The 70566-nt window shown below is 43.4% G+C and overlaps 2 protein-coding genes and 1 non-coding gene across 3 annotated transcripts; 2 read left to right on the forward strand and 1 right to left on the reverse strand.

Moving 5' to 3' along the window:
* The first annotated feature begins 699 nt into the window (after positions 1-699).
* On the forward strand, positions 700-46757 carry TEP1 (telomerase associated protein 1). Its single transcript, XM_049768727.1, has 55 exons — positions 700-929; positions 4542-5036; positions 7014-7193; positions 7632-7745; positions 8669-8830; positions 9731-9892; positions 10179-10253; positions 11441-11565; positions 12182-12339; positions 15672-15781; positions 17109-17199; positions 17711-17882; positions 19671-19839; positions 20330-20488; positions 20671-20766; positions 21616-21746; positions 22070-22129; positions 25342-25500; positions 26055-26231; positions 26406-26526; positions 27472-27596; positions 27801-27914; positions 27994-28111; positions 28260-28454; positions 28541-28716; positions 28803-28959; positions 29061-29240; positions 29591-29683; positions 29946-30078; positions 30228-30378; positions 30614-30747; positions 30939-31027; positions 31279-31393; positions 32837-33077; positions 33297-33420; positions 34759-34883; positions 34985-35084; positions 35203-35358; positions 35478-35690; positions 36206-36359; positions 36625-36837; positions 38499-38659; positions 38904-39017; positions 40414-40521; positions 41212-41344; positions 41414-41490; positions 41602-41737; positions 41880-42016; positions 42147-42271; positions 43749-43892; positions 44165-44261; positions 45573-45675; positions 45782-45993; positions 46103-46207; positions 46596-46757. Exons 2-55 carry the CDS (start codon positions 4569-4571, stop codon positions 46716-46718), a joined length of 7770 nt encoding a protein of 2589 aa, XP_049624684.1. The 5' UTR covers positions 700-929; positions 4542-4568; the 3' UTR covers positions 46719-46757.
* On the forward strand, positions 3983-4118 carry LOC126002995 (U4 spliceosomal RNA). Its single transcript, XR_007493552.1, has one exon. It is a non-coding gene; the product is annotated as a U4 spliceosomal RNA (small nuclear RNA).
* A 3894-nt stretch (positions 46758-50651) lies between the features above and the next one.
* On the reverse strand, positions 50652-67371 carry PARP2 (poly(ADP-ribose) polymerase 2). The gene is made up of 16 exons (XM_049768613.1): positions 67290-67371; positions 65306-65467; positions 64488-64558; positions 62489-62539; positions 60885-60981; positions 59099-59174; positions 58094-58196; positions 56428-56590; positions 55381-55519; positions 53648-53711; positions 53432-53566; positions 53030-53157; positions 52787-52886; positions 52173-52271; positions 50955-51079; positions 50652-50859 (listed from the first exon to the last, which is right to left on the reverse strand). Exons 1-16 carry the CDS (start codon positions 67330-67332, stop codon positions 50700-50702), a joined length of 1716 nt encoding a protein of 571 aa, XP_049624570.1. The 5' UTR covers positions 67333-67371; the 3' UTR covers positions 50652-50699.
* Between the last annotated feature and the right edge of the window lie 3195 nt (positions 67372-70566).

Raw genomic sequence — 70566 nt, forward strand, 5'->3', positions numbered from 1 at the left:
GAGAAAGAAATGGGAAGGGAAGGGAAGGGAAGGGAAGGGAAGGGAAGGGAAGGGAAGGGAAGGAGCAAAGAAAATGAAAAGGGAAAGGGAAGGGAAGGGAAAGGAAAGAGAAAGAAAGGAAAAAGGAAAGTGAAAGGAAAGAGAAAGGAAAAAGGAAAGGAAAAAGAGAAGAAAAGGAAAGAAGGGAAGGAAAGGAAAAAGGAAAGTGAAAGTAGAAAGGAAAGGAAAAGAGAAAGAAAAAGAAAGGGAAGGGAAAAAGGAAGGGAAGTGAAGGAAAAGAAAAGGGAAGGAAAAAGGGAAGGAAACGAAAGATAAAAGAAAGGGAAGGGCAAAGGAAAGGAAAAGAAAAGAAGTGCACGACGGGCCTTTTGCGGGCCGGTGTGTCGCAGCTCAGGTAGCGCCCAAGGGCTCTCTGCCCAGCGGCCGCTCCCAGCCCCGCGCGTCTCCGCCCCGCGCGCAGCTCCGCCCGCCCGCCAGCAGGCCTCGGGTTCCTCCGGCTCTCCCCCGACGGGGCGGGGCCGCGTGGCTCCGGTTTCCCGAGGCCTCGCAGGGCGCAGCCTCCTTCTCCGCCGAGGGAGCGGCTGAGGGGCGCGCGCGACCAGGTAGGAGCCAGCCGGGCCGGGCCGGGCCCAGGGTGCGCGCGGGCCTGCTGGGAGGCGCCGGGAGCCGGCCGGACGCAGCGGGGGACCCGAGACTTCCGAGAGGGGGACGAGGAAAGCGAGGGGGCAGGCGAGGCGGCGGGGATCCGAGGGGCGCCTGGAGGGTCGGGTACCCCGCTCGAGGGCCGCCAAGTCACTCCCCTCCGCGCTCCTGGCAGCGCACTCTGCGTTTGGGGGAAACTCCGGGATCTCCCGTGGCCAACTTGGACTGGGCCGAATGAACATCTCAGGATCCATTCATTGAAAGTGAGGAGAGACCCCTGGACAGAAGTGCGCAACACTGTCTAAAGTCATGGTCCTGGGTGGGAGCGATTGCACAGCAGCACCCCATATGATCGGTCCCCCGAGCCTGCCAGGCGTGATTTCTGAGCGCAGAGCGCAGGGGTGACCCCAGAGTGCCGCAGGGTGTGGCCAGAAAAAAGTTATGTGCCTGCCAATCAAACTCTACGACTGCCATTACTATATTCCTTCTGCATAGTGGCCTGGCATAGACATATATTTGTCTTTACCTATAAAACTGCCTCTAGCGGGGATGATCTCTGAAGGCTAGAACTGGAGATGATAGATAGAAAGGACTTTGGCTTTTCACTTGTCAAGGGCAGCTGAATTTCTCTTTATGAACTCCAGGTGTAAAATAAAATTATTGCTGATTTCATTGGGGATGGGAGGGTTTGGGACACACCCTTGGTGCTCAGGAAGTTATTCCTGGCTCTGCAACCAGAAATTACCTCTGGCAGGCTCAGGGTACCTTAGGGGATTCTAGAGATCCAAATGCTCTACCTATTGTGCTACCTGCTCCACTGACGACTTCTTCTTCTTCTTCTTCTTCTTCTTCTTCTTCTTCTTCTTCTTCTTCTTCTTCTTCTTCTTCTTCTTCTTCTTCTTCTTCTTCTTCTTCTTCTTCTTCTTCTTCTTCTTCTTCTTCTTCTTCTTCTTCTTCTTCTTCTTCTTCTTCTTCTTCTTCTTTCTTCTTCTTTTCTTCTTCTTCTTTTCTTCTTCTTCTTCTTCTTCTTCTCTTCTTCTTCTTCTTCTTCTTCTTCTTCTTCTTCTCTTCTTCTTCTTCTTCTTCTTCCTTTGTCTTCTTTCTTCGTCTTCCTCCTCCTCCTCCTCCTCCTCCTCCTCCTCCTCCTTCTTCTTCTTCTTCTTCTTCTTCTTCTTCTTCTCCTCCTTCTCCTTCTCCTCCTCCTCCTTCTTTCTTCCGTCTTCCTTCTTCTTCTTCATTATTATTATTATTATTATTATTATTATTATTATTATTATTTTACTTTTTGGGTTTTTTGGTTTGTTTTGGGATCAGTCATTGCACCCAAAGATGATTAGTGGCTACTCCCTGATGAATGTTGGGGTGGACGTGTTATGCAGTACTGATGATCAATCCTCAGCTTCTTGCTTGCAAAGCACGTGCTCAGACCATTGAACTATCTTTCTGGCCCTTGCAATTTAAAAAGAAAACTTAAATTAATTCTGAGATTCCCCATCTTTTCCTCTGGGGGCTCATATAATACATAACAGGAAGGACATGTATGGATCAGAGAGGCCATAATTTCTGATCTAATTTGTTTATCTGATATCTAGGGAGATATCTAAATTCCTTTCTGTTGTGACATGCAAATTTTTTTCTTTTCCCTTCAGGACTTAATTTTTCTTTTTGGGCCACACCCTGTGACACTCAGGGGTTACTCCTGGCTATGCGCTCAGAAATTGCTCCTAGCTCAGGGGACCATCTGGGACACTGGGATTGAACCAAGGGATCGAACCAAGGTCCATCCTAGATCGGCAGCGTGCAAGGCAAACAAACATCCTACCACTGTGCTATTGCTTTGGCCCACTTCAGGATTTTTTAAGGGGGTGTTCTATAGTATTAGAGCTTGGGGGCGGCAGGGTTGCACCCAGTGATGACTGGGCACTATGCACTACTGGGGATGGAACTGGGTTTAACTACTTACATTAAATGCTGTACTGTTCCTCCAGCCCCACCTTTCAGGTTATTAAACTGGTTTAATAATTAAATGCACACAGATTAACAAGAAAGAAAACATTACTTTTTTTTTATAGGGGAACTCATAAAGTAAGGGAAAAAAAAGTTTATATGCTGTCGTGAAAGGGATTTGGGCTTCAAAAAGGGAGAAGAATTCACAGGATGAGAAGAAAATCAGATGTTTGATAATTCAGTGTTTACTCTGCCATAAAGATGGGTCATAAACATTTATTTTTGATAATAACTCTCATTATGGACAATGTCCCCTATTTAACTTCTTTCAAGTAGTTAAGAGACGTGTAAAATTTTTCTTCTTGAGTTTTATTCCCTTCACTCAAAATTATCTACATGCCAAAATGGCACACCTTGGTGAAGTCTGTTCTGAACCCATTCAAACCCTGAAACTCTTCAACATTTCTGTCTCTTGCATATGGAGATTTAATTATTATTTAAGTATTTTTAAGTATTTATTTAAGTATTGTTAAGTATTTAAAGATTAAAGTATTGTATCTCTCTGTGCTTTTTTTTTTTTTTTTGGGCCACATCCATTTGATGCTCAGGGGTTACTCCTGGCTAAGTGCTCAGAAATTGCCACCTCGCCAGCCCCGTATCTATTTGTTCTTATAGTAATAAGACTTCTGTTGGTTACCTAAGAGAGCAGAGAAGGGAACTAGTGGGAAAATAAACCCAGTTAGTTGGCTGAAGAGTGAAGCAAAGAGGTCAAAAAGGCAGCTTGGTCAAAACGTCTATTTCTCCAGGTTGGAGCGATAGATAGTATAGCAGGTAGGGTGCTTGCCTTGCATGCAGCTAACCTGGGTTTGATCCTAGACATTCCATGTGGTTCCCAAGCCCTGCCTACAGAGCCTGAACATTGTAGTCCCAAAAGCAAACCAAAACAAACAAAACAAAAAGCAAAAGCAATCCCCAAAACCTGTGTTTCTCTGGAGTTAGGAATCTGAGTGCAGATTTTAAGTGTTATGTTCTACTAGGTTGGAGCTCCTTTATCTTCTTTGTTTGGGGGGGGCACACCCAGTGATGCTCAGGGGTTACTCCTAGCTATGCGCTCAGAAATCGCTCCTGGCTTGGGGGACCATATGGGATGCGGGGGATCGAACCGTGGTCCGTCCTAGGCTAGCGCTTGCAAGGCAGACACCTTACCTTTAGCGCCACTGCTCCGGACCTTCCTTTATCTTCTTCTGACAAAACATGTCACTTTTCTCAAGTCTTTGCTTTTATTTATTTATTTATTTATTTATTTATTTATTTATTTATATTTATTGCTTTTGGGCCACACCTGGTGATGCTCAGGGGTTACTTCAGTCTATGCATTCAAAAATCGCTCCTGAGCTTTGCGCAGTGGCAGTATCGTAGCCAATGAGGTTTATCCGAGGTGTGATTATTGCTAATTGAAAACTTTTCCCAGTACCCCGCCGTGACGACTTGAAATATATTCTGCATTGGTAATTCCAGTCTACGGAGACTGGGAAAAAAAAAAGAAATCACTCCTGGCTTGGGAGACCATATGGGACTCTGGGGGATCAAGCCGCAGTTTGTCCTAGGTTAACCTGTCTGTGCAAGGCAAACACCCTACTGCTTGCGCCACCACTCTGGCCTGGACCTCTTGAGTCTTTGCATTTATTTATTTATTTATTTATTTATTTTTTCTGCTTTTAAAAATTTCTTGTACCACAACAAACAAAACCCAGAAACAACCCTTTCCCGCTCTTGCCCTTCTTGCCTTACCTTTTCCCACCTCCTCTCCTGCTCTCTCCTGGATAAACCCAGTCCTAGAAAAAGACTGTTTTGACTATTCTTTGCCTAAAGTTTACCAACACTCCAGGAGGACTATGGAAAAATATGATCTGTATAGAAAGAGCTTATCACCTATCTTTTTTTCCTTCTAGATATTTTGAGGTTGGCTGGTACCAGTCATGGAGAAAGGGCATGGGCATGTGTTTGCCCCCTCGGACATTCTCTCTTTGGAGAATCGCTGCCTTCCCACACTTGGTAAACTGGGTATCATGGAGAAATCTAACGGGCATATGTCTGGTCACCCGAACATCCTCTCCTTGGAGAACCACTGCCTATCCACACTTCCTGAGCTGAGGACCATGAAGCTTCATGGGCATACATTTGTCCATTCAGACATCCTCTCATGTGAGAACCGCTCCCTGGCCACACTTCCTGATCTAAAGAGCACCATGTCTGTCGGCCCTCTGCTCCAGTGTCTCCAGAAATCTCCCTTGCTACAAAGTGATCTGTGCAGGCGATACATCAGCAAGTGTCAGCTCCCTGATCTTCCAAGAGCTCAGTGCTTCTCTGAGAGACTAGACCGGCTGATCTGCCCTAGCACCTTTGCGTCCGTCTCTGTCACAGAGAGTGCGCTGGAAACTGCTTTGGTAATATGTTCTGGCCCCTGCTGTTTTGTTGGATGTTCATGTCTCTAGATTTCAGTGTCTTTGCTTCCCTCCATTCTCTTATTTTATATCTTCTCTGCTTAGAGCCTTCCTGAGCTGCCCTTCCCCCAGGAATATCTTCATCATTTTTCAGTGTTCTTATTACAGATTAAGCTCAGAGGATGTGGATTATAAGGCAAAACAAGCCCTGTCTTTAGAAAGCCTCAGCTCAGGAATAGAGCCAATATGCAACTGGAGTAGTCACATCACTTCAGTGTTTTTGAGGTCTTACGTGAGGCACGAGATGCATTGCTTTTCTAGGATTCACCTCTCTGTATATGCAGGTATAAATGCACATACAATTATACACACCAAAATAAACACATTTAGTATAGAGGCAAGTATTAGTTGAAAACAAACACACATTCCTTCCCTAAGCACTTGACTTTAGACCAAGGGAAAAATATCCAAACCCTACATGTATCTGCCACTTATAAGCCATTCAATTTCAGGCCAAATTTGTGTGTGTGTGTGTGTGTGTGTGTGTGTGTGTGTGTGTGTGTGTGTGTGTGTTTGGGAGGGGAGGCCACACCCCACACCCAGTGATGCATGGTTACTCTGACTCTGAGCTCAGGTATCACTTCTGAAAGGGCATGAGGACCATATGGAATGCTGAGAATTGACCTAGGTTGGCCTTGTGCAAGGCAAACGCCCTACCTGCTGTACTATTGCTCTGGCCCCTCAGGCAAAACTCTTAACCTCTATAAAAGTTTTAGGACTTGTAGTCTTTTGGAAACATTTGTTTCTTTGCTTTTGAGATGTAATCAGGGAGGACTTGAGGAGAGCTCAAAGGTTTATAGTGCCTGCCTTGTATTCAGGAACCCTTTCATCATTCCTCAGTTCTGCCTAGTACCCAATACTATTTTAGGGTATGACCCTGAAACTCAAATCAAATAATAAAATATGGGACTACTATAGGATTACTCATAAAGTTACTATAATTAGGCTCAATTTAAGCAGCTAAAGTTGCAGGGAACATTTATCATGCTAGTACTCTGCACTTTTTCTTGACTTTTAAGTATCTTTTTTTTTTTAAAAATAATTTTTGGCCCATACCTAGTAGTGCTCAGAAATTCCTGGTTCTCCACTTAGTATTTATTTCTGGTGGTGCTTGAGGGATGATATGGAGTGTCAGGGATCTAAGCTAGGTTGGCTATGTGGAAGGCAAATATCCTACCTGCTTTGGTCCCAAAAGTATTTTAAAAGCCTCATCCAAGAGGTATTGTGAGGGGCTCCAGGCTCCTGGCTCTGACATCAATAAAGTCTTGCAGCCAGTGAAATGGTCCTAACACAGCTGAATAAATGTCCGGAAGTCTTAAGAGAGAGAGAGGTTTTGTGTGACAATGAAAAAAATCTCGCTATTTTGGGGCCGGAGCGGTGGCACAGCGGTAGGGCATTTGCCTTGCACATGACTGACCTAGGATGGACTGTGGTTCCATCCCCTGGTATCCCGTTTGGTCCCTCAAGCCAGTAGCGTTTTCTGAGCGTATAGCCAGAAGTAACCCTTGAGTCACCGGGTGTGGTTCCCCCCCCAAAAAATCTCGCCATCAAATAGGGCAGGCAGTGAGGATATAAGGGAGGTGACTTTAGTGCTAAAAAGTATAGATATATAGATTTATCTTTTTATAGATAAAAATTTTGGAGGGATTATACTTAGTGATGCTCAGGGGCTACTCTTGGGCTGCTTGGAGATTGTTCCTGGTGGTGCTTGAGAGATCATGCGGTGCTGAGGATGAAACTTGGGTCTCCTACATGCAAAGCCTTCACCATCTTTGGAGAAGTGCCTATTGAGTCCTCTCCTGCTTCAAGGTGCTCAAAGATAGTTATGAACTTGTCTTTTCTCTGAAGCCACCTTCATATCTGGGTGTGTATTCATGGGTCTGTGGGTTTACATTGTGACTCATAATTGTTCTGTCTTAGGATCCTAATTCCTCTTCAGAAGAAGAGAAAAAAACAAAGAAGGAAGAACGGGTAGAGGTTCAAATGCCTTGTTACAGCCTGAGCTTGGGTGAGGAGAAAGAGGTAGAGGTACTGGCCCTGCAGCTCAGCTCCGGAGAGCATTGTCCTGAGTCCACTGACCATATTCTTCAAGAGAAAAAGGTGACATGTCAGAGTTGGGGAGAGGATGGTGGGGTGGAAAGGAAGATAGATAAGGGTAAAAGGAATGTGGTCCAAGGTTCACCCAGCTCCATCACTGGGCTGGAAGGGGAGGGAAGATAGATCACTTAGCTCTTAGTTCTCTTCCTGGCCCCAGTTCTCACCTCTCAGGAAAAAAATTTTTTTGAGGGCCCAAAGAGATAGTATAGTAGGTAGGGCACTTGTTTTGCACATAGCAGGTCTAGGTTTAATTTCTAGCACCCCATATGATTCCTGCAGAAGTGATCCCTGACCACTGAGTCAGGAGTAAGCTTGGGTGTGGCCCCAAAACAAAACATACAAAAATCTTTCTGAGTGGGGCTCCTCCTCTTTTGTCCTTAGTTTTGAGTGCTGGTCCTTATGAACTCTTTGTTCCCTGACCACTTCTATCTCCTTTCACAGATGATGTTAATAAACTACTTGTGCTCTGCTTTGGTCTCAAATATCAAAGATATGTACAACCTTTCTGAAGTCTGTCGTGAACTGGCCCCTTTAGAGCCCGAATTTATCCTCAAGGTATCGTGGTGTGAAGGAGGGATATGAGTGGAAGCTGGGAAGTGACAAATGTGTGTGTGTGTGTTGTGAGTAGAATGTGACAAGCCTCATATGGGGAGGGGGAGTAATTTTGCATAAGAAGAAAGCTGAAGCTTAAGTCCTGAAGTTTGTGAGGAGTAGTGGTGGTACTGATGATATTACTGGGTAAGGGGTTACTAGAATTTTTTTAAAGCAGGTACACAGTATTAGCTAGATATAGAAAGCCTTTCCAGCAGATATAATAAGAATTAGATCTATGGGACCTGAGCGATAGCACAACAGTAGGGCATATACCTTGCACGGCTACCAGGGATGAACCCGGGTTTGATTTCCGGCATCCCTTAGATCCCCTGAGCCTGTCAGGAGTGATTTCTGAGTTCAGAGCCAGGAGTAACCCCCTGAGAACTGCTGGGTGTGGCCCCCAAACAAACAAAACGCCAAAAAATAAACCCCAAAATAATTAGATCTATCTTGTAAGGAACTTATGGTATTTTTAGTGAGGTAAAACTCTTCCAAATATTATACAAATACAAAGAGATAGTACATGTTGAATGTTTAGAAGGAAATAAATGGGGAAACATGTTTTCTTTGAGACTTTGGAAGATGGAAGATTTAATTAGCATTTTGGATTCTGGGTCAGTTTTTGATGTTGAGGTGGGAGGTCTTCCAAAGAGGGAAAGTATGACTTGGGAAGTGATCAGTAGAATAGGAAGAAGAGATGATACAAGGGAGGATGTAGGTTCAATTACTGGGTACAGAGACTGTAAGATCAAAAGGCAGGGACTTCATATCTTATAGTCACTCTAATGGGCTCAGGATTCTTATAGATGTATATGAATTAAGCAAGTATTTAGTTATTTATTATTTAAGCAATATAACAATGTAAGCAATGTTTCCACCCCTAGGCATCTTTGTATGTTAGGCAGCAACTGAACATTCGGGACATGGCCAACAAACTGTTGGCCATTGCTGCCTTTTTGCCCGTCTGCCGCCCTTACCTGCGACGCTATTTCAGTGCTATTGTCCAGCTGCCTTCTGACTGGGTCCATGTAGCTGAATTCTATCAGGTATGCAACTCACTTCTCTCTCTTTGTACCTCCGTTGATTCCCTCTTTCTTCACTGCATCTCCTTGGAAAAAATGCTCAGATCTTTTGACTGCTCTGTTTACCTCAGCTTTGGGGATTAGATCGAATGACTTCTTCATTCATCAGCTCGCTTGCCCAATTGGGACAATATATTTGACAAGGTCTAGTATAGGCAACAATTTGATAAAATTTGTGGTTATTTTGGACTTGGTATTTACAATGAAAAAGTGAGAATCACTACGTCAGAGAGATAGTATAGATAGATGTTAAGGCACTTGCCTTGTTTGACCCCTAGTCAAACCTGGAGGCCCTAGTTTGACCCAGACTGCTGCATATGTTTCCTTAAACAAAAACACAGGAATAGGCACCTCTGGGTCTGGTCTTAAAATCCCTAAAATAAACAAGTAAACAAACAGTTTTCTTACTGCTCCACATGGCTTATCATTCATTTTAAAGGCAAGGAACTTGTTCCTAATATTGTATTCTCATGTGGTCTTATCTTTACTTAATTTTATTAATGTATTTATTTATTTATTTGTGTTTTTGGGCCATAGTACTATTCTCAGGAATTATTCCTGGCTCTGTACTCAGGAGTGACCCCTGGCTATCTCTGGGTTATTTAACTTTTCCGAGAGTAAGCAGGATGCAAGGCAAGTACTCCTGGACTGTCTATCTAGCCCCTTATTTTTTTTCTTTTTAATTTAATTTTTTATTTGTGGGCCACATCAGGCAGTATTTAGTGATGCTTAGGGACCATAATGTATCAGGGAGTAGTCCCAAGCTTCCTCCCATGCAAAATATACTCTCCAGACAGATGAATTATCTCTTGGGACCCTTGTTTTTATTTCTGAGGGTTTTTTGGATGCTTCTTTCTCTGACAGATCCTGGCAAAAGGATGGGAGAATAAATTGGCTCCACTGCCTGCCTGCTTGCGTGCTGCTATGACAGAAAAATTTGCCCAGTTTGATGAGTACCAGTTGGCTAAGTACAATCCTCGGAAGCATCGGGCCAAGAATAGACCTCGTCGGCCCCCCCGCCCTCCAGTCAGTGATAGCATTGAATTTGGTCATCCATGGCTTTATCTCTAGAAAGGGAGTGACAAGGGGACATGCTACTTCCAGGGGACCCACCCCACACTAAGCCTATGACATTTTTCTACCTCCAGAGAAAAGGGAATGCAGAGAGGCCTGGGAAAGTTGGGCTGGGGGCAAAGAGGGAAATGTAAGCTTCCTTTAGATAGAAATGCTATTTCAGGGTTATTAAAATGGGTCTCCCCAAGGCCAATCTCCATTCTCCATTTTGAAATTGCTTCTTCTGTTCTTACAAAAGATGAAGAATAAGTTTTCTGGGAGGCGACGCTTTTTGCCAAAGATCATTCAGCAATTTAAGAATGCACAGATAAAGGTGAGTGGTTGGCTGGACTTCTTTATGTGCATGAATTATTTTTCTAACTAATATTTAGAAGTTGAAATTAATCTGGTTTAGAAATACTTATAATCAGTATGGTAGGCACAAAGTCGGTTTCATGCTTGGAGATTCACAGATCAGATGAGAGATTCAGATTTTGAATGTACTAGGAAAGCTTATTTCCTTATTTCCCTGTCATTCACCATTTTGCTTTACTTTGGATTATTATTACTATTATCACTGTTATTTTAATTTGGCAAATCAAGATTGTTTTTATTGAAAAGTACTTAAAAATTGAGAGGAGAAAAAATAGAGGAGAAATGTGTTTAAGAGACAATATGGGTTTCTCTAGAGTGAGAAAATCAGAGAGATAGAGACAAGCAAGTGAGATACATGTTCAAGGAAGAACACAGGCTTGAAGAACAAGCCTTCAGATGCTTTATATAAAGTAGGTACAAAATAATTAATTTTATATTGCTTGTTATAGAAAAATGCAAATGGAAGTATTAAAAATACTTCAGAGCCAGAGTGATAATACAGTGGATAGAACATTTGCCTTACATACAGCCAACCCAGGTTGGATCTCTAGCGTCCTGTATGATTCCCCAAACATCACCATTAGTAATTCCTGAATGAAGAACTAAGAGTAACCCCTGTGCATCTCTGGATGCTACCCCCAAACCAAAACAAAACAGTTAATTTTTTGGAAGATATTTCAAGCAATATAGGGACTGTGCCACCACCACCATCTTAGAATAGAGTATTAGGAAAAGTAATATTTACAATGGAAACATATCTCATTTGGCCACTTCCGTTGGTTTTCTTTTATTATAAAATCTTTATTTAAGCACCATAATTACAAGCATGATTGTAGTTGGGTTCCAGTCATAAACAGAACACCCCCCTTCACCAGTGCAACATGCTCACCACTGATGCCCCTTCTCTCCTTCCTCCCCACCCCTGCCTGTATTTGAGACAGACATTCTACTTCTCTCATTTATTAACTTTGTCATGCTAGTTGTTAGTGTAGTAATTTCCCTAACAGCATTCAACACTCTGGTGGTGAGCTTCATATTGTGGGCCGGTTACCACATAAGGAAAGATTGGTCTTAGGTTTTTCTTTCTGTGAATAGTGACCATAATGATGAATAAGTTGAACTGTGGTCCTGGTGATGTTTCCACAGTTTGAGGCATCCTACAATGCAGAACCAAAGAAAAATGCTGAGTCAAGGTTCACCCTGAAGAAGTTAGTACAGCGACTGCATATTCGGGAGCCTGTCCAGCATGTCCAGGCTTTGTTGGGCTACAAGTAAGTTGTATCCTGAATATAATTTCCAAGTGTCTCCTCCTCCTCCTTCTCCTTTTTCTTCTCCTTCTTTTTCTTCTCCTCCTCCTCTGTTTTCTCTTCCTTCCTCCTCCTCCTTCTCTGCTTCCTTCTCCTTACTGTTCTTCTTTTATTTGCCGGGGGTGGGGTGGGGGGGTTTCACACCGGCAGCACTCGGGTTACTCCTGGCTCTGTGCTCAGAAATTGCTCCTGACAGGCTCAGGGGACCATATGGGATGCTGGGGATTGAACTGGCTCCTACTGCTGTGCTATTGCTCTGGCCCCTCTTTCCTTCTTTTTTGGAGGAGACACTCTCAGCAGAGCTTGGGGAATATTTCCAGCTCTACTGAGAATTACTCCCAATAATGCCAGAGACTGAAACCCCTGTTCCTGCAAATAAAGTCTTTACTAAACACATTAATTAAGCAACCTTTCTGAACCCCAAACCTATGACTTCTAATGCTCATGACCCCGATTCTTCTGATCTCAGAAGCATTAGTATGGACACATCTAGCTGCAAAATGCCCACTGGCTTTGACAGTAGTTGCCTCTTTTAAGTTTCCTTCAGTGATTCTAAAATAGTAAATTCTTCCTCTTCTAGATATCCTAAAAACCTACAGGCCTTTTCTCGGAGTCGCCTCCCAGGACCATGGGATTCCAGCAAAGCTGGGAAAAGGATGAAACTCCCTCGGCCGGAGACCTGGGAGCGAGAGCTGAGCTCGAAGGGGAACAAAGCTTCTGTTTGGGAAGATCTCATTGGTAGTTTAACTCTGATATTCATGCTTCTTCCTTCTTTTCCTATTTCTGTTTCTGCATTTTAGAGCCTGATTAGAATGTTTTCACAGCATGATGGAGCTATTCTCTTCTCTGGTAGTTGTATCCCACAAATAATTGGAATTTTTTATTTTGTTTTATTTTGGGTCCAGACTCGGTAATGCCCACGGCTTAGTCCTTGTTCTGTACTCAGGGATCACTCTTGGTGTGCTTAAGGAACTATACATGATTATGGAACTTGAACATGGGTTAGCTGCATACAAGATGCTATAAATGATTAGGTTTATAAGACCTGCCAATGACCAGAGCAAAGTGGTTAGTGGTGTCAGTTCTGGTAGCATTGACAATATAGGTAGGTCATTGTTCTAGTTGTTGTTAAGTGATCTTATGTTAGTAAAAAAAAAAAAAAGTAGAACCCAAAAAGGGAAAATTGGCATCTGGCATGGTGGAATCTCTACAGGAACCCATATTTAGTATAGAGATGTTTTAAATAATTTTTCATGTTGATTGGAAACAAATTTCATGGGTCTAGAGTGATAGTGCAGTGAGTAAATTACTTCCTTTGTGTATAGCCAACCTAGGTTTGATCCCTGGCACCATATAAGATCCCTTGAACACTCCCATCTCTGAAAACAGAGCCAGGAATAAGTCCTGAGCAGCACAGGGTATGGCAACAAAGTTTTTTGTTTGTTTGTTTTTGGGCCACATCTGGTGGTGCTCAGGGGTTACCTTTGGCTTTGTACTCAGAAATTACTCTGGGGTTGGTGCTGGAGGGATAGCACAGTGGTAAGGCTTTTGCCTTGTTTCTGAGCGCAGAGCCAGGAGTAACCTGTGAGCACTGCTGGGTGTGGCCCCCAAACAAAACAAAATAAAACAAAAAAAAGAAATTACTCTTGGTGCTGCTCAGTGGATGATATGGGATGTTGGGGATCAAACCTGGGTTATCCGCATGCAAGGCAAACACCTTCCCTGCTGTACAATCACTATGCCCCCCCCAATTTTTTATATTTATTTATTTTTCTCCTCTCACTTTATGTGGTGGTGGTGGTAGGGTGCCCCAATTTTTAACTAAAAAGTTTCTCTCAATATACTTTTCTGTAATTCTTTTTAAAATTTTTTGCTGATTTATTTATTTATTTATTTATTTATTTATTTATTTATTTATTTATTTATTTTAGTTTTTGGGTCACACCCAGCAGCGCTCAGTGGTTACTCCTGACTCTATGCTCAGAAATCGCCCCTGGCAGGCACAGGGGACCATATGGGATGCTGGGATTCGAACCACCATCCTTCTGCATGAAAGGCACACGTCTTACTTCCATGCTATCTCTCCGGCCTCTATTTTATTTATTTATTTATTTATTTATTTATTTATTTATTTATTTATTTATTTATTTATTGGTTTTTCAGGCCACACCCGTTTGATACTCAGGGGTTACTCCTGGCTAAACGCTCAGAAATTGCCCCTGGTTTGGGGGGACCATATGGGATGCTGGGGGATCGAACCAAGTTCCTTCCTTGGCTAGTGCTTGCAAGGCAGACATCTTGCCTCTAGCACCACCTCGCCGGCCCCTTATTTATTTTTTAATGATATTTTATTTATTTATTTATTTATTTTGGTTTTTGGGCCATATCCGGCAGTGCTCAGAGATTACTCCTGGGTCTGCGCTCAGAAATCGTACCTGGCAGGTTTGGGGGACCATATGGAATGCTGGGGATTGAACCTGGGTCTGTTCTGGGTCAGCTGTATGCAAAGCAAATGCTCTACCTCTGTGTTATTTCTCCTTCCCAATTTTAACGTTTTATTAGAATGCCTTTTTTTCTGTTTTATTCTGTTTTGTTTGTTTGTTTTTGTTTTTGGGCCACACCCAGCGGTGCTCAGGGGTTACTCCTGGCTATCTACTCAGAAATAGCTCCTGGCAGGCACGGGGGACCATATGGGACACCGGGATTCGAACCAACCACCTTTGGTCCTGGATCGGCTGCTTGCAAGGCACACCGCTGTGCTATTTCTCCGGCCCCTATATTTGAAATTTTAATGTTTTCCCTTTGTAAAATACTTACATTGATTTCTATGAACTGCTTTACTTTCATAGAATTTCTATTTTGGAACTTCAATAACCCAAATTGGCTTTTACCTTATTTCCCTGTACATTGCTATTTGCAGGTTATACTCAGTGGATCATGAATTGCTCAGCTGCTTATATTTTGTGGTGGTAGACATAGCAGACTCACATGAGACTAAAACACACACACACACACACACACAAATTTTTCCCCTAATTTTGACTCAACTTCATGTGATGTGGCAGAGGACACTCTATATTGATGATTCTAGTATCATTTGCTCCCTCAACCCTGAGAATTAAAACTGTGTCATTTAACTTTGCTTAGGCCCACAATTTTTAGTCCCCAGAGGTGGTTTTTATTTTGTTTGTTTGTTTTTGGGTCACACCCAAAACCCGGCATCCCTCAGGTTACTCCTGGCTCTGCGCTAAGGAACAGCTCTTGGCAGGCTCAGGGGACCATATGGGATGCCAGGATTTGAACCACTATCTGTCCTGGGTCGGCTGTGTGCAAGGCAAATGCCCAACTGCTGTGCTATCTCTCTGGCCTAGAGGTGCTTTTTTTTTCTTTTCTTTTTTAAATTAATATCTTTATTTAAACACCTTGATTACAAACATGATTGTGGTTGGGTTTCAGTCATGTAAAGAACACCACCCTTCACCTGTGCAACATTCCCATCTCCAATGTTCCAAATCTCCCTCCTCCCTACCCCACCCCCGCCTGTACTCTAGACAGACTTTCTACTTCCCTCATTCATTCACATTGTTAGGATAGTTCTCAATGTAGTTATTTCTCTAACTGCACTCATCACTCTTTGTGGTGAGCTTCATGTCGTGAGCTGGAACTTCTAGCCCTCTTTTCTTTTGTCTCTGAAAATTATTGCAAGAATGACTTTTATTTTTCTTAAAACCCATTTCTTTATTTTCTTATTTATTTATTTATTTGTTTATTTATTTATTTATTTATTTATTTATTTATTTATTTATTTATGTCTCCATCCAGCAGTGCTCAGGCGTTACTCCTAGCTCTGTACTCAGAAATTACTTCTGGCAGTCTTGGGGAGCCATATGGGACGCCAAGGATCAAACCCATGCAAGGCAAACACCCTAGCACCTTCTGTGCTATTGCTCCAGCTTCTTTCCTGAATTTTCTATGTGGCCTGTGAACTTATTGCTTTAATTCTTTGTTTTTTTTTTTCCCTCTCTCACTCATTCTTCATTTTTTTTTCTCTCCTTGTGCCTGATCTGCAGACAATGGGAAGCTTCCATTTATGGCCATGCTTCGGAATCTGTGCAACCTGCTTCGTGTGGGAATCAGTGCACGTCACCATGAGATGGTTCTCCAGAAACTCCAGGAACAGGTATGTGAGAAGGGCAGGCAACTGTGTCTGGCTACCAGAAGTGAATGTGGATATCTGCTATAACTGGTAGCAACTTTTCCTAGTCATTGAAAAGCTTGTGGCAACCCAGGCATGTCTCTCCTATTTTTTTTCCTTTCTGAATTTTGCTGCACCTGGAAGTGCTCAGGAGTTACTCCTGGATTTGCACTCAGAAATTACTCTTGGTGCTGCTCTGGATCATGTGGGGTGCTAGGGATCGAACCCGGATCAGTTGCATGCAAGGAAAGCACCCTCCCTGCTGTACTATTGCTCTGGCCCCTCCACCCAGATATATCTCTGTGGACTGCAAACAGCTATTAAGATACAGATCTTGAGGGAGACAGGGCTCATCACTGAGAGATTAGAGTGTAAGAATGTTCATTTTGAAATCTTTGGAAACCAGGACAGATTCTGAAGAGGCAACTCTGTCATTTAATTGACTTTAGAGGGAGCTTGATAGAAGAAACAGGGCCTGATGGTACTTTCTCAAATTTTCTTCTTTACCTCTTTCTGTATTTTCATCCAATAGTTTTATTTTTTATTCTTATTTCCCATTTTTAAGTAAATTTTTTATTTGTTTTTATTTTTATTTTATTTTTTTTGGGTTTTGTGCCACACCCGATGATGCTCGGGTTACTCCTGGCTATGCACTCAGAAATCGCTCCTGGCTTGGGGGACCATATGGGATGCCGGGGGATTGAACAGTGGTAGCGCCACCGCTCCAGTCCCAGTTAAGTAAATTTTTTTTATTTAGAGAAATATGAGGGGAGAGAGAGATAGAGTGAAAGAGAGTGAGAAAGAAATATTTTCGAGATAGAACACAGTCTTCTTCAGAGGAAAAAGTCAGAAATACACATATCAGGTTGAGACTATGGTAGTAACCTCCAAGATGAGCAATGTGACTCTTCTTTCTTACTTTTGTATTTCTCTCTCTATTATTATTATTATTATTATTATTATTATTATTATTATTATTATTATGTTTTTTGGTGTGGGTGGTGGTGGGACCCACCTGGCTACTTCTGGCTTTGCGTTCAGAAATTACTCTTGACAGGCTTGGGTGACCATACATGATGCCAACTATCCAACCTGAATTGGCTGTCTGCAAGGCAAAATGCCCTCCCTATGGTGCTATTGCTCTGGTCTCTCACTTTTGTATTTCTTCTTTAATATTCATCTTATCTTTCCTTGCTTCTCACAAATCTAATAGTTAACTTACATTTCTGATCCCTGTGTTCCCTGTGTGCATGCCCATTTCCCACCAATATTCCTTGATCCTCTGCTCAAGTTTCTTCTCTGTATTTTCCAGAAGTCAGTGATCCACAGCCGGCAGTTTCCATTCAGATTCCTCAATGCCCATGATTCCATCAATAGCCTTGAGGCTCAGCTGAAAAATAGAGGTATTATCTCACTTCCTCCAGCTCTTCTTTGTCCTTCATGTCTGGGCTGAGATGAGAAGTGGAATATTTTTCTGCCTCTTTCCTTTCAGTTGGGGTGGACAATGACCAGACTCTGGGAGGTTTGGTCTCAGGACAGTTACTTATTTTCGTATTTTGATCCATACTCAGTAATTCCAGGGATGATGTGATGCTAAGAATCAAACTCCTGTATACAAAACATGCACTCAACCCATTGAGCTCTGATGTGTTCTCTAGCACATCGGAACAGTTTTTTGGCTTTTGTTTTTATGTTTGGGCCACACCTGGCCACACTCAGGGTTTACTCCTGGCTCTGAGCTCAGAAATTACTCCTGGCAGGCTTGGGGGACAATAGGGATGCTGGGGATCAAACCGGGTTGTCAGCATGCAAGGCTGTTGTCCTATTGCGCTGGCTCCATCAGGACAGTTTTTGAGGGGGAGACAAGATGAGAGGACAGATGTCTGACTCAAATATTTTCCTATTACCATGAAGCATTGCCGTTTCCTTCCAACACGAGACTGCTAAGTCGGATAATGAATAAACCAAGCAACAGAAAGTTTGCCTCTCAGCTCCTCTCAGGACGTCGGGCTCTTCGAAAATTAATGATGTTGCCTGTGATATATGAGCAGCTCAAGAGAGAGAAACAGAGAATACATAAAACCAGGTGTGTATATGTGGTGTTACCTGGGAGTCATTAGGGAACTCCCACTTTTATTTTCTGAAGATATGCTTATCAATCCTCCCTGGTGGCTCCAGATTGCCTAACTAGTCATCTCTTGTAGAGAAAATATTTCTTTTTCTTTTTTGGGGGGTGGGTGGGTGGAGGAGGAGACACTTTCAACAATGCTCAGGGCTTACTCTTGGCTTTGCATCTAGGGGGACCATATGTGGAGTTGAGGATTGAACCTGGGTCTGTCATGTGCAAGTACCTGCTGTACTACCTTTCTGGCCTACAGTAAATATTTTCTAAGTGTTTGCTTTTTGTTTTGTTTTTGGTTTTTGATCACACCCAGTGGTGCTTAAGCTTACTTCTGGCTCTGCGCTCAGACATTGCTCCTGGCAGGCACGGGGGATCATATGGAATGCTGGGATTTGAACCACAGTCAGTTCTTGTGTGCAAGGCTGATGCCTTACCACTGTGCTATCTCTCTGGCCCATTTTTGTTTTATTTTGTTTTGTACAAATGGAAGTGCATGGGAGGTGACTCCTAGCTTTCTGCTCTGGGGTTGCTTCCACTTGAGATACCATTTTGTGCCAAAGATCAAACCTAATCCTTCCACATACAAAGCAGATGCTCAGATCTCTGCTATTTCCCCAGTCCTTGGTAACAAACTTTATTTTTAACATTGTGCTAGAGCAGGGGTGGGGTCTTCCTCTCCATGGTTCATGTGAGGCCCATAAAATCATCTGATCTAGTCTAGATTCATTATGGGAGAGACACTTTGACTTCCAACAACTACCTGTCTCATGTGTGGATGTTTGCAGTTGATGTTATAAATATTCAAAATTTCTTACCAAAAGTTTCCCATCCCCTGCACTACAGAAAGATATTGAAGTAAAATCCAATTGGGAATTACCTGGCTTTTATCTATGATTGTTTAATTGGGTTTTATGAATTCTTTGAATCTATATAGTATTTCCCTTTCTCTTAGCATGTACTGGGATACTCTGCTTCTGCTCTGATTTGTTTATCTTCTCTGGGATATGAGTATTTCCTTTCTGGTTTTTTTTCCCCCCTTTTTGGTTTTATTTTCGCTTTTTCTCTTTGTTTTTGAGCCACACCCAGGATGTTCAGGGTCCTCTTGACTCATACTCTCTATCTGGCAGTGTTTAGGGGCCATGTGTTGCCAGGAATTAAACTCATCCCTCCTGCATGCAAGCATGTGCTCCTACCCTTTGAAAGGGCTCTAGAGTTCTCTTTACTTTTTTCTTACCTGTTACTTAATTTTTTTTCTTTAAATACATAGGACAATAGAATCATTCAACTCAGTGGGCTAGAGTACATGCTTGGCACATGGGAGGTCTAGGCTCAATACCTGGCATCTTGTGACTCTCCAAGCTCTGCAGAGAGTAAACTCCAAGATCTCTTGGAATAGTTCCCATGAATACCACTCAGTGTGTCTCCCAATATTATTTTGGGACTGAGAGACAATATAAGGGATAGGATACTTGTCAACCCCTGTCTTCAGTACTTTGCGTAGCTCTTCCCTGCCACAAATTATTTTGAAAAATTGTAAATAAGGACACAAATAATGAGAACAAGTAAAGGAACTAGGCTTTTGGCTCAAGTAATAGGGCACATGCCTAGCAAAAACATGAGACCTTGAGTTCGATTCGCAACACTGCCAGGTATAGCCTTGATGGTTCCAAACATCCACAGGGCCAACCATTGCACTGTTGATTAGAGCAATAGGTCCCTGAGCCCTTCTTTCTGTATCTGTCCTGTCTGCAGACAGTGGACATGTGACGGTGAGATGCTGGATCGCTATCGACAGGCCCTGGAGACAGCAGTGAACTTGTCCGCGAAGCACAGCTTACCCCCGCTGCCTGGCCGCACTCTCTTGATATACCTGGTAGATGCTGATGCAGACAAATTCTGCCCCAAGAGCAACCCACAAGGGGTAAAAAACAATTTAATGAAAAGTTGGTGGGAAGGTATTGATGGGATACTGGGTATCCTGAGAAAGTCCCTGCAATCAGATCTGTTTCTTACAAGTGAGCACTCAGAGCCAAAATAAAATGCATGCATTTGCTCTCCACTGTTAGATCTTGGTCCCCAGGCACAGTTTATGGACCATCATCTGTTCATAGATTATAATACCAGCATTTTACATTGAGCTTGGAATGGTTCATCTTTAAATTACTGTCACCAAACTCATCTCACTTTTATCCTCTATCCCCCAATGTTCCCTTTGGGCAGGAACCTGCTCCAGTTAGCTCTTCATGAGTGTTGCTATAATTAATTTCCCCTTCTCGCAGGAGGAGCTGTCACTTAGTCCTTTCTTCCTCCACCAACCCATGGGGATGAGTGGTTTCCATGGCTGGATGGGCAAGAGTCAAGTTCAATATAGTGGACACTTACTGATTTCACCCTGATGCCTATTCTCTCAGCCACCTCTGAACTACGTGCTCCTGCTGATTGTGATGACGATGGCACGGGCGGAACATGCAGATCTCTTACTGTGCGGTAGAGGCAGTTGGAAGTTGGCTGTGCTGAAGGAGGGTGAAGGCATCCTGAAAACTGCCACTCAACTTCAGGCTCAGGTTCAGGTCAGACATCCATCCTACCGTGCCAAAATAATAGAACTGGACACAAACCTGGGAACAGCTTGACTATCAGGAAAGGTGTGGAAGAGTCACAGTTCTGAGGAATATCTGAGCAGAGCAGCCTGTGGTGCTTGATACTAACAAACATCACTCCTGTTTACCTGATTTAAGCATTTTTCCTTTAGGAGTTCAACTCAAGTGTTGATTCTTCAGAAAACGATGAGGGCTCCCTAACTACTGTGGGGAAGTACCTGCTGTCTCTTGTGGTTCAGAGAGTCCTGGTGAGTACTAGATGGTTTCTGAGAAAACTTGTTCCCTCATAGCTGCTGCACCAAGTTAACCTTGGCCACTGTGTTCTGTGCCCAGGTCAGCTCTCTCCTGGCTACAGTCCTTGCCAGGGTTGTGCTAGTTGAGGCTTTCCAGAAAAATAAGTCTCTGAGGTCTGATTAGATACTAGAGTAGGCAGTGTTTTCCTACCTACCAACCCATATTTGATCCCTGCACTCCATGAACACCACTGAGGAGTACAACTGGTTGTGGCCCAAAAATAAAAATAAAAGTCTTCATTAGTAGCCTTTGCTACTTTCCAGGGTGTTAATACTTCTACCATGATAGAGTCCAAGCATTCAGAATGATGTCAGTAAACAGAGTTGCCAAGAAATGCCTAATTGCACCCATTCTATAGTCTCTCCACAATGAAAATAGAGCAGATACAAATAAGATTATGAGTAGATAATGGTAAAATATAGTAATAAAATATAACATGATTATTTTGTGAATGCCTTGCCTTTGATTAAGTAACAAGTAATGTCACTTGTCATTAAGTAATGTCACTACAATTTAATATTTAAGAGTAGTTATGTTTAACAGATGGTTTACAAAGTTCCTAAATGTTTGACCACTTATATGGTCCTGAGTGCTCCAGTTATAGAGGATCTAACCCATAAGGATCTCCTTCTTACTCAGACTACTACTGTGTCTCTATCCCCATCCTGGGCGCTCTTGAGGTGGCATAACCCTCTTAGGGCACTCCTAAAACCCTGTCCTCAGATTTTGCAATGCCCTTCATTCTTTATTGTGTCTTTTATCCCTCTGTTTCCTGCTTTGAGTCCTCTTCTTTCACCTTATAGGTGGACAGAGTCATCCTCTTTGGTGAAAGCATGTCTGAGCAGCTAGTCTCTTTGGCCAAACAACTCTTTTGGCAGCATGTAAATCCCAAGTGCCTCTTTGTGGGGATTCTCCTGAGAGGGCCGCATCATATGTAAGTATTCTTTCCTGCTTGCCCAGTGTTAGCAGATAGTGTTCCCTATCTCTCTCTGTCCTCCCCATGTTGGTCACATTTCCTCTGGACACATACGTACCCATTTATGTCTCTTCTGGTGCTAGATGGAACATTCTTTGAAAATCTTCTTTTTTTTTTAATTTTTTTTTCTTTGAAAGTCTTCAAAATAGCTCTATCTAGCCTCAGCTCAGCATAATACATTTAATGGTCAGAGGTGATGTGTTCATGCTGCAGTGGTAAAGGGCAAAACTTTTGTGTTTCTGATGTTGTTTCTAATGGTTGGTGGCTTTTTTCTTTGCCAGATATTCGAATGAGATGCCCAATGATGTGACATTCTCAGGCTGTACAGATGGGCTATTGAAGTGAGTATGGGCCTCACACTGAAGGAAAGGGTTAGGGATTTTGTTACAATGTTTTTCAGGGGCCAGAGCAGTGGCGCAAGTGGTAAGGGGTCTGCCTTGCATATGCTAGCTAGGACAGACTGTGGTTCTATCTCCTGACGTCCCATATGGTCCTCCAAGCCAGGACCAATTTCCGAGTGCACAGCCAGGAGAAACCCCTGAGCATCATTGGTTGTACCCCCCCCCCACAAAAAAAAGAAATATTCCTCTTTGTTTTTTGCTTTGTTTGTTTTTATTTGTTTGTTTGGAGGGCCATAGCTGGCAGTATTTCAGGTCTCAGAACTAGTGAGTTAAGTCACTTCAATTCATAAGTATTCCAGAGATATTATTCCTTGAGAAATAGGGCTGAACCCCAACCCTGTTTTATTCCTCTTTTTATAGCTATGTAGGCATCTAAGTCACACAGTTTTAGAATGATCCAGTGACCTTATAACTCACCATCATCAAGTATTCTTCCTTCTTCTGATTCAAAATAGCTGCTCCAGTTCCAGTCATCACTTGTATATTATATCTGGCAGGAAATAGAAAAAGGGAAGAGGGGATATTGAACCATAAGCTTTTAAAATCCTCCTTTTTTTTTCCTTTTTTAAATGCTTGTTTCTGGGGCAATGCCGAGCTTGGTCAAAGCTTACTCCTGGCTATGCCTTAGGGATCACTCCTGGTGGGTTCATGGGCCATATGGGATTTCAGGGATCAAAATGGGGTTAGCCATATGGAAGGCAAGTAAGTATATTGTCCCATTGCATTACCTCTCTGGCTCTAAATCCATTATTTTTGATTGAAATAAAACATTTTTTTCTTTTACTTATTATACATTTTATTTTATTTATTGACAGTTTCTTTTTGTTTTTTGTTTTTGGGTCACACCCAGCGATGCTCAGGGGTTACTCCTGGTTATCTGCTCAGAAATAGCTCCTGGCAGGCATGGGGGCCATATGGGACACCGGGATTCGAACCAACCACCTTTGGTCCTGGATCGGCTGCTTGCAAGGCAAACACCGCTGTGCTATCTCTCCAGGCCCTATATAGTGACATTTTCTTATCCCATCTTACATTGTTATAACTACTCCTTTAAATTCTTCTTCAGGAAAGCTACCAAGTCCCATGACATTGGAACTTCTCCATGGGTTTTTGTTTTGCTCCATCACTTGTAGCAAGTTCCTGTTTTCTCATTTAGTTTGTATTGTATATCAGCTTCTCTGTCTTGAATCAAGCAGCTGACTTTTCTTACCCTGCTGGGGTAGGCCGTATAGAAGACTTTCTGGAATACATTGGTTTGTAATGGGGGATGCAGTGGTGGTGTGCTGCTTTACATGCCGACATTCCTGTGCCATCTTGATCACTGCAGGTCTAGTGTGAGACCTCAAGGGTGAGAACAAGTCAGCAGGAGCAGAAGGCCCCATAGATTCAGCCTTCCAAATGACTAATAGTTCAAGTTTGCAGCTTCTCCTTTTTTCAGGCTACTTCCACAGTCTTGGCTCTCTCAAATGCATCAGGTTGACTATGCACCCTGCTCTTTGGGCTATCCCTCATTGATAGGTTCTGCCATTCAGTTCTCATAGTGTGCAGAGAGACTGTTAGAACTGCAGCTTCAGTCTGTGGTGTGTTTTGCAGTAAGGCGAACCTAGATAAAAGCCTAAACAAAGGTGTTCCTCCAACTTCCGATTTGCAGTAATCTCTTCCTTTGAGATATAAAAGCCACTGGATAATGACTTTTGTATCTGACTTGACCTTCCTCCTGGATTTGGGAGTTAGTTTGAATAAAGAAAGCAGTGCTGGCTTTGGGTTTGGCAGAGAGAGCACATGGCAGAGAAAGGCCATGGGGCAAAATAAAAGCAGACTAACTCCAATGAATATTTAACTCATTGGCTTGGTATTATTTCTCTGCTACCCTGCTTTATCAGACCCACCTGCCTAATGGGGTAGAAACACAGTTCCTGGGGCAGTCTCATCACTCATGGATATTTTTATTTTATACTTTGCCTGTGGTCAGGCTATGGTCTCACTTACAGTATCATGTGCCAGTTGACAGGAGTGATTTTCAGTGTCTGCAGCAGCCATGAGTAAACATTGCCTCCTTTACAACAAAGCTTCTTAAACTTTTTCCATCTGTGACCTCTTTTGGCCTAAGTCATACCATCCTTGGTATATAGTATCTAAAATAGGTATCAAAAAGAATATTTACTGATAATAAAGTATAAAGAAATGTATTGGGAACCAACGTTTGTTTGACCATTACATGCCCAGGGTGATGGCTAAAAATTGGTATGCACACTATGCATGCAAGAGACCTGGGTTCTCTCTGGAACAACATGGTATCCCAAGCACTATCAGGAGCAACCCCTGAGCAAGAGCATGTTGCTCAAGGGTTGCTAAGCATCATTAGCTGTGGGGACCTCTGCAACCCCTCCTCTCCAAGTTACTCAAAAGACATATAAGAGGGGCTGGGCGGTGGCGCAAGAGGTAAGGTGCCTGCCTTGCCTGCGCTAGCCTTGGACGGACCACAGTTCGATCCCCCGGCATCCCATATGGTCCCCCAAGCCAGGAGCAACTTCTGAGCTCATAGCCAGGAGTAACCCCTGAGCGTTACCGGGTGTGACCCAAAAACCAAAAAAAAAAAAAAAAAAAAAAAAGACATATAAGAGACATATAAGCTTCACCTATGGGGGGGCTTGGTCTTGGGGTGTGGACTTAGAGTTAGTGTAGGGGTTAAGGAACTTGTGTTGCACTCTGGCCACCAGTACTGCCAGTTGTGATCCCTGAGAACAGAGCCAGGACTAAGTCCTGAATATTACCAAATGTGACCCAAAGACCAACCGTCAAAACAAAACAAACCTAAACAAACAAAATACATAAGTAAATTTCCAGTGGGAAACTGAGAAAATTATTTTTTCTGAAAAGGGGGTGATAGGTCAAATGAGTTTGGGAGCATTCACAGAAAGCATATAATAACAAGCATAATATGAGGGAGCAGGGTGTCCTCCTTTCTCTTTTTCCTTCATAATTGTGGTTCTACAGTCTCATTTAGTTTCTATATACATTCATTGCTCCTGGTCTCACAGAGATGCAGTAACCTAACATAGCCCTATCTTTGTCCCTTGGCCCCTTAGGAGACCTTCCTGATCTTGATTCTGGTATTCTACTCTCATTTATTTTGTCACTGTTTATGCCAGGTTCATTGCAGAGCGTGGAGCTTCTCGTCTTCTAGAACACGTGGGACAAATGGACAAAATATTTAAGATTCCACCTCCCCCAGGAAAGACAGGGGATGCATCTCTCCGACCTCTTGAAGAGAATACTTTGAGCCCCTTGGCTTCTATATCTCAGCCCAGGTCAGTCTGTTTTTCTGCACTTGTGAGTTGGGAGAGGCTGTCGTCAAATCTCAGGGGATAGACATTTTTTCTCTTGAGATGCTGTTTGCTGTATTTCTAAGGATTCATCCTTACCAGCTAGGGTTTCTCTAACACAGGAGCCTGTCATGTTTTGGAAACTCCTTCCTGTGCTGGGCAATAAACTGGGAGAAGAGGATACTATGGAAATGGAAATATAGCTGGACCTTAGCTAGAGACTTCATTCTCTCTAATCGGATGTCTTTCCAAATAGTAGCTTAAATCTTGTTTAAGACAGTAGCTTCTTCATTAGAAAATGAAGGGGTGGTTGTGCTGACCTTCTGGGGGTGGTCATGAATATTCTCTGGGCAGGTAGTAATCACACAGTCATTTGTCACTAGAGGACATAATCGAGGGTGCAAATGCAGCTTCATTTTCAGGGCTCTGAGCTCTAGAGGCCTGCTAGGCCTTTCTCTGCTGACTCTCAGCTCCATAGGGTGAACAGTGGAATCTGATTGAAGGTCATGCAGATTGATTTGACCTCTTTGCTTCCTCAGATGGCGCAACCTCCGGCTCTTCATTTCCTCCACTTTCCGAGACATGCATGGGGAGCGGGACCTGCTGCTAAGGTCCGTGCTGCCTGCCTTGCAGGCCCGATTGGCGCCCCACTGCATCAAGCTTCATGCCATCGACCTTCGCTGGGGTGTCACTGAGGAGGATAGCACAAAGAACAGGTATAGGACAACCAGCAGGATGAGAGTGTGAAAGGTGGAGCAGAGGTGGTTGGGTTGGGGTCCAAAAGCAGGGATCTGAAGGGTGGACCTGACAGGTGGCCTTGAGCCAGCACCCTGGGACTCCTGGGCTTTGATTTTTTTCACTGATGCGATGTCTTTCCACCACATCTGCAGACAACTGGAAGTGTGCCTTGGAGAAGTTGAGGACTCTCAGTTGTTTGTGGGGATTCTAGGCTCTCGCTATGGCTATAGTCCTCCCAACTACAACCTCCCTGACTATCCTCATTTCCGCTGGGTAAGGCAGATGCAGATGGCAAGATGGGAGATGGGAGTCTGGTGGGAGGGGTGGTGAGGACAAAGGTTGGGCAGGGGTGGGAGAAAGCACAGGCCATGGGAGCTCTGGGCCTGTGAGTGCTGAAGTGAGACACAGATGGAAGATGCTGAAGGTAGGTCCTTAAAGATGGTTTCCTGTGTGAAGTTTTGCTAGCTTGTGCAGAAGGTGCTGGAAGCCAGAGAGGAAGTCTGTGTAGATTTTTTCCATCAAATGGATCTGGTCACTGGTTTCCCTTCTGTCAGTACGTTGATTTGTGGAAAATACTTTCTTCTAGCCAAACTAGCTCAGTTTCACCAGGTAGTAAAGAGAAATGTGATCTCTCCATGGCAGGAAAGTTAAAAAAAATTGAAATCTAATGTTTAAAATGTTGCATGGGGTCAGAGAGGGATTAAGGCACTTGACAGGCAAGTGCCAACACTGATTTGATTTTGATTCCTGGCACCTCATGTGCCAAGAGTAGCCCCTAAGCTTTTGTGGCATGGTCTAGAGCACCCACCACCTATTAATAAATAAATAAAATATTCTCTACATTGACAGGCATTAGAGAAATGCTAATTCTTTTTTTTTTTTTTTTTGGTTTTTGGGCCACACCCGGCAGTGCTCAGGGGTTACTCCTGGCTGTCTGCTCAGAAATAGCTCCTGGCAGGCACGGGGGACCATATGGGACACCGGGATTCGAACCAACCACCTTAGGTCCTGGATCGGCTGCTTGCAATGCAGACGCCGCTGTGCTATCTCTCTGGGCCCAGAAATGCTAATTCTTATCTGTAGATCTATCTGTGTTTGGAGGGAAGGAGACCAGTTCCTGAGATAAAGGAGCTCTGCATGCACATGTGTGTATGAATGTCTCAGCATGTCTCTGGCACTGCAGATGTGACCTAAGACTTACTGGACACTCTCATGCAGGTCCAACAGTACCCTCCAGGGCGCTCAGTGACAGAAATGGAGGTGATGCAGTTTCTAGACCGGGGTTCCCGCCTACAGCCTGCTGCCCAAGCACTCGTCTACTTCCGGGATCCGGGTTTCCTCAGGTACATGGTGACCTCTGCTTCTCAGTTTCCGAAGGCTCTGCGTTGAGGGACTAAAGGGGAAATTAAGAGAGAGAATCAGTGATTGGCACTCCGCAGGTACAGCCAGGAGGGCTCCCCCTGAAGAAGCTTCAGGGCCTCTCATGCCCTGAAGAGGGCTTGACCCTCTGAGAGGGCAAGGGGACTGAAAGTATCTTTGCTGGTCAGCTCTGTACCAGATGCCTGGAAACCGGACTTTATTTCTGAGTCTAAAGAGGCCGCTCATCGAATCTCAGAACTGAAGAGTTACCTGAGCAGACAGAAAGAGGTTCTCTGTGGAAGGTGAGCCAGAGGGAGGTGGTCAGCACTTCTGGGAAGTCGGGACATTGGGTTGACCTGACTTTGCCAACGCTGCCCACAGATACTCCTGTGAGTGGGGTGGAGTGGCTGCCGGCCGGCCCTATGTTGCAGGACTGGAGGAGTTTGGGCAGTTGGTCCTGCAGGACGTGTGGCATCTGATTCAGAAGCTGTACCTTCAGGTTAATGGGAGTGCTGGTGTCTGGCAGTGTGGGGAGGGGACAGGATGGAAGGGGGGCTGGGAGGAGCTTGCTGGGAGCTAGACAAGGCTTAGGTTTGTGGTTCTGGAGGGGTGTATGGAAATATAGTCACTGTCTCCTGTATCCTCAGCCAGGGGCTAAGCAGGAACATCTAGCGTTCACCCCAGATGACGACTTGGTCCAGGTGACCTTTCAGCAGCTACAGAAGCCCCCACACCCTGCACGACCACGCCTTCTTCATGACACAGTTCATCGGCTGAAGCTACTCCAGGGGAAACTGAGCCTGGTGATGGGGCACTCAGGACAGGGCAAGACAGCCTTCCTGGTATGAGGCCCAGCAGTCCAGGCAGGAAGTGGGCATAGGCAGTGAATGTGGTAAACTGTGACTGTCTCCTGTACTTCCTCCTTCAGGCATCCCTTGTGTCAGCGCTGCAGGTTCCTGAAGAGGGAAAAGAGACTCCCCTAGTATTCTTCCACTTTGCAGGAGCCCGTCCTGACCAGGCTCTTGCACTTACCCTGCTTAAGCGTCTCTGTACCTATCTGCATAGCCAACTGCAGGAGTCCAGTGCCCTCCCCCAGACTTACCGGTATGTGGTCCCTGTCAGCTCAGCCTTGTGAGTACCCTGTGCACCCTCTGCCCCTGACCCAGAACTTTCTTTGATGTCCACCATAGGGGTCTTGTGTGGGAACTACAGCAAAGACTGCTGCCCAGGTCAGCTCAATTCTTGCGAACTGGCCAGACTCTGGTGCTGGTCATTGATGGAGCTGACAAGTTGGTGGATCAGCATGGGCACTTAATCTCAGACTGGATCCCCAAGATCCTTCCCCGGGTGAGTGTGAGGAGGTGGTGGATGTGGGACATGGACAGGACAAAGGTTTTTCTGGCACTGATGTCTGTTTTCTTCCACTATCTTTTGCTCAAATATGGCAGAAAGTACACTTTGTACTGAGCATGTCAAAGGACACAGGTCTGGGGGAGATGCTTGAGCTGAACCAAGGTGCCCATGCAGTGAACCTGGGGCCCCTGGAGCCATGTGCCCGGGCCCAGCTGGTGAGGGACGAGCTGGCTCTATATGGCAAGCGACTGGAGGAAACAGCATTTAACAATCAGGTTGGAGTTGGCTGGGGCTGCTGGGTGTGTGGGTGGGTGCAGTACTGCCCATCACCTTTCACAGATGGACTTGTCTTGAGAACTATGTGCATGGTCTGTTGTTAAGACTCCTGGGATTCCATATGCTGCTGCTTAGCCTCTCCCCACTGATGGATGGCCTGAGCAAAGCAGGGTAGTCAGGCCATGACTGAAATGAGGCAGGCTGAGCTCTGGAACTGAAAGGGTCTGGCAGAGCCCTGCAGAGCTGTGTAGGGAAGGGGGTCATTCTCTGAGGTGATCCCAGGTTCTATGGGAACTTGCCAAGGAGGAATTGGTTCTCTGCCAATGCTGCGTTTCCTGCATGTTCACAGATGCGGCTGCTGCTGGTGAAGCGGGGGTCTGCCCTGCCCCTCTACCTGCGCTTGGTTACGGACCACCTGAGGCTCTTCACACTCTATGAGCAGGTCAGTAGTTCCTCATATTTTAAGTTCCTGCTCCACTTCTTGTTTTTTATTCTATTGTTTCTATCTGTCACTTGGCCATCTGTGACCTCCTTGTTTCCCCTTCTTGCCTCCTCCCCAGCCTTCCTTCCCACTTGTTCCTCTTTCTTTCATTCTTCTCCTCAGCTTTTCCTGCTATCTCTTCTCTTCCCTCCAACCAAAGCTGCCCTCTTCTTTCCATCCTCTGCTAGAGTTCATCTTTTCACCCACTCTCCCCTCATCCTAGGTGTCTGAGAGACTCCAGACCTTACCTGCCACTATCCCTCTGCTGCTGCAGCACATCTTGGGTACCCTGGAGCAAGAGCATGGCCCCCATATCCTTTCCAAGGCCCTGGTCACTCTGAAGGTCACTCGCAGTGGTCAGTTCTTAGGGCTGTTTGGGAGGCCAAGGGCGTGGGAGTTGATGACCTTTGTTCATTTGGTGTCTTCATGAGCAGCACAGAGAGGAATGCAAACTGTTGGGGATACTACTTGGTTTGGTGAATTCTCAGAGAACTTGGGTTTTTAGGTCTGACGGTGGACCAACTCCATGGAGTGTTGAGTGCATGGCAGATACTTCCCAAGGTGACAGACAACTGGGAGGAAGCAGCAACTGCGGTCAACATCAAGGATCCCTACCCAATGAGCCTATTTGCCTATCTTATCCAGAGTCTACGCAGGTACTATTGCCCCCAGCTGGTTTTCCATTATTATTTTTTATTCTGTCTGATGCCTATGACCCATTCCTCATCCCTCCCTTCCTCCCTGACACCCACCTCTCACACCCTGAATAGCTGCTTCTCAAGTACCTACTGTTATTCTGTGGTGGGAATGAGTGCCCAAAGTAGGATATGAAGCTTACTGAAAGTTCTCTGCTATTTCCTCTCCTACCATTTCTTCCTCACTTGGTGACAGTTTGCTAGGGGAAGGCCCCCTGGAACGACCTGGAGCCCGACTCTGCCTCCCTGATGGCCCATTGAGAACAGCAGTCGTCTGTCGCTATGGAAAGAGGCCGGGGCTGGAGACCATGGCTCATCTTCTCCTCGCAGGTCATTGCAGCCCCCCCTTCCCCTTCAGCTTCAGGTCTGACTGTGGGCCTAGAGACCATGGTTACCCACTGATGCTTCCTTGCTGGCAACTCCTCACTCATCACTTCCTTGATAACCCAAGGCATGTGACTTTAGAGATGCTTTGGGACTGAATCTACCTAAGTGTTCATGCCTGTAACTCATATTTGCAGCATATCTTTGGAAATCCTGTGACCCTGATGCCTTAGGCACCTTCAAGAATTGTCCTCCTGAAGCTCTGGAAGACCTTCCTTACCACTTGGTGAGTGCCAAATCCCCAGATGCACCTTCCAGTCTCAGCTTTAGCTACTCTGCAATCTCTCTCCCATGGGGTCATCAATTCCCCTGCCCTTTATTTTCTCCTTTTACTTCTGCCCCTTCTCTCAGCTACTGTGTCCCAGTCCCCTGATTGGATTCTAGAGAAGGACATGATTGAAGATGAGATCCATCTTGAGACCTACTCTTTCTCCTTAGCCTCTTCACATCCCTCATTAATTCAGTCTGACCTTCCAGATTCAAAGTGGGAATCGAGGCCTTTTGGCAAAGTTTCTTACCAGTCTTCATGTGGTAGCTGCGTACCTGGAAATGGGTCTGATCTCCCGGCTCCTAGAGGCCCACACACTTTATGGTGAGAAGAACCATGGAAGCTTCCCTGGGATCTGGGGCCCCTGGATGTGTTCATGGGGACCTGCTTGGGGGTGTGCCATGGAAGAAGCAGGTGCATATGCATTCCAAGTTGAAAATGCCAAGAGGGTAACCAAGAGATTCCAAAGAGATCTTTGACCAGGGACTCTAAGATGGGAGATTTTTGAATTTTATTTACTGGGTCTAAATTTACTTGGGAAACTTGTCTAGATTGTAGATCCAAATGTCTCCAAAGATTCCCGTTTCTTTTTTTTTTTTTTTTTGTTTGTTTGTTTTTGGGCTACACCCGTTAGATGCTCAGGGGTTACTCCTGGTTATGTGCTCAGAAATTGCCCCTGGCTTGGGGGGACCATATGGGACACCGGGGGATGGAACCGTGGTCCTTTCCTTGGCTAGCGCTTGCAAGGCAGACACCTTACCTCTAGCGCCACCTTGCCAGCCCCAGATTCCTGTTTCTTTTCTTTCTTTCTTTCTTTCTTTTTTTTTTTTTTTTTTTTTTTTTTTTTTTTTGGTTTTTTGGGCCACACCCGGCGATGCTCAGGGGTTACTCCTGGCTGTCTGTTCAGAAATAGCTCCTGGCAGGCACGGGGGACCATATCGGACACTGGGATTCGAACCAACCACCTTTGGTCCTGAATCGGCTGCTTGCAAGGCAAACACCGCTGTGCTATCTTTCTGGGCCCAGATTCCTGTTTCTTATATCTTGAATGGGCCTTAAAGTGTGGCCATTTTTTAAAGGGATGTGATGAGGCCACATCTATTGATGCTCAGAAGCTACTCCTTGTTTGATGCTCTGGAGTCACTACTGGCAGTGCTCAGGGTACTGAGGATTGAACCTAGGTCTCTAACATGTGATACATGTCCTCACATCTTTAGACTATTTCCCCAGTCCCTACATAGCAAAAGACTTATCTCTAACATTTTTCTAGAGAAATATCATGAAATAAAATACATTTAGGTCCTCCATGCTCTTATTATGGTGGAATCTGTGTAATATCTCCTTTGGTCTCAGTCCTTTGAGCAATAGCTCCTGCTCCAGAGCTCTGTACTTAAGAGATATTCTTCCTGGGGCCAGAGCAGTGGCGCAGTGGTAGGGCATTTACAGTGCATGTGGCTGACCTAGGATGGACTGTGGTTCGATCTCCCAGCATCCCATATGGTCCCGAACCAGGAACAATTTATAAATAATTTCTGAACAATTTCTGAGTAACCCCTGAGCACCACCAGGTGTGGCCCAAAAACAAAACAAACAAAACAAAAAAAAATCCCCAAACAAACAAACAAACAAAAACAGAGAGAGATTCTTCCTGAAGGGTCAGAGGCCCACACTTGCATAATCACCCTTTGAGACTTAGGATTGTTTTAAGTACTGTGGTGGCAGCAGTCCAAGCTGGCTCCTCTGTGATACTCTGCTGTTTTTCTGTAGCTTCTTTAGTTGCCGAGGAGGAAGAAACTTTTCCAGATGCTGACATTGCTGTCTTCAACACCTTTCTCAGGCAGCATGCTCTAATCCTTCAACAATACCCCCTTCTCCTGCCCCAGCTGGCTGCCAACCAGCCCCTGGACTCTCCTCTTTGCTGCCAGGCTCCTCAGCTTTCCAGGCGATGGCAGCTCCAGCACATGGTGCGATGGCTGAATAAACCCCAAACTGTGGGGAGTGAACAAAGGTCAGTCTTCTAGAAAATAGAAGTTAAAAGAAAAAAAGACTCTGATAGGCTCACCAGAGAGCAAACTGTAGCTTCCTCTGAGACTAGACAGATCAGAATTCCCATGGAGACGGGGGGGGGGGGGGGCTAGGGGGGGGGGCTGAGGCTTAAAAATGAAGACATTAATACCTGTTGCTTTTCTGTTCCTATTTCTCATGTCTTCCCTTTCTTTTTGTCTAGCCCCAGCCTGTCTTTGATGCTTTCTTCCACACCCACCGCTGTGGCCTTCACATCTAATGGGCAAAGGGCAGCTGTGGGCACTGCCAATGGAACGGTATACCTATTGGACCTGAGAACCTGGCAGGTATGGCACTCAGGATAGGTGGGGCAGAGTTTACCTTCAGAAAGGCTTCACAGGCTCCTTAAGTCCCTGACAAGCCAAATCCAATTGGATTTGGTTTATTTGTTCATTCAGTTTCAGGACCACACAGTGGTACTCAGGGCCTACTACAGACTTGGTACTCAGGTTCTTCCTGGCACTACCACGCTCAGCTGGGGTTTAACATAGGCCTCCTGTTTGCTAAGCATGCAATCTAGGCTGTGGAGCTCTTTAGCCCCCATTACTCAGTTTGTTTCTGTAGCCTTTCCTCCTATCAGATTGGTTGGCCAGGAATCAGGGTTAGGTTGAACATATGCCTTGCATGGGTGAGAACTGGGTTTAATCCTTGGCACCATCAAAGAAGGGACTTGGTCAAGAAATCAATCATATCCAAGCTCTACCAGATGTAAGCCCTGAGCACAGAGCCAGGAGTAAGCCCTGAATATCACTGGGTATGACCCACTCTTCTCCTCCCCCAAAGTAAAAGAAAGAAAAAGAAATGAGTCACATTGCAAATATTTGCTGCAAGTGCTCATTTAAGGCACTATACTTAATAGGCATTACTAGGAACATGGTGCTTGGGGGTTTGGCCTTGTCTACCTAGTACAGATAAGACTCGCAAGGTGAAAAAAGGATCTAAAGGTCACTAAAGACCTAGGTCACTCCTTGGTCTGTGCAGTTAATTACCTGAGGATTTAGGGTAGAGACTGGCAAGCATTTTGGGCTGAGTGACAAAGCTTAGGTAAACAAGAGTGGGGCCGTGTTGCCTGGAAACTGTGGGGCATGATTGCCTCTGAGTGTGCTTACAGGAAGTAACATGAGAGTAGGCCAGATAGATGGACAATAACCACCCCATCACATGTGTATATGTATGCATGTGCGTACCATTCTTTCATCAGACCCATCTAAAATGTATGGGTCTTAGGGATATGTATAGAGTTTGGAGTGGGGAGGCACATATAGTCCCATTTTAGTTGTAAAGCCCCCACTAGAACCTGAGTTAATCAGGTTAAATCTGGAGTGGAGCCCCAGGCTTTGCATTAAAACAAAAACTCAGGAAAGAGGCAGGAGAGAAATTGCTTCTGGCCTTCTGCCTGCAAAACACTTTCTCTAATATGCTGAGCCCTGAGAGCTCTCTGGCCCCACTTTGGGCTTTATCAGGTGTCCTGGAGTGGAGGCCCCAGGACCACCTTTCGAAACTACTGTCACTAAAGTATTGATGCCTCAGTCTTTCTTGTCAAGGTGGGGAGTGGCCAGACACAGAGTGGGGGTAACAGAAGGATCCTGAGCATGCATGCACACTCAGGAGGAGTGTTTTCACAGGAGGAGAAATCTATGGTGAGCGGCTGTGATGGGGTCTCCTCCTGTTCCTTCCTCTCGGACACTGTTCTCTTTCTTACTGCCTTTGATGGACTCCTGGAACTCTGGGACCTACAGCATGGCTGCCGGTGAGAGAGGACTTGCTCTGTGTGTGAGAAGCACAGGGAGAGGGGAATGAGGTGGAAATCTGCTCAGGGGATTCCTTAATTTCTGACTCTGCTTGAAATAGGGTGCTTCAGACCAAGGCACACCAGCACCAAATCACTGGCTGCTGCCTCAGCCCTGACCACCGGCTGCTGGCCACCGTGTGCCTGGGGGGACAGCTAAAGGTAATGATGGGTTGGTCAGAGCCATACCATCTCTGGGTATGATGGAGGCTATGGCTGCTAGGTCCAGCTGAGGCCAGGGAGCAACTCAGATTGATTCCACCACTTCCCTTTTCTCCAGCTATGGGACACTGTGAGGGGACAGCTGGCTTCCCAGTACACCTGCCGCCGTCCCCTGAATTGTGTGGCCTTTCACCCCGAGGAGCAACTCTTCGCTGTAGGCAGCTGGGCTGGCAGCCTTAGCTTCTTCCAGACAGAAGGGCTTCAGGTCACCAAGGTAAGATGGAGGAAATGGGGTTGGATGGGAAGTGGGGGATGTCAGACAGCCATATCTATGTTGCTCTGGGTTGCTCATGAGATGGGTTCTGCTTTTTCTTTTTCAACCTTCCGTTGTAGGAACTTGGGGCTCCAGGAGCCTCTGTGCGCACGTTGGTCTTCAATGCAACTGGGCGAGTAGTGGCTGTGGGCCGACTAGATGGGATGCTGGAGCTGTGGGCCTGGCAGGAGGGGGCGCGGCTGGCGGCTTTCCCTGCCCACCATGGCTTTATTTCTACTGCACTCTACCTGAACTCTACGTGCCAGTTACTGACCACTGGCGAGGATGGCAAGGTGAAGTCATAGTAGCTGGTGACAAGGAGTAGGAAAAAGGAATGGGAAGGTGGGGCTTGCTTGAAGAGACTCTGGAATAGCATGACTAGTGTGGGAGTGCAATGGGAGCACTCAGGGAAGTGCCTCTGGAAGTGCCACTTTCACTTAAGGTGAAAGGGATGTGTTTTGGGATCAAACTCATCGATGCGTAGGGGTTACTTCTGGCCCTGCAGTCAGAAATCTCTCCTAACAGTGCTCAGGGGACCATATAAAATGCTGGGGATCAAATCCAAGTTGGCCATGTGCAAGGCAAACCACCTTATTTGCTGCCCGGATGCACTATCATTTCTCCCTCCCTCTCTCCTTCACTTCTTTCTTCCCTCCCTCCCTCCCTCACTCTTACTCTTTCTCCCTCCCTCTTCCTCTCTTTCTCTCATATGGGATGCTGAAAATTAAACCTGGGTCCCCTGTGTGCACGGCAAATGCCCTCCCTGAACTATCACTCTGGCCCCTAATCCCCTTTTCTTCATTTTCAGGTTAATGTATGGTCTGGTTCTCTGGGTCAGCCCCGTGGGGCTCTTGGATCCTCTTCTCTCTCTCCTGCCCTCTCTGTGGCTCTCAGCCCAGATGGCGATCAGGTGGCTGTGGGGTACAGAGAAGATGGCATTAGCATCTACAAAATCTCTTCAGGTACCAGAGGGAAAAGTGATGAGATATTTGAATCTTGGGAAAATACCATCAGACCCATCCTGACCCCCTTTTCTGTAGGTTTTACTGGCTTGAGGCTGGAGCTTTGGCTTGTGGAACACTTGCTTTGTATGTGCAAGATCCTGAGTTTGAGCCTCAGAGATAACAAACAAACAAACAAAAAAAAAAAAACTCCCAAGCAACTGTCCCCTCACAAACCTCAAAAGTTGAGCCTTAGGATTCTTACTCATGTTTTCTCATGTCCTAGGCTCCCAGGGAGCTCAGTGCCAAGCACTTGATGTGGCGGTGTCAGCACTGGCCTGGCTAAGCCCTAAAGTGCTGGTGAGTGGGGCAGAAGATGGGGCCCTGCAGGGCTGGAAGCTCCAAAACTGCAGCCTTCAGTCCCTCTGGCTCCAGTCCACACACCAGAAGCCTATACTGGGTTTGGCCACCTCAAAGGAACTCTTGGCTTCTGCCTCAGGTACTTCTGGGTACTCAGGTACTGGCAGGGTTGTGACTCAATGTTCCTTTCAAATATGCTCATATAGCTTTCTTGTTGAAAACATGTATACATAATTTGCTTAACAACTTTCAATAGGCTTTATCTTGCTTAATCTATCTAGACTTCTGATTCTGGGACATTCCAGCAGTTCCTATGTCTTTTGAATGTCTGCCCAGAAGCATATTTGGCTTGAGAAGGGCTGGGGTTGGTGGTACATGTCTTATCTGCAGCTGAAACAGGTTTTGGTTTTGTTGTGGTTCTACTTTTATTCCTCTGAGCACTGCCAGGACTTATCTCTAAGCACAGAATCAGGAGGAATAAGCCCTGAGCATCACTGGGTGTAGCACAGAACCCAAGGGGACCAAAGGGGGAGGAAGGGAAAAGGGTTAGGTTTCCTGTATGAGGGAGGGAGATGTGGCTACAGTTGGGCAGAATGGCCTTAGATCTGTTACAGATGACTTATATGAAGTCAGAAGAGAAATGGCATCCTCAGGAAGGGAGGTTGCTTGAGAAATCTAGGATTGATGAGAGCATACAATGAGCACCTGAACCATAGAGACCTCATGTCTCTTCAGACCCAGGTGGCAGTCATCAAACTGTACCTGGGATTCTTCTGTTCTGCCTGGTGTGGGAAATGGTCCTTGCCACCTGATTTCTTGGGGGGACCAGACTGGAATGAGGAATTGCTTTTTATGTCAGTCCTAAGTTTTACATAGGCTTTCAAGGTGATATACCTGTCACCTTCCCTTAGAATCTGTTGCTGGGGCTAGTCACAGTACAGTGGATAAGGTGCTTGCCTTGAACACAGCCAACCTAGGTTTGATCCCTAGCATGCCATATGGTACCGCAAGCTCTACTAGAAATAATTCCTGAGCATCACCAGGTATGACCCCAAAACTGAAACAAAAACCCCCAGAATTTGTTGTTTCTCTTTGTCAAGGGGAAGAGCTTGAGCTTAAAACTTGGTGTCCACCTTCTTTTCTTTATTACTGCTTCTGTACATGCTCGAGCTTCTCTTGGGAGTGAGGAAGGGGGTTGTCCAGCCTTCTCTGGGCCTGTGCAGGTGTTTATCAGATTTCAGTTCTCAATCCACAAAATAGGACTGATGATAATTTTGTTTGGTTTTTGGGCCACACCTAGCGGAGCTCAGGGGTTACTCCTGGCTTTGTGCTTAGAAATTGCTCCTGGCTCAGGGGACCATATGGGGTGCTGGGGTCAAACTGGGGTCTGCCCCAGGTGGGCCACATGCAAGGCAAATGCTTTACCTCTGTACTATGTCCCATCTTGGTTTTAATACTTTCTGAGAATTCATTGCCAATGCCTCCACCCTCTGCCCCCAATATTCTAAGAAGGGGAATTTAGTTGAAGTTACACTGGGTACTTGAGGGCGTGGAGGTATGGAGGGAGTTAAAGAGCAGGAGCTGGGGCTGGCATTCTCACTAGATCCTGACCTTGCCCAGGTCCTCTCAACAGCCTGTGACTCACCCCCCCCTCCCCACACACACTCCCTCCCTTTGGGCTGTGGCCTCAGGCTTGACCCTTAGCCTCTTTTGTTTGCCCTTGTCTCTGTCCTGGCAGAAGCCTCAGTGCTTCTGACACACCTCAGGGATTCTGACACACCCTCTCTGTTTCTAATGTAGAGGATTCCACTGTGCGGCTGTGGCCAACGCTGGCTCTGACGTTGCCCCAGAAGACAGCAAGCTTTCCCTGTGGTACTGTGCTGCGGGGACACACGGGTCCTGTGAGCTGCTGCAGCTTCAGCACTGATGGAGGCAGCCTGGCCACTGGCGGCAGGGATCGGGTGAGCCCTGAAAGGATACACCCCTATAATCTCCTTCCTGTGTGGAGCCCTAGTCCTCCCCAGCCCCTCTGGTTCCTGGATCAGCCCATTTCCCATCACTCCTTCTGCGAACCATCCTGCTCTGGATGTGCCCATGTCCCTTCCCTGTTACCTTTTTATCTTGAAACTTTGCATCTGAGCTGACCCTGGGACCCTTTCCCCCTCCCCATGATACTGATTACTTCCTCACCTGGAAACCATTCAGAGCCTCCTCTGCTGGGATGTGAGGACGCCTCAAGCCCCTGTTCTTGTTTGCTCCTTCTCTGCCTGTCACCGTGACTGGGTCACTGGCTGTGCCTGGACCAAAGACAACCTATTGGTGAGTAAAGGGGTGGTGATACAGACCTTCCTCCTAGGGTACATCCTTCCTCTTGGGGGAGGTGCAGCCTTTTCTACCAGCCTTTAAGAGCACTCTGAGCTATCATCTAATAAGCCTATATGCTGGATCTTGTACTAAGCTCTTTGCTGATGTGGCCTTATTTAATCTTAACAACATACTGCAAAGTAGATATGACTATTATCACAAATACACAGACAAGCATGTTGAGCTCATATAGATTAAACAATATGCCCAAGGTCATAGAAGTGGACAACAAATGTGCTGTCATAAAGCACATGTTCTGGGGTGGTAGTATGTTTAAAGAAGTGTAAATAAATGTTCCTTTAGACATAAAAAGAGTGCAGTTAACCAGTATTCCTGAAATAAAAGTATACAAGACTGTCCCCCCTAAAAGAGGAAAAAGAAAGAAAACCCACACTATTTTGTTTGTTTGTTTGTTTGTTTGTTTGTTTTTTGGGTCACACCCAGCAGTGCTCAGGGGTTACTCCTTGCTCTATGCTCAGAAATTGCTCCTGGCAGGCTCGGGGGACCATGTGGGATGCCAGGATTCAAACCACCATCCTTCTGCATGCAAGGCAAATGCCCTATTTTTATGCTATCTCTCTGCCCCTCAGACTCAATAGAAACATTAAACTGTCTTCCCAAGGGCTCAGATGCCCTGAGCCTGCTAATTGTGTTTCTTTCAAATTTTTTTGGTCCTAAGATAAAAAGAAACTTTGAATTAGGCACATATACATGTGATGCTTAGTAAAGTACATTTCCAAGAAATGAGTGTTTGGGGCTAGAGAGATAGTATAGCGGGCAAGGTGCGTGCTTGCCTTGTGTGTGCATGGCCAACCTGGATTTGATCTTCAGCATTCCATATGATTCCCTGAGCTCTTCAGGAGTGATCCCTGAGCACAGAACTAGCTCCTGAGCAACTCTGTGTATGGCCCCCAAACATCAACAGCAAAAAGAAATGAGTCTTTGTCTCCTACCCTGTCTCTAGGCCGACAGGCCTTACCTTTTTTGGTTTATAGGACAGTTGCAAGGACACAAGCAACTATTTATTCAGTGTTCACAGTACACCAGGCATTGTGCTAAAACTTAGATATAGGGACATGAGCCCCTTGGAAACTATTTCAGTACATTCACAGATCATATTCGTTATCCGTGTTGAATAATGAGATGCAGATCATAAAGTGATTAGCAGTGGAGGAAAAATCTGGATCTGTAATGGCCCATGCTCTAAATACAGTTAAAAATGTCAGGAAATACATGACTGTAATCATACAACTATAATCATATTTGTAATCACGGTGTTTAAATAAAGATAATTATAAAAAAAATGTCAGGAAGAAGCTGTTCTTTTCATTCCTGACCTCTGCCTCTGCAGGTCTCCTGCTCCAGTGATGGATCTGTAGGGCTGTGGTGCCCCCAGTCAGGACAGCAGCTTGCCTGCTTCCTGAACCATCAGAGTGCTGTGAGCGCTGTGACAGTTGTGGTAAGAAACAGAGTTCGCCCAGGGCCTGGGAAGGCTGGGGACTCTGGGAAATGGAAAGCACTGAGTAGAGAAACGTAAAGCAAAAGAAGTGTAAAGAATGGACTCCTTGGGCTGGGGAGTTAGTACAAGGCTTAATGGCATGACCATTACATGTGGTTACATGTAGTTGACCCAAGTTTAACTCTCTAGTACCTCAAATGGTTCCCCTAAAAAATTGCTAAGAGTGATCCCTGAGTACAGAGCCAGGAATAAGACTTGAGCAAAGCCAGGTGTGACTGATCTCTTCTATTCCCCCCACCCCCCCAAAAAAAAGAATGAGTTGTAGAGCCAGGATTAGATTAAGATTAGGATTTTGAGATAGGTTGGTGTGATGGGAGGGAATCTATTAAAAACCATGGAGAGGAAGAAGCATCTGTTTTGGCTTTTTGGGGGGCTGGGAGGGGAGGTTTGGGGTCACATCCCAGCACTGCTCAGGGCTTACTCCTGTCTCTTTGCTCCTTCCTATCCATATGCAGTTCTGGAGATCAAACCAGGACTGCCTGCATGCAAGGCAAAGTGCCCTACCTGCTATACGCTATCTCTGGCCCCAGAAGGACCTTTCACTTCTTTAAACCCCTAATGCTCTATTCTTACCTCTGTAGTGGGCATACCTATCCTCAATGACCACTCTGATTTTGTGTTCTGACGCAGGAGGAACATGTAGTATCTGTGGACCGAGATGGGATTTTGAAAGTATGGGACCTTCAGGGTGTGGAGCTGACCAGTATCCCTGCACATTCAGGACCCATCAGTCAATGTGCAGCTGTCCGGGAGCTCCGATCAGGTAATGACATGCCCTTTCCCTGCAGCTTCCCTCCTCCTCTCCTCTCCCTTCTGACTCTGTATCTTCTAGGAGGCCAGCCTGGAGCAGAACTTCTGGTGGTGACTGCAGGATTGGATGGGACCACACGCTTGTGGAATCCACTCCTGGTGAGAGAGTGGGAAGGGAAGTGGGTATGTGGGATGACCTTTCAGTAGATCAATTTCCCACCACACATGCACACACACAAGTACTGTTCCTCCCTCATCCTGTCCTCCTAGGTGTTTCAGACACAAATCCTCTTGGGACATAGTGGCCCAGTCAATGCAGCTGCCATTTCAGAGACTTCTGGCTGCCTGCTGACTACCTCAGAGGATGGTTCTGTCCGCCTCTGGAAGGTACCTAAGAAGGAAACAGGTGAGTGAGGCATGGAGAGAGGTAAAGTATGAGAGACGGGTGCTTTGGGATTATGACGGTCCAGTTGCAGTTGGAATCCCTTCTTGTATTTCAGCAGTGGATGAGCTTCTGATAAATCATTTTTCAATCTCCTCCCCTACAGATGACGCAAATATCCCCAGGAGTCCTGAAGCTATCACTGCTGTGGCCTGGGCCCCAGATGGCTCAGTGGCAGTGTCTGGGAACCAAATTGGGGAACTTATCTTGTGGAAGGATGCAAAGGCTGTGGCTACAGCACAGGTTAGTTGGGGCAGCCACAGTTCTGACTCTGCTTGCTGGACTTGGAAGTTGCCTTGTGATGCTTGGGGAGGGAGAGGGAGTGAAGCCTGTTCCTTCCAAAATATTGAAATGAACTTATGGTGTACCCTAGGCTCCAGGACGCATCAGTTCTTTGACCTGGCTCTCAGCACACACCTTGATTGTTCTCAGTGCTGATGAAAAGCTCAGCGAGTGGCAAGTGAGGCATCAGAAGGGCTCCCACTCCAGAAATTTCAGGTGAAACAGAGCAGCTGGGTTAATGATATAGCAACAGTAGTTTCCTTACCACCTCCCACACAAACTAGAGTGTAGTTGAATTATTCATGTCCATTTCTTCTTTCTTTTATTTTCTTTCTTTCTTTCTTTCTTTCTTTCTTTCTTTCTTTCTTTCTTTCTTTCTTTCTTTCTTTCTTTCTTTCTTTCTTTCTTTCTTTCTTTCTTTCTTTCTTTCTTTCTTTCTTTCTTTCTTTCTTTCTTTCTTTCTTTCTTTCTTTCTTTCTTTCTTTCTTTCTTTCTTTCTTTTCTTTCTTTCTTTCTTTCTTTTCTTTCTTTCTTTCTTTCTTTCTTTCTTTCTTTCTTTCTTTCTTTCTTTCTTTCTTTTTTTTTTTTTGTTACTGGGCCACTCCTAGCAGTGCTCAGGAATTACTCCTGATTCTGTGCTCAGGGGTCATTCCTGGTGGTACTCAGAGAGACCCTATGGGACGCTAGGATCGAACCCGGGTCGTAGTGTACAAAACAAATGCCCTATCTCTATGCTATTGCTCCAGCCCTCATGTCTTTTTCTGAGACAGGCCAGTATGGGAAAGAAGTGAATTTTTTAGGAAGAGGATGTGGCATTATGTAAGGGCATGAAGACATGAGCATGTATGGTGTGTTCTGGGGATAGCCAAATCTTTGTATTCTTAGGACAGTTTGGGTAGGTGAAGATTAAAGAGAATCCAGACTGCTTGATAATCTGTTGGAAGTCAGGAAGGAATGAAGAAATATGAATGTTACAGATTGGGGATTGGAGAGCTAGTACTGAATGTAAGGCAAGATCCCATTCAATTTCTAGTACAACATATGTAACCCCCCCCCCCCCCCCAAGCACCTCCAGGAGTCACTTTTCTTTCTTTAGCTTTTGGGTGTGGTCAGAGTTTATCCCAGGCTCTGTGCTCAAGGATAACTTTTTTTTTTGGTTTTTTGGGCCACACTCGGTGACGCTCAGGGGTTACTCCTGGCTATGCACTCAGAAATCTGGCTTGGGGGACCATATGGGACACCAGGGGATCAAACTGAGGTCCGTCCTAGGCTAGTGCTGGCAAGGCAGACACCTTACCTCTAGCGCCACCGCGCCGGCCCCAAGGATAACTCTTAGCAATATGCAGGGGACCATCTATGGTGATGAGAATTAAACCCAGGTGAGTCTTGTGCAAGGCAAGTGGCTTACCAGCTGTACCAGCTCTCTAGCTCCTGGGAGTCACTCTTGAGCACACAGTTAGGTATAACAACTGAGCACTGGTGCCTCACATCCCAATAAAGAATGTTAAAGAGTCCTAGTTTGACAGGTAAGGAAAGGGAAGTGAGAAACATGGGTATTAAGAAAAATAGAAAGGTGAGCAAAATAAGAACAATAATGTGTTTTGTTTTATACTTCACTTTTGAGAAATTCCTGAGAAACAGGTGGCTTCAAGTAAGATCTTTCTCTATCTTATACCTTTGTTTTGAATTGCAGCCTTCATCTGAATCGAGTTTTGCTGGAGGACTTTGGGTTCCTGTCAGGGTTGGGCCTGGCCCCCAGTGGTGACTCCCTCATATTTATCAATGGGGATTTGAAATTAATGAACATGAAACCAGGGGATGATCCTTCTGTTATCTGGTAAGAACCAAAATGTTGTTCCTGTTGGGTTGGAGAAAGAGAAAAAATAGATTAGTGGTCACCCTGAGATTAGGTCTAACTTAAAACACTTGTAATTATTTCTTTACTTTGACTTGGAAGTCATACCAAGAAGTTCTTGAGGCCTACTAAGGGACCTCTCCTACCAGTGTTCAGTGGACCATGTGGCACTGGAGATTCAATCTGGGCTTTCCATGTGCACAGCACATGGCTTAGTCCTTTGAGTTGCCCAGCCCTCTTTTATTATAATCTAGGGATTCTGAAACAAACCAATTTATGATGCTGTCCACGTACAAGGACCTTGATGTGATTATCCTGCAGCCAACAAATCGTGGATTTCTTTATGTCTTAGTAAGTTCTTTTTGGGTGTGTATTCAAACAAATATTTGCCATTGACTGTTTTTAATCCTTGGGACTCTGATCTAAGATAAAAAGAAGGAAATGGAAGTTTGTTCCACATTCCCCTCTCTTCCTTCTTCTGGAGTAATTTGACCTAAGAGCATTGTATATAGTGGGTTTATCTATAAGATTTTGTTGGTTAAAAAAAGGTGATACTGTTTATTAAAATAAGGGAAATTACGAACCTAAAACCAACTTTCCTTCCTTCCTTTCTCTCTTCTGGCCACACCCAGAAGTGCTCAGCGGATACTACCAGTGCTGTGCTTGGAAGTCATTCCTGACAGTGCTCAGGGTGATCATGTAGACTAGGCCAAGCATGATGTGCTGTTTTACTCTGGCCCTAGTGGGCAGTCTTTCCCTCTTTCTCTCTCTCTCTTTTTTTTTTCTTTTTCTTTTTTTTTTTTTTTTTGAGGAGTGGTGATTTTGAGGCCACATTTACTTCTAGCTCTATGATCAGGGGATGTAGTGTCAGAAGTAAAATCCTGATTTCCAGCATGCAGAGCATGTACTAAGAGCTTCCCTAATCATAATTCGGGGGGTTGTCTTGGATACACCTGGAAGTATTGGGTACTGCTTTGGAAATACCCAGAAGTACTGAGACATGCTTTGCTCTGTAGGGGTCAGATATTGCTTAGGGGATGATGAAATGCCTGGGGGAGTGAATCAGAGCAGCTGAATACTAGGCAAGCATACTAATCATCTCTGGGCCCTTCCGTACATATTTTTTTAGCTTCTTTTTCAGGGGTGGAGTGGGGACACATATCTGAATACAGCAATAAACTCAAGGTCAGAATATTGTTAGCTCTGGAGCAGAGTGGTTGTGGTATGACTAGGAAAGCACATGAGAGAAACTTTCTGTGGGATGGAAATATAGTACATTTTGATATGGGTAGTGATTTCATGGGTATGTAGAAATTTGTTGATGCACATTTAATGTTCATGAAATTTGGTGTGTACATGACAGTGGTAAACAAAAACAGAAACTTGGGGACAATGAGATAGAACTTTGGATAGCTCCCTTGCCTTGCATATGGCTGACTTGAATTCAATCCCCAGTACCTCATATGGTTCCCCCAGCCCTGCCTGGAATTCCTGAGCAGAGCCAGAAGTAAGCCCTAGGAACTGCTGGGTGTGAAGACCCCAGTTACAAAACCCCCAAAACTCAAAAAATCTGTGATCAGATCATAGTTGAAGATGCTTGGTTTGTCTGAACAGATTAATTGATTCGACCTGTTTAACCAAAGTCATCTCATCCTTTCACAGAAACACAATGAATCAGGAGAGCTTGAGCATGAATATTTTGAACTGGACTTAGAGAATTCTAATCAGACCCATGTATCCATAACTCAGGGAAAAGCAGAGTCTGGTGAGTGATGATGGGAAGCCCCAGGGATCAGGCGGTGGCTTTAGGGAACATGAAAAAGTCCTTTGACGCAGGAGCCTTGCCTCTAACACGGCCTTTGAAATGGCAGAGTCAACCTTTTTGTGTGCCAGTGCTGATGGGATGCTGTGGAAACTAGGCAGACACACCCGCAAAGGTGAATGGGCCACAGGTAACATCTGGCAGAAGGACGTGAGCACACATAACACCCAAAGTTCAGAGACCGGGAGTGTGCAGTCAGACACTGACTTTGACATGTTCTCCTGGAGGGCCATCCAACTAAAGACACGGCAGCGTCATAAGGTGAGTCTTGGACAGGGTTACCTCAGGAGGAAAGGAGGCTTCGGGTCTGACCCCACAGAGCTTGGGAGAGTCCACAGTGACTTAATGCACCACTTCCTCCTCCTCTCAGATTCACTCAGGCTCTGTCACTGCCTTACATGTACTTCCTGAATGGCTGGTGACAGCTTCAAAGGACAGAGATGTAAAGCTGTGGGAAAGATCCAGTATGCAGCTGGTAAGTATGTATATGCAAGAAGTGCTAAAGGAATGTCCCAAGATAGTTAAGTAGAGGATGAAGCGGCAGAAGAATAGGATTCTATTTTCTTTTTTTTTCTTTCTTCTTTTTGTTGTCATACCCAAGGGTGCTCTGGGATTACTCCTGTCTGGGATTTACTCCTGGATTTTCACTTAGGAATTACTCCTGGCAGTGCACTAGGGACCATTTGGGATGCCAGGTATTGAACTTGGTTTGACTATGAGCAAGGCAAGAAACCTATTTGCAGTACTATCACTCTGGTCCCATTTTTTTTTCTTGCAATAAACTAAAGGCTTAGGTGATTGAGGACGAAATAGATAACTGTAGCTTGTGGTCCTCATTGTCCCTGTTTTTGTTCTCATTATAGCTGGGCTTGTTTCGATGTGAAGGGGCAGTGAACTGCATTGATCCTTATGTGGACCCTGACTCAGGTCTGAAGCTTGTGGTGGGAGATGCTCAGGGCAATGTATACTTTCTCTCCTGGGAATGAAGATACATTTCTCAGAAACAACCACCTGTGCCAGAGTTGCAAGGCCTGACATGTTTTTTCCCTTAATACAATTAAAATTAAAAAATTAAAATAAAAAACTATCAGAAAGTCTCCAATATGGTCCTGTCTGTTCTTATGTGGATCTGAACCAAATGGAAAGTATACAGGTGTTAATTATGTTTCCTATTTGATTTAATATTTAATATTTTTAATATTAATCCTACCTAGAACTAAAAAGAAGGGAGCCAGTTCTTTGGAAGTAGGCTTTTAGAATTATCCTGTTGTTTTCTGGCTTCAAGCTTTAGATAGCATTCCTGCCCGATGGAGGAGTCAGAGGCAGGGAAACCCAGGGCTGGAGTTCATGCTCTGCCTATGGGAGGTGCCTGTTTAGTTCAAAAGATGACACTGCACGGATCTCCCAGCATCAAGCACCCCTGATATCAGTACTGCAGAGTATGGACATAAGTTAAATGAAAGCAGGAGTGAGAGTGAAATTGGCTAGTGCCCAGCATGATTAGAGATGGAGGATGGGTGGAGGATGTGGAATGGAATCTATAGTAAGGGCATTAAAGGCAAGATGAAAATAGAATGAGGACATTGGGTTCATCTCCAGAAACAACTCCATCTGCTCAACACTGCTACCCAATGGACAGTGAGAAAGTGGCACTCAAAGTGGGCTAAGTCTTCTGGCTTGCATAGAAGCCAATGGCAGAGTAGCAGCCACTACCAAATCTGTCAGTGTGATAGCTGGCATGCTGGCAGGGATCACAGACTGCTCTCTAACTGGAGAAAGTAAATGAGCTGAAAGGTCTAGTTGTCAGTCAAAGCATGTATTTATCAGAACAGTGATTCCCGTGAATTAAAGTTCTAAAGCTTTATTTTCTTATACTAATTCTATTTTGTGAGAGAGTTTCCCAAGGTCCTTTCTTTTTACTTTTTTTTTGGGGGGGGGTTTGGGGGGGGGGGGAGGTTTGAGTCACATCCAGCAATGCTCCAGGAAGCTCAGAGACCACATGAGATGTTAGGGATTGAACCAGGTTCACTTCATACAACATAAATGCCTACCTCCTGTACTATCACTCTGGCACCAAGATTTTTCTTTTTTTCTTTTTTTTTCAGCGGAAGCCATACCCAGGGTAAAGGGACTGGAACCAAAACTGACTAAGGCCTTTTTTTAGGTTTATTCTATGTTCGAGATTTCAAGAACTTAGGGCTGGAGAGAGCACAGCTAAGGTTCTTACCTGCCATATAGGCAACCCTGGTACAATAATTTAACACCTCATGATATCTCAAGCACCACCTGGTATGGCCAATGCCCCCCCCCATCACCCCTATTAAAAAAAAATAAATCAATAATTTAAATATTCGAAATAAGCCAGTCCTAGGTGGTAGGACTTTTTCAAAGAAATACCACTACAATTTCATCTATAAATGAACTTTTAAAATCTAAAGAGTTTAAGGATCAAAGCAATCATATAGCAGGTAGGGCCAACCCAAGCACATTCTCCAGCATCACATATGGTTCCTTGTGAATTTCCAGGCATAATTCCTGAGCGCAGAGCCAGGAGTAAGCTCTGAGCACTACCTGTTGTGCCTCCCCACCCAAAACAAATTTAGGGAGTTTAGAAATGCTACCCTTTGTTTTCACTTTGCCAGATATGATGCTTGATTTTTGGGTCACAGCCAGAGATATTGAGTGACCACTTGCAGCTCACTGATGAGGGTTGCTCCTGGCAGTGCTGGGGAGGCTATGCAATATAAGAGAATGAACCTTGTTCCAGCCCCTCAAATATCTGTTACTCAACTGGAAGATAAAGACAAAATAAGAGTCACCAGTGGCCAGAAATGTGGCTCATGGGTGGAGTGAGGCCTAGATTTCATTTCTGGTCCAGGCTCAGAAAAAAAGAAAGAAAAAGAAATGTCATCAGCTGATATACCTTAATCATAGGTCATGCTTCATGCTTCTGTCTTTTCTCATGTATCTTATGCAAGGACTCTAAATATACTTTCTAGACTATCTTCTCTACATGTACCTTGTGACTGGAAGTCAGAGTTAAGGTTCTTTGAGATATACATGATTTGTTCTTTGGAAGGGGCCACATCCTTTTTCTTGGAGGCCATTCCAGAGGTGCTAGGTTGTTCAACCCTCCTGCCTTTAAAGGATGTATACATCAGCTCTTTTGTGTCTGGGCCCCTGAAACTTAGGAGTTTTTGTTTTTGCACCATACTTAGCAGTGCTCAGGGCTTAGCCAGGAACCACCCCTGGAAGGTTTAGAGACCATAATGGGTTCTAGGGAGTCAAACCCAGGTTGGCCACATCCAAGGCAACCACCTTACCTGCTGTGCTATCTTTAGCCCATGAAATTTGTTTTTCATTTCCACTTAGAAATCCCACTGAGAAAGAATCAGCCTAAAAGTCAAATTTGATCTTTATTTACTGAAAGCATGGGTCAAGAACAGCAAGAAATCCTGTTTCCAAGCCCTATAGATTCTGCAAAGACAGGAGGAATGAAGGTGGAGAAAGTGAAGACTGACTCATTCAGTTGACTTTGCCTTATTGCCCAGATTTTTCTCTTATCTTAGAGATATGCAGCTGGGAAGATAAAGAGGTATAAGGAAATACATACCAGGAAGAGCTGAAGGGAAGATCTGTTTAGGTTTTTGAGCTATACCCAGCAGTACTGGTTTAAGAGTATAGGTTTGCTCCTGCTATGGGGTTGCTTTCACCACAGTATTTTTTTTTCTGATTTTGAATATTTCAAAAATATTTTTAAGGGGAGGCACACCTGATGGTGCTCAGCCTTACTGGCTCTATACTCAAGAATTACTCCAGCAGTTCTAGGTGGATCATATAGGATACAGGGGATTCAGCCCAAGTTGGCTGTGTGAAAGGCAAAGGCCTTATCCACTGTACCATTACTCCATTCTCCTCAATTTTTAGTGAAAGAATTTCAGTATCTGTGTCTGGATGCTATTTCCAGATCTGCTTCTAGAACCATGCAGTCCAGGGATCAAACCTCGGACTTACACATACAAAGCAGGTGCTTAATCCAATTGTTTATTCCTCCTTGAGATACAGATTTAGTAACAATCCTCCACATGCTTTTCAAAATTCTGTATATCTCCTTTGTCCTAAGGTGAGTGAAGTATCTACTAGTTTGTAGGGGAATAAAGACAGTGTGTGGACTTGGATGGGATAAAGGGAAATAATTCAGTCTTTGTTCTCCCTATTCTTTCCTCAACAATACCCAACATTCTCTACTGCTTAGAAAAATCAGTCTCCATTGGTAGCCTCCAGTATACAAAACTATTCTGCTGGGGCTGGAGAGATAGCATAGCAGTAGGGCATTTAACTTGCACGTGGCCAACCTGGGTCGAACCAGGGTTTGATCCCCAGCATCCCATATATTCCCCTGAGCCTGACAGGAGCAATTTCTGAGCACAGAGCCAGAAGTAACCCCTGAGCAACTCTGGGTGTGGCCCAAAAACAAACAAACAAATAAAACAACAACAAAAACAAAACTGTTCTGCTGTCTAAGAATTGGGTTCAGTAACTTGCAGCTAGCTATGGGATATATAAAGCAATGGTCGGCAACCTGCGGTTTGCGAGCCACATGTGGCTCTTTACACTTTTAATTTGGCTCTTCTGTGTGTGGGGCGGTCGCTCCAGGAGTCAGGACTCTGCTCCTAGCCTCTGTCAGTGCGCGCCCTGTGTGGCTCTCAAAATAAATTTCAATCGTGGTTTTGGCAAGATTTGGCTCAGTTGAAAAAAGGTTGCCAGCCACTGACATAGAGCAATGTGTAATTTCTATCCTACTACTATAGACTAATTATCAGATGGCATGTGTTTGAAGAAGTAAATTCCAAAGAAACCAGTGGCAGATTTTCACTACTTTTATTACATACAATATAAAAATATTTCAAAAGAACACCATTTTCTTTTTCAAAAATACCATTCTCTGGTTTATTTAATATCAGCATTCACCATAGCTGCAGAAAATTAAATTGAACCTTTAGGAGGTATCGCATGCGGACCTGGTTGGGGTTGTAGACAATAAATTCATTGTAGTTGAGGGTATAACCCTCTGGATTAAGAATTCCGGTGTCACTTGCTGGTCCTAAGGGCACTGTACTTCCATTCCTGTCAGAAGAAAGAAAGTGTGTTAATATTACCTTTGCTTCAGAAGACAGGAAAGAAAATTGTTTCCTGTTGCCCTCCAGGTTCTCAGTACTTACAGGGTGACAGAACAGGCAGGACTGGGAGCCATCTTGCCTAGCCCCTTAGTGCTGTGTTTGCCTTGAAGTAATCCTTCTGCCTCAGGATTGGCCTCTAGTAGCTCATTACATTGTCCTAGAGCTACCTGAAAAGAAAACAACATTTGAATGCCTTCATTCGATTCTGAGATTTGGATGGTTCTAAGGCCAAACAAAATCCCATCAATAGTTTCTTCCCCTAATCCAGCAGAAATTTAATGTAATGTTAATTGCCCTGGGTTTTCTTCTCAAGTCCTTCCAAGACTCCCTCTTGATTCTACAATAAACTTTTCCTAACAATATGTATATTCCTCAAAAATACTAGAAATTGAGCTTCCATATATCCAGTAATACCACTCCTAAGGATATACCATAGGAACCTCTCAAAACACAAAAAAGCCCTTTGCATTTCCATATTCATTGCAGCACTATTTACAATAGCCAGAGACTGAAAACAACACAAGTGCCCAACAACAGATGAATAGATAAACCATTTGACACAGTGAAATACTACGCAGCTGTTAGGAAAAACAAAGTCATAAAATTTGCTTATACATGTGTGGATATGGAGAGTATTATGTTGAGCAAGATTAGATGAAGAGGGACAGACAAAGAATGATCACATTCATTTGTGGGATTAAAAAAAAATAATATGGTAATAAATCCGGAGATAACAGAGATGAGGGCCAGGAGGACCAGTGTATGATAGGAAGTTTTGCACAGGGTGGGGAGTGTAGTTAGGGTAGAGAAGGTTCCACTATAAAATGATAGTTGGAACTGGTCACTCTGGACAAGAACTGGGTGCTGAAAGGGGATAAAGTGATATGCATGGTACCCCTTCATTAACAATAGTACTAACCATAGTGTCTAAAAGGAAATAAAAGAGGAATGGGGGAGGGAGAGAGAGAAAGAGAGTATGTAAAATGTCTGCCCCAGACGCAGGTAGGGGGAGGCAAACTGGGGACATTGGTAGAGAGAAGTGTGCATTGGTGAAGGGTGGTATATAATGTATGATCAAAATTCAATCACGAATAAATTTGTATCCATGGTGTTTAAATAAAATAATTTTTAAAATAGAATGGTTCAAAAAATGAAAATTGATGTAATATATCAACAAAATGAAAGGTAAAATAAATAATCTTTCCTCATTGGAAAAACAAGCCAATAATAAATTAGAGAATATACATATTCTTGCCTTACCTCTGATAAAAGCAGCAGTCCAATATTCTTTAGGTGAGAAGCAAAGCAGTAATTGGCACTCTTGGAAGACATGTCAGCAAAATAGATTCCTTTTCCAAACTGAAATGTATAAAAGCACATCAGGGCCAGCTGTTGAATCCTCTGTGTTAGAAGGAAGCTCACAGATTGACCCTGGGTTTAAACTATCTTGAACATAATACAGAGAAACTCTTCTCTATTTTCCCTCCTGACTCTATTTCAGAGAAGGTGGAATCTCTGCTTTGCAGGCAGGGTAAAAAAGAAAACCTCAGGAATTTAAAGACAGAGAAACAGGACAACAGGTAGGACCTTAACTTTCATGCTGATAACCCAGCTTTGATCCCCTGAGCACCACTAAGAATGATCCCTAAGCATAGAGCTAGGAGTTTTCCCTAAGAGTCATCAGCTATGGTCCAAATTCCCTCTGTAGCCCCCCAAACTAAATATAAAGGGTTTTATATTAACCTTTATCAGTAAATTGGTTTAATTCTTGGGAAGGGACCATGTAACCTACTCTAGAAAAGGAAAAAAGAGAGTTGAGGAACTGATTAAATTCTTTTCTCTTGGGTTCCTTCCAAAGTTCAATTTCCACTCACCATGTAACCTGTGATGGGAGCCTCTGGTGGGGCAATTCGAAGTCCATGGCTCAGGATTCCCACCCAGTTACTCAGTCTGGAACCATGCCATAGAAGCATCCTAAGGAAAAGCCATGATTATTTTATTTTCTGTTGCTCTCCTGTAAATGCTTGTATAGAAAGGGCAACAGCACCCACTTCTCTAAGTTCCATAACTGTACTTCAATCTAGGGAAATGATTTCCAAACCTACAGCTAAACAGACCTGTTATGAAGATCCTCTCTGAAGATTTCTTTCTCACCCTCCTTCTGAACTTCAAAAACATCCAGCAAGGTCATGGTATAGTCGCTGTGTGTGGGAGCATGGGTAGACTGAAGGTACTGGGAAATCACCTGCATGGTGGGGAAAGAAAAGTAGGTGAAAGTCACTAGATAGATACTTGGTTGAGAAGAATTTTGGCATTTCTGGTATACACTGGCACACATTCCTTTTCCCAAATGGTCTTCTTACTGAGACAGAAAAAACCAGATCCCTCCATAAGTTCATTGCACATAGAAGTATTTCTCTTTATGAAAGTTTGCTCTTAACCAGAAGTTAGAGAATAGTGGGGTTCAGGAAGGGTGGGCCTTAAATTTACTACAGTAAATAAATGATCACTTTTCATACTTTGAACTCAGAACTTTCATGGTCTAGAGGGAGCAAGGCACAATGTAGTTTTCTATAGTGTTGATCCAGTGGGTGTTCTTGGCTTTGTATCTCTGTCTTCACCAATTTGATGGCAATTTCAATGTCTCCCAATGCCTGGCAAGATGAGATAGAGGCTCAATGTGGGAGCGATCAGGGACAAGTAGTAAAATACTGTCCAGCACACACATATCTCACCTCAAGCAGCTGTACTTTATCTGAAAGTTCTTTCTCTGTCTGGATTAATGGAGGGGTTCGAAGTCTAAGACAGGATATAAACCATAATGAATTTTCTGATGTGTAGTTAAAAAGTACAAAACTAAAAACAACAGAATAAAGTCAGAGCCTTTAGAAAACAGATTTAAGAAACGGGTTTTCTACTTGATAGCAATATCTATAAAAGGATTTTAGCTTCCAAATATATAGAGCTATTAGATACACACAGAGTAGAATTAAACCAACTATGTAATCTTGACATGTAGGATAAAATTTGAAATTTTTATGGGATTAAAATTAAGATATATTAATAGCAGTAAGGAATAGTTTGGACACTTCAAAAAAACAAAAACAAAAACAAAAAAGGACCAGAGTGATAGCACAGCAGCAGCAGATCTGAGACAGACCTGAGTTCAATTATCGGCATCCCATATAGTCCCCTGAGCCTGCCAGGAGTGATTTCTGAGTGCAGAGCCAGGAATAACACAAGAGCCACCGGGTGTGGTCCAATCTACCCTCCCCCAAAACCCAACAAAAATAAAATAACAAATGAACAAATAGTTTGGACACAATCCTGTCTAAAAGCAGAAATAGAAGTATTGGCCATCCAGAGTTATTTCTTTTCTTTTTTACAGGTTCTTTTCCTTATTAATTGGCACCTACTTAAGGTTGCTTTAAAATTTTTTTTAATATCTTTATTTAAAGCACCAGAGTTATTTCTATGTCACAGAATAGAATTAAAACAGAGGAAATGGGGCCGGAGAGATAGCATGGAGGTAGGACATTTGCCTTGCATGCAGAAGGGCAGTGGTTTGAATCCCGGCATCCCATATGGTCCCCCGAGCCTGCCGGGAGCGATTTCTGAGTGTAGAGCCAGGAGTAACCCCTGAGTACTGCTGTGTGTGTGACCAAAAATCAAAACAACAACAACAACACCCTCCCAAAAAAACCCAGAGGAAATACCACAACACAGAATCAATACAGATAAAGCAGATTTCATATACTTAATATTTGTGTCCACAGATACAGTGTTAATACAGTTACAATAACCTTTAAAAAATATAGAAGGCAGTGCCAGGAATGTGGCTCAGTGGTAAAGTACATGCTTACATGTGGAGACCCTGGATTTGGTCCTGGCATCACAAAACAAAAACAAGAAAGAAAACAAACAGAATGGGCTGTACTGATGGCACTTTACTAATTGGTTAGACAGATGGACCTAGTCTCTCTTCAGTTGGCAAGTTCCACATATCAACGGAGAATGTGGCTATAAATTACTAATCAGGCTCTATCTAGAAATTGTTTTGACTTGTTATTCAAGTCAAGTTATTCAATAACTTCCTTAAAGATACTGCTGAATGGTGTAGTTTACCAAAAAAGGTAAACCAGAGACATAAGAAGCAAAGGAATCCCTACTATCCCTCTGGCATTTTCAGTAATACATTGGCATTTTTATTGAAATCTTTTTCCAGGGATGAGGGTACAGGCAGTATAGGGTCACATGAAGTACACTCAGGGCTTACTCTGACTCTGCACACTCAGGAATCACTCCTGGCTGGGCTGGGAGGACTATATGGGATCCTGTAGATCAAGCTTAGGTCTGCTAGAGCCAAGCAGGTGCCCTACCGAATATACTCTCTGTAACTTTTCTAACATGCAACTACAGTGATTTGACAGGGTAGGTGATCAAAGGGAAGCAGCAGCTCAAATCTTACCCAAAGTCATGCGGGATCCTTGTGTAGAATTCATTGCATGCTTCCATGAGCACTCGTCCACACTGGCCAGCTCGAATACAATCCTCAATCTTTTTAAGAGACTGGTATCCTGCCTTGATTTGTCCAACTGTCAGTTTCCCTGCAGGCCCAGCCAGAAATCAGATTCCATAACAAGAATCTCATCCTGTAAAATGTTATTTATGTCTATACCCAACAAAGACTGTTCAGTTAGTTCTTCCACCCTCTCCATCAAATCTTTTTTTTCCTTCACACACATTTTATTTATCTTTTTGGGGCTATACTAGATGGTGCTCTGGGTTTGCTCTGTGCTCAGTAATGATTCCTGATGAGTATTGGGGGTGGGGTAGGAAGGACATATGGGATGTCAGGAATCACACCTGAAGTTGGTCATGCACAAGGCAAATACCCTACCTACTATACTGTTACTCCAGCCCTTTTCATACAATTTTCAAGTTAACATAAGGAAGCTTTAAGTCATGGTGGTCTGGGGCCAGAGAGATAGCTCAATAGGCCGGAGCACTGTTTTACAATGCAGAAGGAAGAGGTTCAATCTCCAGTATTGCATGTTCTTCTAAAAGCAACCAGAGATGACCCCTTGGCACTAAGCCAGGAGTAGCCCTTGAGTGTTGTGTGTAGCCCAAAAACTATCCCCCAATTAAAATCATGATGGTACTTCACTCTTTCTTTTTCCCTCTCTTCTGACACTGTGATTTGCACCATTATTAATAAAGGGATGCCACGCATGTCACTTTATCCCATTTCAGCACCTAGTTCTTGTCCAAGAGGAAGGTTGGTGGGAGGGAAGAGGGCATCAGGGATGGTCAGAGAGAAAAAAGGGGTATTGGTGGTAGGAAATGTGCACTGGTGAATTATGACTATAACTCAATCATGAACTACTTTATCTGTGAAAATAAAAACTATTATGAACAACCTTGAATCTACAGTGTGTAAAAACATTGTGATGCTAATAAAATATCCCTCTAAAAGAAATAGGAAATATTTAGAAGATGGAATACTAAGTCCTACCAAGTGGGGCTTTCTTAATATCATATTTCATTTCTATCATCATCTCTTCCATGGCCTGGACGTTACAGATCAGCTTGATCAAGTCCTGCACCCGAAGATCTAGCTGTGACTCTGGTTTCAAGGGGGATCTGAGAGATTCCTCTGCTTTTGTTTCCTCTTCATTCTAGAGCACAAAAAAACAAAACCTCCATTAAATTTGATAAATTAATTTTGTTGCTTACAGGACTGAGTCTAAAAACATCTTTGGCAGGCAAACATTCATCAGCATCTACTTGGAACACAGAACATACTAGAACATAGACTAGAACAGAAGGGGTCTACTAGAACATAGTCCCATTCGTTTGTGTGTGTGTGTGTGTGTGTGTGTGTGTGTGTGTGTGTGTATGTCTGTGTGTGTGTGTGTGTGTGTGTGTGTGTGTCACACCTGGCGGCGCTCAGGGGTTACTCTTAGCTCTGTGCTCAGAAATCGCGCCTGGCAGGCACGGGGAACCATATGGGATGCCAGGATTTCAACCACAGTCTGTTCTGGTTCAGCTGCATGCAAAGCAAACAAACACCCTACTGCTGTGCTATCTCTATGGCCCCTCCATTATTAAGTGTATAGAAAGCTTCTTTTAGTTCTCCTCTTGTTTCCCATAGGTGAACACTTAGTTTAAAAGGCTCTACTGTTGAGTGTGGGAACCTTCCCCCTATCTTTTCATACTTCTAGAAGACTGGGTAGCTAAAACCATGCCCACAAATGCAGTTGACATGTCTATATCTGGTCATCTCCTGAGACTCACTCTGTTCTTCAAAGAGATGTAAACCAAGCTATGAAAAACTGAAGGTATACAGCAGCCACACAACTGGAAGCTGGTGTTCTTGGGAGGAGAGGGCAGGCCAAGCTCCTACACTGCCAAACCCATGCCTGCTGCATCCATCACCCATTATCACAGCTTTGCCTGTGGCCCCTCTTCTATGTTTCTCTACAGAGATACCTATCTGACCAAACTCCAGGTATGCCAGTATTTGGGCTGACATTACCAGGACTTTTGTTTTGGAATGCAGGGACTCTCTCCTCTTCTTGGACTTCCAGAAACCTGGTAGCTGAAAACATACCCTACAAAAGCAGCAGTATGAGCAATAGTGCTTGGCATTCCCAGACAACTCCATTTTTGTTTAATACTGCAATCCCCATTGCAAGAAGACAACAATGTAAATGCCAATGTGTATCTGTAGACACCTAATGTTCAGAAATAAATGAAGTAAATGAATGGTCAACTAGCAATAAGAGCTTACTAAACTTTCTGACAGTGACTTAATGACCTTGTTAGAGATAAACTGTAGTCAATGATCAGGAATTTAAGGTTGAAGACAACCTTAAATGTACTTTTTATCCGTCACTCTTTTGCTCCATTAAACTTCAGTGAAAAGGACCTATGGTTTTATAAGCTTAGAAGATAAAGAAATTGGAAAAGGATATGCTATAGTTATTCTAGAGCTTCTTCAAGATGAAAAGAGCAATAACAGTACCCCTTAGGGAACTGTAGTCATTTTTCAGGTGGGAAACTGAAAGACTCAAGATACCCTTGGTCTTGGTGTAGAAGCTGATCTAAAATGTTTCTACAAGACTTTGCCCTAATTAGGAAAAAAAAAAAACTTTTCCCCCACATGGTCATCAGTTTACCTGTGTACTGGTAGTATAGTCCATTTGGAGCATATCATATTTTCCAGGTACCTTCTCGAACTTCTCACGATCCTCCCAATTGTTTTTAGTTTTGTCCAGGAATCTAGAATCCAAGGTATTAAGAAAAGTTTACAAATAAAGGCTATTGCTGGGGAAAGAGTTACAACTGTTTCTTTAGAACACCTTCAAACTGTTTTCTCCTATAACAGGAATGTTACAAATCAATTTTCAGTAAGAAGCCCTAGAGACACAAAGAATCAAAAATATATTGGGGGGCCAAGAGATAGCATGGAGGTAAGGCGTTTGCCTTTCATGCAAAAGGTCATTGGTTCGAATCCCAGCATCCCATATGGTCCCCGGAGCCTGTCAGGACCAGAGTAACCCCTGAGTGCTGCCGGGTGTGACCCAAAAATCAAAAAATATATATATTTATATGAATTTTCAAAAGCCTCCAAAATACCTCCCCCAAATTTATATTTAAAATAAAAGATTCCTTTGCAATTTTTTTTCACTCAAAGAAATGTTAGCAGAGACCTCAGAAAGTTCTTCATTGTTTTCATAGCAAAATAATTTTTTAAACTGTAGATATAACTTTCATCACTTTCCCCAAATTTCCTAAATTGCTGGTTACATGCTAAGTAGATTCTTCTGCTTAGATAGTTTCAAGATGCCAAGCAATTTCAACAGAAACTATGCAGTCTGCTTTTCCAGTCACAGAATGTCAGTGGAAAGATAATAACATCTAAGCCTAATCACACACATCCAATTCTTTTTGTTTATTTTTATTTTGAGTGACGCTCAGGGGTTACTCCTGGCTCTGTACTCAGAAATCGATCCTTGGTAGGCTCGAAGGACAATATGGGATGCCGGGATTCAAACCACCGTTGGTCCTGGGTTGGCCCCTTGCAAAAGCCCTACAGCTGTACTATCGCTCTTGCCCCACATGTATCCAATTCTTAAAGATCCCCAAGAAGAGTATTTTTGTACTAAGTTCTTAGCACTCACTTCTTCTGAAAGATTTCCTTCGCCTTGTTGAGGTCTCTTGAACAAGCCACCAAGCTGTGCTGCCCTAGCTTCCCAACTGCAAAGTAAAGTCCACATATAAGATGGTTTGCCGTACCAAGAGTTCTTAACAGAAACAAGCCAGTTCTCTGAGGTCTCTCTGCTTAATAGCTGACAAATGGGCATGAAGGGGAGAAAGGAGAGGTGGAAAGATTTAGGGAATAGTTTTTCTTGCTAAATTACCTGCCACCTACCATCTTCTCTAAGCAATACTGGATGATCATTCCCAGGGAAGTTCTCAACTTCAATAAGTTGTTCTTAGTAACTTTTTGTTATTGTTTTTCTTTTTGTTTGTTTGTTTGGGCCACCCCAGCATCGCTCAGGGGTTACTCTGGCTCTGTGCTCAGAAATCACTCCTAGGGACTGAAGAGATAGCACAGCACTAGGGTGTTTCCCTTGCAAGTGGCCGACCCAGGAGCAACGGTGGTTCTAATCCCGGCATCTCATGTGGTCCCCCGTGCCTGCTAGGAGCGATTTCTGGCATCCATAATCCATGGGAGAATTAACATAATTAAAATGGCAATACTCCCCAAAGCAGTACAGACTAATGCACTTCCTCTAAGGATACCAATGACATTCTTCAAAGAAGTGGATCCAACACTCTGAAATTCATTTGGAACAATAAAAGCCCACAAATAGCTAAAGCAATCCTTAGGAAAAAAAGGGAAGGCACCACTTTCCTCAACTTTAAATTGTATTACAAAGCAATAGTCATTAAAACAGCATGGTATTGGAATAAAAACAGACCCTCAGATCAATGGAATAGACTTGAGTATTCAGAGAATGTTCCCTAGAGATATAATCAATTAATCTTTGATAAAGGGGCAAGAAATGCAACAAGTAGTTGACACAACTGGTCAGATACATGCAAAAAAGCAAACTCAGACCTCCATCTAACTCCATGAAATCAAATCAAAATGAATTAAAGACCTTGATATCAGACTTGGAACCATAAAGTTCCAAGAACATGTAGGCAAAACATGTAGGCAAAACAAGAAGAACATGTAGGCAAAACACTTCATGACATTGAGACTAAAGGAATCTTCAAGAAGAATCACCACTTGTCCAAACAAGTGGAAGCAGAGATAAACAAATGGGACTACATTAAATTGAGAAGCTTCTGCACCTCAAAGGAAATGGTGACTAGGAAACAAAGGCCACCCACAGAATGGGAGTGGCTAAAGAAACTGGTACATCTACACAATGGATGTAGATGTAGATGTATATAGATGTAGTATGTAGATGTATATAGCCATCAGAATGATGGCTATCAATCTAAAATGAATTCATGATATTTTCATATATATATGGAAACTATTATGCTAAGTGAAATGAGTCAGAGGGCGAGAGATAGACACAGAATAGTCTCACTCATCTGTGGGTTTTAAGAAAAATAAAAGACAGTATAATAATAATACCCAGAGACAATAGAGATGTGGGCTGGAAGGACCAGCTTATCACTAAGAGTGGTGAATGCAGTTAGAGAAATACCTACATTAACAATTATCATGACAATGGTAGAGAGTGAGAAAAACAGAGTTCCTGTCTCAAAGACAGGTGAGGTGGGAGAGGAGGGGGATGGGGAGCATTGGTGGTAGGAAGGTTGCACTGGTGAAGGGGGTTGTACTTTTTATGACCAAAACCCAACTACAAACATGTTTGCAACCATGGGGCTTAAATAAAGATATTATTATAAAAAATCCATAATTAAAGTCCATAATACAATTACCTCGACCCCATCTCATCCAAACACTGAAGTTCCTCTGGTCATCATCTTCTAACAGCTGGATCAGATAGTACTTATTGTTGTTGAACTGGAGATTGGTCTTGATGAGTTTATAAATATAAACATAAGAGGAGTTTTGTAAATGGAGGCCACAAAAAATAAAAACCCCAATGACTTGCTTGATCATAGGTGCCAATAATTACTATTAAGCCAATGATATAGGTAAAGAAAATTAAGATTTTGCTTTTCTTTTTTTTGGGGGGGGGTCACACCTGGTGGTGCTCAGGGGTTACTCCTGGCTCTGTACTCAAAAATAGCTCCTGGGCTCCTGGAAGGCTCGAGGGACCATATGGGATACCAGGGATTGAACCCGGGTCCATCCCGAGTTGGCCAAGTGCAAGGCAAATGCCCTACTGTTGTGCTATACCTCTGGTCCAAAAATTTGATTTTTTCTAAGAGTCAAGACATAAAGCTGGAATAGGGTTTCTATATTAACTTTACATCCCAGATATGAAAGCTACAAACTTCCTCAAGTGCATGTGATATTTTGTTTGTTGGCCACAGACAGCGATGCTCAAGTGTTACTCCTGGTGGTTGCCCAAGGAACCACATGGGATGTCAGGGATCAAATCCGGACTGGACAAATCCAAGGCAAGCACCCTACCCACTATACATACTATCACTTTAGTCCCTGCATATGATATTTTATGTGACTAAAAAAATAACAAAAGAATAAATAAAACTTAAAATGATAAAGGATGGATCAATATGTTCATACATAAAAAGATATCTGAATTATATTCAGCAGGTAAATATATTACTTATATAAAAAATTTAAATTATCTACCTGATGATAATCTATTTACAAGGGGGCTAGATGGACTGTACAGCAGGTAGCGTATTTGTTTTGCACACAACCAACACTGATTCAATTCCTAGTACCCCATAAAGTCCTCTGATTCCATCTAGGAATGACACTTGAGCACAAGGCAAGGAGTAAGCGCTGAATAATGCTGAGTATGTACCCTACTACAAAGTTAACTGAGAAAAAGGCTAACTCTAAAGAAAAGGCAATAAATTTAGCTACATAAAAATTTAAAACTTCAATAAGGGTCAGAGAAATAGGTCAGCAGTACATTGCTTATCTTGACTAGGCCCTGGGTTTGATTCCTGGCATTACAACAATAAATATTTATAAACCTTCAATACTATAAAGCAATGCTATAAAGAAAACCAAAAAGCAAATGATAAATCTAGAAAGTATACAGCAATATATTTTGTAGACAAGAGACTATTCTCCATATTCAAGTGTCTCTAAGCTACTGACAAAAGGCCAATAGGAAAAAAAAAAGACCAACAGGGTAGGAGAGACTGTTTAATGGACTGGAGTACATCCTTTGTATACAGGCTTCTTGGTTTTCATCCCCAAACACCACTAGTGTGACAATCAGAGTAGGCCTAGAGCACTATTAGGTGTGGCCCCAAACAAGCAAAATAAAAAAACAAATGACTTTAGAACAAGTGATTTTATAATGAAAGATTTGAATATTAGAACACTATCAGCAATAATTACCAAGAAGAAATTCTCATAGAACTTCAGTCCTTACCTGATTTAGCATGACATCATAGACATCATCCCCTTCACAGTACACATGAGCCTAAAGAAAGGAAATACTGATAAATCTCAATTGATAAAGGTTCCCCCAAACCCTGGCCTGCATGCACAGTATGTGCTCAGCTATTATCTTTCTGGGGCCAATATTCAATGTTCTTATGTTGCAAGGTATTATTCTCCAACTCAACCAACATCCATTTTGCAGAGAAATGGAAAAGTATGTTCTTCTGAGAATAATCTATAATTCTTTTTGTGAGGAGTTGTGCTGGTCACATGTGGTGATGCTCAGGCGTATTCCTGTCAGTGCTCTGTGGACCACACTGTGCTAAGAATGATCAGGGGCTTCCTGGCTTTGTGCTCTATGGAGCCCTAATCTATAATCCTTATAATAAAAACATGTTGCTTTTTTATAATTATATAAACACAAATGATTCTTGCTTAGTTCATGAAAACCTGTTCAGAAGATTTTCTTCTGTATTCTTCAATTCTTTCCTCTTATTGATTTATAATTCAAGCTACCTTATGGCAGTTTTATTTTGTAGACAAGATACTATTCTCCATATTCAAGTGTCTTTAAGAAATTGATAGAAGACCAACTAAGTAATAACTTAATAATGAATTATATTTTCTTTTTTTTTTTTTTTTTTGGGTTTTTGGGTTTTTGGGCCACACCCGTTTGACGCTCAGGGGTTACTCCTGGCTATGTGCTCAGAAATCGCCCCTGGCTTGGGGGGACCATATGGGACGCCAGGGGATCGAACCGCGGTCCTGATCCTTGGCTAGCGCTTGCAAGGCAGACACCTTACCTCCAGCGCCACCTACCCGGCCCCAGAATTATATTTTCTAATAGAGAAAGAATGATGTGTGGAAGGCTGATGACCAGCCTGAAGTTAACATGTTAAAAAAAGACTATTTGGGGGGCCGGAGCGATGGCCCTAGACATAAGGCATCTGCCTTGCAAGCGCTAGCCTAAGACAAACTGTGGTTCGATAGCCCAGCATCTCATAAGGTCCCCCTAAGCCAGGAGCGATTTCTGAGCACATAGCCAGGAGTAACCCCTGAACGTCCAACTGGTGTGCCTCCCCCAAAACAAAAAAAAGACTGGGGGCCAGAGCGGTGGTAGGCAAGTGGTAGGGCATTTGCCTTGCACGTGGCTAACCTAGGACAGATCTCGGTTCGATCCCCAGTGTCCCAATATGGTCCCCCAAGCCAGGAGTAATTTCTGAACACACAGCCAGGAGTAGCCCCTGAGCATCACTGGCCCAAAATCAAAAAAAAAAAAAAAAAGATGGGGGCCAGAATGGTAGCACACTGTGTAGGACATTTGCTTTGCACACTGCTGAGCTGGGTTTAGTCGCTGGCATCCCATATGGTTCCCAGAGCCTGTCAGTAATTTCTGAGCACAGAGAGCCAAGAGTAACCCCTGAGCACCACTGGCTATGTTTCAAAAGCCAAAAACAAAGGAAAAGAAACCGTTTGATTTTTTAACCCCAAATGCCACCACTCGCCATCTCTTAGCTTTTGCTTATTTTGGGGGGAGAAATAGCTTTTTAATCATCTTTTCTTTCTTTTTTTTTTAACCACTGGAAAAAGGAGCTATAAAGTCTTCAATGTTCAGGATGCCCAAGAGTTATGCCCAGCCAATCTAGGTACTCAGGCAACCAGGCAGACAAGTCAATTTAGGACTAGAAATGATATGCTGCTAAGGCCCAGTGCTGCTGGCAGCCAGTCAGCAGAGAGTCATCAAGTGGTCCAGGGACTTCAAGTAATGTTGAGAGTGCTGGAAGTCCGTGCGGTACTAGGGCCTCCACATGCTAGCTATGTGTTCCATCCCTTTAAGCTATCTCTCCTGCCCCGTCCATCTCCTAGCTTTGGAGAAAAGTCATCATTACAATATTTTGAAAAAATTTTAAATAAATGTTCCAGGCAAGAATCCCAATAAAAATAGAGTACTGTGTTCTGAGGAAGTAACAGACAAAGTAGTTTCTTACCTTCCCCACCTTTGCTCTACACTCTGGGTCAACAGGAGCTTTGCCCTTTACAAGCAAGGTCTTTACAGATTCTGAGGAGACAAAATAGGCACAATGACTACTTATAGGACAATCAAAAATAGCTGTATGGTTTATCAGAAACATGTCATAGTTCACTTTGTTCTTCCCGAGCAATCCTAACAGGTCTGGGTTTCAATCCATCTCAAATACATATAATTAAAGATTAAATAATATGCCCCTGATGTTGATTCTATCTTCAAAGAAAAAAAATCCGGGTTAAAAGGACAAGATACAGTAACCCTTCATCCCCTGACCCCATCTGTGTTTGATTTGATTGCAGCTACCAGATGTCAAATAGTCCAAAACATTAAGTGAAACATTAGAGAAATAGTTTTTAATTGCATAGTATTCTGAGTCATGCAATTAAACATAGCCCTGTTCGTGCCAGGGTATAAATCTTCTCTCCGAGTCCAGGGAGGGAGGGGCATATGCCACCCGCTACATTCTAACCCCTAAGAGCCTCTTAGACCCATAGTAATTGTCCTAGCTTACTTGATCATAGTTGCAAAGAACAACTAGAAAATGAATTCATGGAAAAGCTGTAAAGTGCTTCCTTTAAAGTAATCTTTCTGTCTTTAATTCATATATTAAACTTTATCATTGGTTTGGAGGAAAATAGTAGATAAAGTCAGTACCATCTGATGCTTCAAGTACTCACAGTCTCAAGGGGCATTCCTTAAGGCTAAGAAAAGGTGACTGATTATCCCATGGCCCTCCCTTTGATGGCACAAATTCTCCCTGACCTAACACAAGTTCACCTTGCTCCTCTCCTGCCCTGTTATGAAGGGCTTTTCCCCCAGCAGTATTCTTCTTTTTCACATCCTGCTTATGGCATATCCGAGTTTTCTTGGCAACAGGAGGGTCTTCCAAAGTAGTGTTGTCATTACTGACTCTGTCAGTTTTATTTACCGCCACAGAAGCTAAGGATAAAAAGGAACAGGCAAGGACACAAAGATAAGTGGGCACTCAATATAATCCTACTTTGAAAAAACACCATCCTTTTCTTCTAGAAATTTATTTATTTTGGTTATGAACTATACCCAGCAGTGATCAGAGCTTACTTCCTACTCTGGGAATGGGTTCAGCCCATTGAACTATTTCTACAGCCTCAGGACATCAACTTACTGGTAATTTTTTTGTTGTTGTTCTTGTGTTTGGGCCACACCCAGCGAAGCTCAGGAGTTCCTTCTGGCTCTGCGCTAAGGAATCTCTCCTGGCAGGCTCAGGGGACCATATGGGACACCGGATTGGCCCTACCGCTGTGCTATCTCTCTGACACTGGTAATATTTTGTTTTGACCCTCATCTGGTAAGGTGGTTGCTCCTGGTTTGATGCTGGCAGGCAGGAATCAGATAAGGCCAGAATCGAAGAGCAAGAGTAGGGATGGGGGTGGGGAGAGAGATGTTTAAGTACTCAAACCCTCTAGCCCCTTCAGTCCCTTCCCTAACATCTTAAGAAACTAGGAGAAAAAAAAATAAGAAAGAAACTACGAGATAAAAACAAAAAAAATTTTTTTTGAGAGAAAACTATATCTCTCTTAGACACCAAAGCATAACAAATGAATTTAAGATGCTTGCAGTGGTTCCTAGAGGACTACTTGGAGTGACCCCTGGATAAAGAGCCAGGAGTAAGCCTTGAGCACGTGGGTGTGGCCCAAAAAACACAACACATGAAAAAAAAAAGTTTAGGTTAGTGTTTTTTTATTTGTTTGTTTGTTTCGGGGGGGGGGGTCATACCCGGTTGTGCTCAGGGGTTACTCCTGGCTCTGTGCTCAGAAATTGCTTCTGACAGATTCAGGGATCAGACCTGGGATGGACCCAAGTCCATAGGTCCACAGCCAATGCTTGACTGCTATGATATCACTCCGACACCTAGGTTAGTTTTATATGTTTCTAAATTGGAAATAATAACTCTTGAACAATTTCTTGAATAACGGTCTGTATAATAAATGAATCTAATCTAGCCAAAACAACCTAACAATACAAGGTAGCTCCAGGTATCTAGAGTCTAATGAGTCACATTTGAGCCCAACTTCCTTGTGGTCCCCAACTTCACACCCCAAGGCTAATCTAAAATCACCCGAAGTGATGTGAGAGTAGAATGCTTTGTGCCTAGCTAGAAGAAGACTCAGTTTTCTCTTCTAGTTGTTGAACACTGTACGAGTTATTCTATATTTTTATGGCATAGTTGCCCCAAATGTAAAACCCAAAATGTTTATGGTGAACCATGTATTTAGAGCCCAACACAGAGTACTCGAGATCTCGGGTGAAAACTAGTCACATTTTTCTCTTTGAAACTGAGATGCAAACAACTTAGAATGAATGACATCTAAGCAGTTTTATTTATTTATTTATTTAAAATGACCAAACATGTTTGTAAGCCATTTTCATGAGAAAACCTTTCCCTTCTTTAGTTGCTCATAAAAGAATGATGCATCTCAGCTTCTTTAACTGATGACATATTCAAGAGCTTTAATGCTTTATATTTATTTATTCAAATGTATATAATATAATTAATATACAATGTATACATTAATATATAATATAAATTAATATATAATGTGCTTTTGATTGCACATTAGTGCTGCTAATATGCAATCCCAAATGCTCTGCAAACCGCCATTTAAGAAGTCGGGCAAGAAACAGCAGCTTGGCTAGTAGCTACAGGAGGGAGATGGGGCGGAAGAGAAGGCACCGACTTCCCACCACCCAGCACTCCCACCCTCAACCATGTACTCCAAACCTCGGCCCCGGCCACTGAAGGGTCGCCGCCGCCTAGACGCCATGGAAGCTAAACGGAGATGGCCAGAAGGGCCTGGGAGTGGCGGGAAAAAGCACTGCGCATGCGTTCCGCCTGGAGCCCGTCCCTTTAATCCAAGACTTTCTATATTTGAATATCGCCGTGCATTGTGGGAACTCACCCTAACTGTAAAGCTATCTGTGCCTGGGCCGTCTTATAAATGCGATCAGCGCCAACTTGAGTCATAGGGCGGAGGGAAGCTCATCGGTGGGGCCACGAACTGAGTGCATACGTCACTTTCCGTTTGTCCCTTGGGAAGGTCTGAGACTAGGGCCATTAGCGGCCCTAACAGGGCCCTCCCCGAGCTCGGGGAGGTGAGTTCCCAGAGAACGGGGCTCTGGCGAGGGCAGACTGAGCAGGAGATGCTACGGACCCTGACCCCGGGAAAGCTTCCCTTGGAATGGGGCCTAGCGGATGCTTCCTTAGCCAGAGCTTGGAAAAGACTCACGGCCGGCCAAGTGAGTTCAATGGCTGAGGTGAGGCACCCCACCCACCCCGGTGGGGGCTTCATAACCTAATTCAGACTACTCTCCCCCGCCCTGTTTTTTTTAGTTATTTTAGAAAGTAGAAAGTATAAATAGAATTTAAATAAAAAATATATAAATAATAAAAATACACACATTTTTAATAATTATATTATTTTTAATTATAATTAAAATCTATTTATATATAAAATATATAATTGAGACATAATTATTTTTAATAATTATATCGTTATATATTATATAATAATGTATATTATATACATATATACCATATACGCATATATACATATATATATATATACATATATACAAATCCAGTTTGTCCCGGGTCAGCAGCGTGCAAGGCAAACACCCTATTGCTGTGCTAACTAGTTTTATTTAGGGAAGATGAGATGGGGAAGAGGAGTTCCCATAGAATATGTGTGATTCTAAAATGGAATTTAAGAAGATTCCATATTAAGAATTTTTGTTCTGTTCATGAAAATAAGCTGTTTGTTGGGTTGGATTGGTTTGCTTATTTATTAATTGTTGTTTTGTTGTCTGGGTGGGGCTTGGAGATCAAATACAAGAATCCTATAAGGTTAAAAAAAAAAAAAAAAGCCCTACCCACGCTACTACTTTTCCGGCCTCTGGACTGGTTTGCTTAAGCTGTTTAGTGGTAAGTCAAAACCTGTGACTTCTAAATTATGACACAAATTAGTAGAGTGGGCTGGAAGGTATTAGTTTTTGAGATAGAAAGATTTAATAAAATGGAAATGTTATTAAAATGTATTAAAGTAGATGTTGACTAGATACAGAATTAAATGACTTACATGCATAACTTCACTTAATTTTAATGAGCTAGAATTCACACAGTGCTTATGTTATTGAGGACACATAAATATTTTATCCATTCTAGTAATAGGCCTGGAAAGATTGCACCACAGGCAATGTAGACAGGAACTAAGTGAGGGAGTTGGAAGATGGTGGACACATTGTAGAGGAACTGAATGCTCACAATCAGCAGCTTATATAGAAAAAACCAGGGAAGTATTTTGTTGTTGTTGTTGCTGTTGTTGATGATGATGTTTTTGGGTTACTCCTGGCTCTACATTCAGAAATCACTCCTGGCAGGCTCAGGAGTCCAAATAGGATGTTGGGGATCGAACCCTGATCGTCCACGCAAAGTCGGTTTTTACAAGACAGGATTTGGTAACCAGGGAGGTCAATTATCCTCTGTTATAAAGAGATTGTTTTTTTTTTTAATCTTTACATTGCTAGATAAAAATAATATATAATTGTAACTGTTTTTCAGCCAAAATAATTGAATGCCATACAATGTATTTTATACTTAGTGAACAATGGGAATAGTTTGAATTTTGAAGTAAACTTAGAAATGTGTTTTATCTTGGAGCAATAACACAGTGGGTAGGGCGTATTGTCTTGCATGTTGCAGACCAGGGTTCAATCCCTAGCATCCTATGGTCCCCTGAGTCTGTCAGGAATAATTTCTGAGTGCACAGCCAGAAGTAACCCCTGAGTGCCTCCAGGTGTGGCTCCCCCAAAACCCAATAAATAAATAAATGAATGAATAAATAAATAAAAGACAAAAAAGTTTAATTTGAAAAATGCAGATCACTCAATTTTGAAAGAGAAAACTAAAATGTCTTATATATTGCCATCTTGTGGTTGATTTGGGCAACAAAGGATGCAAATGATAATTTGCTGTCAAGGTGGTGTGTGGAACTTGAATAGTTGCGGTGTTAAAACAGTGCATACAAAGAAAGTATGATTAACAGTATTGTAGAACATATTAACTCAATAAAAATGTTAAAAACCATTTCGCTGTCAAGTGAAGATCTTAATTTTTTTGTGATAAAAGTTTATTAAAAGTCAAATGCATTGCTGCAAATAAATATGAAAAATACCATTGGGGAATAGCTATTTGAAATACTTGCTCTCATTTTTACTTGCTTGTTTTTGTGGTGCCAGGGATCAAACCAAGCCTCACACATGCAAGGCAATCTTAGCCATATCCTTGATCATGGCTTATCTTCTCATTTATCTTATGACCTGTTAACCCTTGTCATTTTTGGTTTTGATTTTACCTTCATTTTAGCCTTATGAGGTTTAGAAATATATGAAGGTTTTCCTCATATATGAGAGATTAGATGTCTAAATTGTAAGCTTGTGTGGTTTAGCCTTTATCAGTAATTTATAATTTGACTCTATAAAATATTCTATAAAATACACATGAAGTCAGATTTCAGTTCTAAATCTATGCTCCAGGTCGACCAAAAATAAGACAAACAAATGCAATTTAATTCTATTTATTGATATTCTTTTGAACTTTTTTCTTTTCTTTCTTTTTTTGTTTATTTTTTTATATCTTTTTTTAAGTACCATAATTACAAACATATTTATAGTTGGGCCTCAGTCGTAGAAGAACATCCCCCTTCACCAGTACAATTCCCACCACCCATGTCCCCCTTCATCTTCCTCCCCTACCCCCTGTCTGTATTTGAGGCAGGGATTCTACTAATCTCACTCATCAACATTGTCATAGTAGTTCTGAGTGTAGTCATTTCTCTAACTGTATTCACCACTCTTTGTAGTGAGCTTCATTTCGTAAGCCAATCCTTCTGGCTTTTATCTCTATTATCTCTGGGCATTACTACAATAATGTCTTTACTGGGTCTGGAGAGATAGCACAACGTTAGGGCAGCCGACCTGGGACTGACCGGTTTGATTCCAGG

This window comes from Suncus etruscus, chromosome 2, assembly GCF_024139225.1.
Source record: "Suncus etruscus isolate mSunEtr1 chromosome 2, mSunEtr1.pri.cur, whole genome shotgun sequence".
Taxonomy (NCBI): domain Eukaryota; kingdom Metazoa; phylum Chordata; class Mammalia; order Eulipotyphla; family Soricidae; genus Suncus; species Suncus etruscus.

What these genes read in the sequence shown, in the direction of transcription:
- TEP1 (XM_049768727.1), top strand. Translation starts at nt 4,569, where the DNA reads ATGGAGAAAGGGCATGGGCATGTGTTTGCCCCCTCGGACATTCTCTCT. An exon ending in TTGTGGTTCAGAGAGTCCTG is followed by an intron (nt 20,767 to 21,615) that starts GTGAGTACTAGA and finishes TTCACCTTATAG; the next exon opens with GTGGACAGAGTCATCCTCTT. An exon ending in AAGGGCTTCAGGTCACCAAG is followed by an intron (nt 35,359 to 35,477) that starts GTAAGATGGAGG and finishes CTTCCGTTGTAG; the next exon opens with GAACTTGGGGCTCCAGGAGC.
- PARP2 (XM_049768613.1), bottom strand. Translation starts at nt 67,332, where the DNA reads ATGGCGTCTAGGCGGCGGCGACCCTTCAGTGGCCGGGGCCGAG. An exon ending in AAGGAAATCTTTCAGAAGAA is followed by an intron (nt 58,197 to 59,098) that starts GTGAGTGCTAAG and finishes CTTGGATTCTAG; the next exon opens with ATTCCTGGACAAAACTAAAA. An exon ending in ATAAAGTACAGCTGCTTGAG is followed by an intron (nt 53,567 to 53,647) that starts GTGAGATATGTG and finishes TCATCTTGCCAG; the next exon opens with GCATTGGGAGACATTGAAAT.